The sequence below is a fragment of the Pteronotus mesoamericanus genome, unplaced genomic scaffold (genome assembly GCF_021234165.1).
Source record: "Pteronotus mesoamericanus isolate MK-2021 breed Mesoamerican mustached bat unplaced genomic scaffold, CSHL_Meso_final contig_1018, whole genome shotgun sequence".
Classification (NCBI taxonomy): Eukaryota; Metazoa; Chordata; class Mammalia; order Chiroptera; family Mormoopidae; genus Pteronotus; species Pteronotus mesoamericanus.
In genome coordinates this window covers 4,474,564-4,545,580 of record NW_026555002.1, presented here as the reverse complement: position 1 = coordinate 4,545,580, position 71,017 = coordinate 4,474,564, and the positions used below count along the sequence as shown (strand labels likewise).

Sequence of the window (71,017 nt, the reverse complement as noted above, 5' to 3'; positions counted from 1 at the left end):
CACGGTCCCCTCCGGACACGCTGCGACTCACCCGGCACGGCCCACGTGGCGGGCCGCGCGCCCAGACACGTGCGTCGGGAGGCGGGGCCCCGCTCGCGCCCGTCGCAGGAGTTCGGCCCCATCCCTCCACCCCGAGGCCCTGCGCCCCCTCCCCACGCGCAGTCCCTAAATCTTTCACCGCGCTATCAACTACCCCCGACACCTGCCCAAGCCCTTCACCTCGCCACCAACTAGCCAGAACACGCGAGACCTCCGCGTTTGTCACGCGAGACTTCCTGCAGCATGGCGCCCTCGAACGCGCCCGGGATGGCGTGCAGGGCCTTCTCGCGGCGCCGCGCGCGCGCTGCTCAGAGAACAGGCCTCGACGTCCGTGCTTACAGGAGGAAAGCCTCTTACCTTTGCGAGCTTCACCATGATAGCGGCTTATGACGGCCGAGTGTGTGGCGAGTGAGTGGCGCAGAAGAGCCCAAAGGAACCTAACGACGTCGATGGCGACCGGGGTACTGAAGATCCGGAACGCGTACGTTGCGCTGCCAGCTAGAGCTCGAGACTGAGGCGAAAGACTGAGCCTGCCCAGTAATCGCCTCTGGAAAGGCGACGACTGTGTCCTCGTGACTCCATATCAGCCAACCAGAGTTCGCGCTCATCCCACGAGCCAATCGCAAACCTCTACCAAGAACGGCGCGGGGCGGGGCCCGGGCGGGAGGGGCGGGCCAAGGCCGCTTGAGGAGTGGGAGGAGATTCGGATTCGGCGCCCTGCGGGAGGGACTCGCTTTGTGCAAAACCGGCGTTGATTGGGCGGTGGGCGCGCAGTCACCGAAGTGCTTCTTCGCGGCTTGCTGAGTCTGCGCCGTGGCGCGGACATTTTTTGGCGCCGCGTGTGCTGGATCTCGGGTACCGTGGGTTCTCGCGGTCTCCTGTTCCCGACTGTGTCCGGATCCTGTCGACTCGGGCGGAGCTCCTCGACGTCCCCATCCCACACCCCACGCTCATCCTCCGGCAGCCGTGGAGAAAGGAATTAGCTCCCTTTCCCCCGCTGATGAGCCCGAGACCGGAGGTTCACAACGCGGGAGTCCGAGGCCCACCTTAGCCCCGCCCGCCGACGAACCAGGGCCAGAAAATCGTCTGCAGGTGATGATTCCCTCCTGGGCCACGTGCCTGAAGTGGTCTCCTGAGGACCGTTAATAAAGGCTAAATAAATAAAAAGAAAGGCAATCGCGTATATCTGAGATTTACTGTGGGCAGTGCACATATATAGTTAATCTCAAGTAACCTCAGGCACTAGGTGTTCCTTCCAGTGGGGAACAGGCTTGGAGGGAGAACTTTCTGGCGGTCACAGCGTGTTATAACTGGGGTAGGGAAAGGGACTGAATCACGCCGACCACAGACTTGTGCCTTTGACCTCTCACAAGTTCTCTGCTACTTGGTGGCCGAGAAGTCAGTGTTACGGGATGGTCCAGGAGTCGGTCAAAAGAGCCAAGGGAAAGGTTCCCTTGATGGCAGAGGCACAGAAGACTTTGTTGTGCTTTTGCCAATTATTCCTATAGGTCACTGGAGGCAAATTAAATTGGTACTGAGCTTAACCGAGAGCACTTCCTTCAGTTTAGAGCTTGCGTAGGATATATTCTGGGCATCTGGTACCTAACTGTTCCTACAAGACCAAGACACCTTCAGCTCTGACGCATTTCCCCAACTGCGCTGATGTTCAGAACCCCCTTCTGGAGATTCTAATTAAAGAGGTCTAGGTTGGGGCTCAGATTTTGTATTTTAACAAAGGCCCACAGGAATTCTTGTGAGCAATCACGTTATTTTGCAACCCTTATCAGACCACTCCTGGGGCCGAACATAGGAAACCCATAGCTACCCACTGGGGTGCTGTGATCAGGGAGGAGCCTGGGGCCACTGAAGTGGTCTGCAGCCTGCTTCCTGAAGATCTGCGGAGAGCCCCTGAGGAGGTCACATACAGAAAACTCTGGGATGGGGGCTAAGGGGACAGCGGGTCACGGGACAGAAAGAACAGCATGAGGTAAGGCACGGTGGAATCAGGTGCTGGTGTCTCCAAGCAGTTTGACACAGAGCAAGCTGAACGCATTCCTGGGAACAGGCTGGAGAGGTGACCGGTGGGCATGACCAAGTGACTGGGATGAACTTCAGAAATACTGGCATGGCTGCCTCCTGGTCATTCAGATCTCAGTTCATATATGTAACCTCTTTAAGAGGCCTTCCCCAGCCTTCCAATGGAAAGCACCACCCAGCCTCCCTATCACTCTCATTGTTTCCGCAGGGACTTACCAATCAACACCTGGCATGTTTCTTGGCTGTTCATTGTTGGTTTGATGCCTCCCCAGCCATGAGAACACAGACTTTGTTCTCTGCTGTATTCCTGGAGCCAGGGTAAAAACTATTTGTTAGATGAATAAATGATGTATTTCTGTAAAAGAAGCAGTGGATAGAACCAGTACAGCTTAGGGTTGAAATGCCTTGCTTTGGATCAGTCTGGGACGGAAAAATAGTAACATCTAATACTTATGTAATATCTATTATGTTCTAAGCACTACTTCAGTCCTTTATTCACTTACTCTTCAAAATAACTTTTAAATAGCATAATTAATAAAAATAATTAAAAAATAATAAGTTATCACTTTTACAGAAAGGAGGCGTAGAGAGGTAAGTCCATTTGCATAGGGTCACGTAGTAAGCAGAGGAGCTAGGATTTAAATTGAAACCTTGTTCTGTCATCACATTTTATAAAATGGGGATAATAGTAGTAACTGTCTCTAGGGTCGTTATGAGTGTTGAGATGTTGCATGTATTTTTTGAGGGTACATAATAAGCCGTTAATTATTAGCCATTGTTACTATTGATAGACTTGGTGACTTGGATAGAGAGGGAAAAGGGATAATTTATTTCTATTTGTTACATTCAAGAGTGTGCCTAAGTACTAAGAATAAGGCAAAGATAGGGCAGATTCATATCCTCACGGGTTCTAAATCTGAGATTCTAGAAGGGAAACCATGGGGGGGCTACCTGAGTGCCCAGAAACTTGGGCGAGGCCACCTCCAGCTTTATTCTCCTGTCACAGAGGCCCGAAAGCCCCCCCCCCCCCCCCCGCCCCTTCTGTCTCAGGAGAGTGCCAGTGGCCTTCTCTCGGGCAGGGGCGTCCAACCCGCGGCCCAGGGTGGCTATGAACGCGGCCAACACAAAATCGTAAATTCACTTAAAACATATTCTTGTTTTTGTTTTTGTTAGTATGTGTGGCCCAAGACAACTCTCGTTCAGTGTGGCCCAGAGAGAGCAAAAGTTTGGACCCCCTGCCTGGAGTGTCTTTCCAGACTCAGTCACTGCAGCCACACCCAGACAGGTGTGCTTACTATCTGTGATACAAATGCAGTTACGCTATGTACACGGTCCCGCGTGCTCCTTTCTTTTTCATTGGCTGTTGAATAGATTGATCTCGCAGCTCATCCCACATCCGTGCTTGCAGAGCTGCCTCGTTCTTTGAGATAGCTACCGTGTCCCTGTACTGGACACGTAGGGTTATTTCCTGTGCTTTGCCATTACAAACTCGTAGTAAATAACCTCTTTGCGTACTTCCTTTGCACATTACAAAGTATACCTATACAGCAGATAAAATATTTAACACTTAAACATAGAACAGCTGGGAGAAAGGCTATGGCCTTTCACACTTTGATCACTGCCCTCCCAAGCGCCGCCTTTGCTTGGGATTCTTGGTGGCACGTCTGGCAGAGGAGGGATTGGCTGGGGGAGAGGTGAGGCTACCACATGCCACAGAGGCTTTATTGTAGTACTTTTCTGTGGATTTCCACACTGAAGAGTGTGACCAGCTTCTGACACCAGCTCCGAGCCTCGGGGTTACTTGAGCAGCCGCCGCCACCGCTGGCCACCTCTTCGGCTGGCTGGCACAGCCTACTGCCATGGCAGGGCCAGCCCTCACCACCCAGCGCACCCGTCTGCACTGAGGTGCCCATTCTGGGCATCCACAGGCACTTCTAGACCCAGAAACCCATTGGCCACAGTGGGCCTCGCGTCAGTGAGGGGTCCGAGAGCCCGCTGGAGGAAGCTTGCAGATCTTAGAAGGGTTCACTCCAATCCCGAGACCCAGACCTTCAGAACCCAGTGCCTCGGCTGGGCTGAGCCAGAGACGGAAAACACCATTGGGTCTTTAAAACGGAGGGAGTTCAAGCAGGAAATTAGTTCCAAGGTTAGAACTGCTGAGAAGCCAAGTGGGACCTAAGGCACAAGCTGGAAGCTGCTGCCACCTGCAGCCTGAGCTCCCCAGGAGGTTCCTCTGCTGAAGGAAGAGGCACAGTGGAGGGACCGGGGCTGCTTCCAGGTTAGCTGCCCAACGCCCAGGGTCAGGGGGCACCGTACCTGGCCCCAAGGGGAATTCACAGCCTCCACTCCAGTGCTCCAAGCCTGCCTGAGGCCAGTGGCCCAGGGTGTCTGCTGTGAGGCTGTGGACATGGGCAGAGCCCAGATCGCCTTTCCAACCAGGCCAGCTTCTGCCTTTTGGGGTTCCCTGAGGCCTTTGCCACAGAGGGGTCCTAAGCTCTTCCTCTTTTGCCAGGCCTTGCTTGGCCTTTAGGCCAGCGTTTCCAAGCACAAGGCAACCAGGCCCAGGGGCCGGAGTCAGAGGACCCAGCCTTGGTCTCCTGGAGGCAGCCGGAGCAGCTCATCCGCCAGGTCGGGGCTCGGCCCTCAGCTCCCCTACTGACCTGGTGACCGGGGGCCCCCAGAGCCTGCTGGGGGGCTGCTCGCGGGCCCAGAGGCTCACTGTTGCAGATTCCCCTGCCGCATCTCCTGGGCTAGGCCCACCACGGTCAGCGTTCCCCGTCTGCCTCCAGGAGGCTGGGCCTCGCTGGAGAGAAACCCTGCAATAACACGGGTCTGGATCTCCAACGGTCCCGCTCGGCAGCTGCTCAAAACGTCTCCCAGGAGCTCCGGACTGGACCTGGCTCCGGTCTCCCTCTCTCCAGCCGCAATTCCCCGCCTTCTCTGCCGGCCTCCTCACCCCTCCCCACCCCTCCCTCTCCACTGAGTGGCCGTTTTCCATTTTCCACTCAGGGAAATGGAGACACCCCACCCCCCACCCCTGGGGTGGTCTCACCTTTGGGTTTGCTAGAGCCCCGGTCCTTAGCTTCCTCTCACCTGCCTTCCAGGCCCAAGGGAAGCGGGAATCTTTCTCTGAAATAATACCCTTTCACGCTGGTGGGATAGCTCAGTCAGTTAGAGCATCGTTCTGATACCCACGGTTGCAGGTTTGATCCCCACTCAGGACACATACAAGAAGCAACCAGGGAATGCATAAATAAGTGGACCAACAAATCAGCGTTTCTCTCTCTCAAAAAAATAAAAAATAAAAAAACACACCAATATCCTTTCACTGGGGACCCTGCCCTCTCCAGTAGGCCCACCCATAGGTCTCCTCAGCCACACCCTCCTTGCCTTCTGTTGTCCTTCACCAGAGCAAACTTCTGGGGAGACTTGGGAAAAGTTGCCGCCAGTCCCTCCCAGGGCCCGCAACACCCTCTTGGTTGCTAGCGCAAAAGATACTTCTGGACCTTGTCTTTCTGCACACAAGGGAGACGCAGCATCCAGCCCTCTGAGCCAAGAGCCGGAGGCCGCCTTTGACCCAGCCCTGCCCCTCAGATCCTGCAGCGGGTGCATCCCGGGGCCTGGCCTTCAGGTGGCTTTGGAATCGGTCCACTTCCCACTGCGTCTAAGTCAAGGCTTCATCGTTTCCTGCTTAGATTAATGCAGCAATTTTGAAGCGGCCACATCAGCTTTTTATTTATTTGTTTTTTTATCCTCACCCAAGGACTTTTTTTTTATTGCTTTCATTTTTATTTTTTTTTAAAGATTTTATTTATTTATTTTTAGAAAGAGGGGCAGGGAGAGAAAGAGGGGGAGAGAAACATCCATGTGCAAGACAAACATCAATAGGTTGCCTCGAACAGGTCCCCACCTGGGGACCCGGCCGGTCACTCAGGCATGTACCCCCAAATGGGAATCAAACCAGCGACCTTTTCAGTCTGCAGGCCACTGTTGAATCCACTGAGCCAGGCCAGCCAGGGCTTTCATTGCTTTTAGAGAGAAAAGAAGGGAGAGAGTGTTTCGAGAGAGGAGAAGAGAGGGAGAAAGAGGAGAGAAACAGCAGTGTGAGAGAGAAATGTTTCTCTCTCTCACCTTTCATACGGGGCCCGACAAGGGGGCCAAACTGGCAACCCAGGCAGGTGCCCTGACCAGGAATCAAACCTGCAATTGTGGGATGACACCCAACCAACTGAGCCACATCAGCCAGTGCTTTTTAAAAATGTACTGATTTTAGAGAGAGGGGTAGGGTTGGGGGAAAAGAGAGAGAGGTTTGTTGTCCCACTTGTTTATGCCTTCACAGGTTGATTCTTGTACGTGATTCAGTACGAGGACTGAACCTGCACCCTTGGTGCATGGGAACGGCGCTCTAACCAACGGAGCCACCCGGCCAGGGCTGCTGCGTCAGTGTTGCAAATCAACAGATAGAGGAAACGCATTCTAATAGTGAAAAGATTTCAGTGACTTCTCACAGCCTGCGGGATAAAATCCAAGTGCCTTAGCCCACCATCGAAAACTCACTTTCTGCAGCAGGGAGGTGAGGCAGGTGAGGCGTTTGTCTCAGGCACAAGATTTTAGGGACACCCAAAGCTCGGGAACCAAGAGGAATAATATTTTGGTGCAATTTTTTAAATCAATGTGAAAAATCCCCAATGAGCACAAAATCAAAATTTTAAATAAACACAAGATCGGTTCCTTTGCCCCAGGCTCCCCTATGGCTTGACACAGTTTGTGACTGGTCCTGTCTTTAGGAAAACTGGATATTTTGCTCATCACAGACTTTCTCGCATTAATTTTTAAATCTTGCATTAAAATGTTATATTGGTTACTCAGCTTTTGGCTTTAGATTCTGAACCCAAGGCCACTGCCTCATTTGCCTCACCCTAGTCCTGGTCCAGTTGTGCTCTGCTGTGACCCAGGCTTCAGGCCACTGGTCTACCGGCCTGCCTTGCCATGGGCCCTCTGGGGCTCTGTGCCCCTGCATCCGCTCCTGTGTTCCCCCCCTCCCTGAGGCGACCTGCCCCCCAACCCTGGCTTCCTGGTCGACCTTCAGGACTCAACCACCTCTTTTGATGCCTGGTCAGGGCACACACAGGAAGCAACCAATGAATGCATAAATAAGTGGAACACATCAATGTTTCTCTTTCTCACTCTCTAAAAACAAACAAACAAAAAATTCAATAACGAAGCGAATGAAAAGTTCAGCAAGATTTCAGAATACAATATCAATATGCAAAAAACAATTATATTTCTAGACAATAGCAACAATCAGAAATAGAATTAAGAAAATAATTCTGTTTACACTAGCATCAAAAATATTAAAACAGATATAAGGTTAACAAAAGAGTGCAAGATTTGTACACTAAAAACTACAAAACATACTTGAAAGAAATCCTGTGTTCATGGATTGAAAGACTTAATTTAGTTAACATGGCAATACTTCCACCCTGGCTGGGTGGCTCAGTGGTTGGAGTGTTGTCCCATACACCAAGAGTTTGAGGTTCGATTCCCAGTCAGGGCACAGGTTGTGGGTTCAGTCCCAGGTTGGGGCATATGGGAGGCAACTGATTAACGTTTTTCTCTCACACCTATGTTTCTCTCTTTCTTTCTCTCCCTTCCTCTCTCTCTAACATCAAAAGTGTACAACAGTGGGTTGTTTGTTTTTTTTGTATATTCACAAAGTTGTTTGACCATCACAACTGTATAATTCTAAAACATTTTCATGACTTTACAGAGAAAGCACATACCCTCTAGCAGTTACTAACCATTCCTGGTCCCCCACCCCCACCCTGCCAAGGTCCCTAGAACGAATAATCTCCATTCTGTCTCTAAAGATTTGCTAATTTTGGATATTTTATATAAGTGCAACCATAAAATGTCTGGAATTTTGTATCTGGCTTCTTTCACTGTTTTCAAAGTTGATCCAAGCTGTAGCGTATGTCACTATTTCATCCCTTTTTGTGGCTGAACAGGAGCTCACTGCATGGAGAGACCACCCGTTGTTTATCCGTGTATTAGATGACAGACGTTTAGGTTGCTTCACTTTTTGCCCCTTCTGAGTAATGCTGCTATGCACATTCATGTACAGTTTTCATGTGGACCTGAGTTTCACTTCCCTTGGCTGTACACCTAGGAGTGGATGTGCTGGACCGTATGGTAACTCTGGGTGCAAACATTTAAGGAACTCCAGGCTATTTCTAAAGCGGCTGCACCGTTTTGCCCCCCAGCAGCACCGCACAGGGTCCTGATGCTCCGCATCCCCTCCAGCCCTTGTTATTACCTGGCTTTTTTATTATATCCATCCCGCTGGGTGTGAAGATGTATTTCATTGTGGTTCGGATTTATATTTTCCTGATGATTAATACTGTTGAGGATCTTTTCATGTGCTTACTGACTATTCTATCTGCTTTGGGAAATGTTGATTCAAATCCTTGCCCGTTTTAAAAAAAGATTTTATTTATTCATTTTTAGAGAGAGAGGAAGGGAGAGAGGAAGAGGGAGAGAAACATCAATGTGCAAGAAAAACAAGGATCTTGGTTGCCTCTTGCTCACCCCTAACTGGGGACCTGGCCTGCAACCCAGGCCTGTGCCCTGACTGGGAATAGAACCAGTGACCTCTTGGTTCGCAGGCCAGTGCTCAGTCCACTGAGCCACACCAGCCAGGGCAATACCATACAATATTGATTATCATAGCTTCGTAGTTATTTTTGAAATCAGGAAGTATGTCCTCCAGCATTGTTCTTTTACAACATTCTTTGGCTAATCTGGGCCTCTTGGATTTTCATATACATTTTAGGATCGACTTGTCAGTTTCTGCAAAAACAGGCAGCTAGAATTTTGATAGGCATTGTGTTGAATCTGGAGATCAATTTGGGGGGTATTTCTAACTTTTTTTTTAATCCTCACCCAAGGATATGTTTGTTAATGAAAAAAGAGTTTCTATGGAAAGTAACCTCACGGAGTGACCTGATCATAAATTCCTAATGGGGCAGGTCCTGGTGGGTAGTCACACACCCCAGGCCTACAACTGTTTAGGAGAAGGTTTATCTTTGCCCCGAGCAAGCCCTGCCCATTGTTTCTGTGCATCTACGTGAACACACCTTTGAAAATAACCACCTTCAAGAGTGCACATAATTATTATGTAATTAACTACCTTGTAATCCAAGCCCTACCTTACTTTTCCTGCCTCTCTGTCATCTTCCTTACTTTCCTTCTTTAATTTCTTTTTTTTCCCTTCTTACCCCAAACTCATGCAGTCATTTTGAAAGTTAACTAATATAATGAAGGAAATGGCCAGGGTACAGTTAACGGCAAGTGGCGCCAGGTGCCAGACCTGGGTTCAACCTCCCTTCTTGAGTTCCGCTGGGAAAGAACTCAGAGGCAGGGAACTCAAATGCAAGCCAACATTTATTTTGAAAGTCACGGGGTAGAAAAAACAAGTTACAGGGGCAAAAGAAGGGCTCTTGGAACTTAGGAGAAAGAAAGGCAAAGCGTGCCCAAGGGAAAGGCATGGGCAGGCTTGTGGGGGGGGCGGGGGGGCCCTCCTGAATTTCCAGTGCAGTAAAAAGCTGCAGAGCTGTTCTGCTCTGGAGCCTTTGAGATCTTTCTCCCCAGCATATGTCCTCTGGTTGGCTCAGATACACTTACAAAAGTCTCTACAGGTTTCCCATTTCTTACATCGACGCTTCAAAGGGGTGACTATTATGGTATGTGAATGATAGCACAATAACAGATTCCGTATAAAAATACATGAACTTTGAGGAGAAACACAGCTCTCACTGAACCACGACTATTATTTGCAGACCTGCAGTGGAAGCTGAGTCAGAAGTAGCTTGGCAAACCTGCCTTCCCAACATAGCCAGGATCCCAACCCTCCTCCCTGCGGCCGCACCCCTTGAGGCAGGAGACAGCATAGGAGGAACTCCGAGATTCTGCAGCTGTTACTGACCGGTGTCTAGCATCCTGTTACCAGGGAACACCTTGTAGCACTTAGGCAGAGTGAACAGCAAACCAGGGCAGGGAAGAGGAGGGAGGCATGTCTCACCCACTGACTCAGCCGTCCTGAGCCTGGTCCGATAATACCGCCAGGTGTTCCAACACCACCAGGAGCACCATGCTAACACAGGAGGGAAGCCTTTGAAAAGCTGTGTATCTACCCAGGAATGAAAGCCTTGAACCTGTGCTTTCATCTCAACGCCTGGAAGGCGGGAGAGAGGGTCCACAGGGCCCCAAGGAAGAGCCCATAAAACAACTTTAGTTAATTGCCTACCTCTAGTCACTATCTGTTTAATGAGGGAATCCCTAATGCTTACAGAAAGCGCCCATAAATAACTTTGGGAAAGTGCCCCAACTTTAATTAACGGCCTCCTGACACGTTCTGTTTTACACAATGAACAAATGGGGTCTGGAGCCAGATAAGGATCCGGGCTAACAGACCCCCACATGTACCTAAGTCTGGGTAGCCACGTGCCCCCAGGAAAAGCTGGCGCCGCCTTCACCGGTCAGTCGATATGTAACTTGTTACCCCTGTCCCAGCATCTGCAAGTCCTCAGCACAAAGGACTCGTTCTCCTGGCTCCCTGGCCACAGGGCCAGGGCGACCCTGGTCTTGGGCCTGCTGTGCCCTGATCCTGTGCCCTTCACTCCCCCCACCCCCACCTTAGCTGGGTCCGTTCTCTTCATGGGAACAGAGCGCTGATAAACCCTGACTGCGCGCTCGTAGATTTGCTCTATAATTCCTTACATGCGTCTGCAAGAAGGGCCAGGTTTCTCCGGTTAGCACCCTGACAGCGAGATGTTGCCCCCCGCCCCCGCCTCTGCCTTCCAGCCTGGTGGCTCTCTTTGAAACCTCCAGGTGGCTCTCGCTTTCAGGCCCATGTCTCACTTCTCTTCGTCTGAGGACAGGAGTGTGGCCATTTGATTCCCGTCGACCCCTGAGAGCGCCAGCGTCTCCAGAGCTCCCCGTGGGGTGCTGGCCTAGCCTGGCAGCTGGCCGAGCAGGAGCCCAGCAGATGTTTCTGGAGCGAACTGGAGAGAGAAAGAGCGTTGCTGAGATGCCTTTTAGGCTGAGACCAGAAGGGTCCGTGCAGGGGAGGGGAGGGTGCTCTGGGCAGGTGCACCAGCTTGTACAAAGGCCCTGGAGACGGAGGGCTGGTGCCCTGTTGAGGACTCAAGGGAGATAGGGGACTTGAAGACTGGGGATCAAGGTCAAAGGAGAAGATCCGCCGCAAAGCGGGCTGGAGACGCAGACAGGTTTGAAAGGCTTTTGCATGAGACGCCTTTCTTTGCAAATAGCTGCTCAAAACTTGACATACTCGGGGGCTTCAGGGGCTCTCAGCACTGCAGAGTTCTGCGCACCCCCAGCTCACACTTTCAGGGCTGGCTCGATCCAGCAGCTCGAAGACACCGTCCGGAACTCGCTGTGGGTCTCCCCCACCCCCTCCACGTCAACGTCATGCTTAGACCCGCTGTCTTCGTTGCAGGGAGGCGCCTCTCGCTGCCGTCCAGAGTCAGGAGGGGGCTAGAAGTGTCCTCCCCGGCTGCCCCAGCTAAAAGAAAGTCCCCTCTACTACCCTTGGGTCATAGGCCCAGCCTGAAACCTGGTAACGAAGCCACGCTGGCAAGTGTGGGGCAGGGCCACCACCCCAAGCCCAGACCTGGTGGGGCAGCGCTTGGACCAGTGGGTACCAGGGAATAATCAGGGGAGCGGTGAGACCAGAGACGGGTCGTGGGAGACACACGCAGTAGCCAGAAAACTCAGACTCCTAATTTCATCGCCTCATCTCTGTGGGGTATCCTCTCTGCTTTGTAGGACTGTAAAGAACAGACAGGTTCAGGTGTGACAGGCAAGAGCTGCCCTCATCACTGAGGTGCTCTGTGACCTCCCGCAGAATGCCCCTGCCCCCCTCGGGGGTGGGGTGCTGTTTTCCCTTCAGCGAAAGGAAAAGCTGGGGGACCTGGCGGTCCCTAGGCCAGTTTTCTGGCTGGCTTGGTCCTTCTTTCTGGAGAGGGGCATGGCCCACGGTGGCCAGCAGGTGGCAGCACAGAGGCGATTCCTGGCTTGGCTGCAGCTCCGGAGCCTGTGCGGAGTGAAGGCTGCTGGGTCTCCCGAGGGGGATCCCGCTGCCGCAGGGCTCTCTTGGGAACCCAGACTCTAAGTGCCACTCGGTTGGCCCCGTGGGCATGCGACTCACACTGAGAAGGGCCCAGGGATTGGTTTAATGCTTTGCTGTCAGCACCTTGAAACCATAATAATTGTACCGGAGCCCTGCGTTTTCATTTTGCACTAGGCCCCAAAACTGTGGTGCGGTGGCCTCAGGGATCCCCATCACTGCTCTTTCCCACGAATGTGCTGGACCCTTCTTCCCTCTGCTGTGCCTTTGCCAGCCTCCCGCGGCTCCTGATGATGCTTGCCTCCACCAGCTCACCCTCTGCTGGGAAGCCTGCAGAGCGTGGGGACCCTACATGGGGCGGGTGGGACTCCACTGGGGAGGACACAGGGGAGGGCGGGACCCTATATGGAGCGTGGGGAGTGGCCAGTAGGCTGCTGGTGCTGGGCTCTGGTCAGGGGTCAGGCCGGGGCTTGGGAGCGGGCAGCGGGCAGGAAATCCTCACTTGGCAGGTAAACAAACGGAGGCTGGCTGGACAAGGGCAGTCAGTCGGTCTGTCTGCAGAGCCCGCAGGAGGGGCAGAGCAGGAAGAGCAGGGCAGGCACGCGCGGCTGCGGGGCGCCTCCAGCCGGCGTTTCCTGCTCACTCCCTGGCGGCGGCGTCCCGAGCTGGGTCGGGACCGCCGCAGGGCTGCCGAGGAAGAGACGCCGCCCAGGAGCTTTAGGACGTATCGCGGGGTGCGCACGCAGGCCCGGTCCAAACAGGGCACAGAGCTCCACCAGGAGTCACCTGGGAAAGGGGGAGGGCTGCCCCGGGGTGAACTCGGACGAGGGGAGCAGGGGAGGGATGGAGCGGGGGGAGGGTGACCCAGGGAAGGACAAGCGGCTGTGTCCACAGAGGACCTGGGGAAACACAGCATCGTGGTTTACAAAGTGATCCTCCGATGCTTCCAGTACCCGCCTGGCACCAGACGTAGTTGTCCCAATATTATTGACTGTGTTTCCTTTGCTGTACTTTACATCCCCGCGACAGTTTTGTAACTACCGATCTGCACTATACTACTCAATCCCTTTGATGGGGGACTCAAGAATTGTAAAGTTTTTAGTTTCAGGTAATAGCTAATAAGCCTAGTAATCAATGCATGTAAAAGCCTATTGTTTCAGGAACTGAAAGTACGACCGCCTCACAGGAGACCATAAAAGGTCCCACCTTGGTGCCTCAGGGGGACTGCCCGCCATCAAGATGGTACCAGAGCCACTGTACGCCAGGGTGAGACGTCCGCAGCCCAGGACACAGATGAAGACCACCGCCCAGGACAGAGATAAGGGAATGCTGCAGCTTTTGTCTGATTAACTTTCCCCCTATATTCCAAACCCCTTTCCTACACTTTTCTTCTCCTGATGAAAAGGGTCGGTTTAAAATGGAATTTAAGACAGTCTGTGAGGTTACAAACCCGCCGTCTTCTCAGATCGCTGGCCATCTGAGTAAAGCGCCCACCAAGATTTGATCCCCGTCTCTGCTTCCTGGGCCTGGTGGTGACAGGCAGCCAGAATGCCTGCCTTTCCGTTTTCACCTTCACCTTTTTCACCTGGTCCCCCAAGCCCTGTGCCCTCCGACAGCCTGTGTCTTTTGTTTGCATTGAGAAGGCCGATCTTTTATCCTTTTTTAATTGGGCTGTTTGGGGTTTTGTTGTTGAGTTAGAGGAGTTTGGGTTGTATTACGAATAATGTAGGGAATCACTGGAGAATGTTAAGCAGGGAAGTACTGTGACCTAATTTGGGTTTGTTTTATTATTTGGCCACTCTGTTGGGTGGAGAATGTTTTCAAAGTGAAGCAATTGCAGATGGAGAGGCTAGAGGCAGGTGTGAGTGGAAGGAGGACAGGACCTGGAGGGTGGACGTAGGTTGAGGGAAGGGCTTATTTGGGTTCTTTGGCGAACACGGCAGCAAGAAGGGGACCTCGTGTGGCAGAGACTGGCCCGCCAGTCTCGTCCCGCTCGTCCCCTCCCAAGCACGGAGCTGCGTGCCTTCCCCAGCCTCCCCTGGGACTAGAGCTGTGCTCATTTGACCAGGCTCTAGCCAAAGGCAGCGGCCAGCACCGCTGGGCCCCTCATAAGTCCCTGCATTGCATCCTCCTTTTCTTTCCTGTCCACTCACTGAATGAAGAAATTGTTCATTCAATTTCTATAATGTACGTGGTGATTACCCCAATAAATCTAGTACCATCTGACACCATAGTACATAGTTATTACGATGTAATTGACCATATTTCCTGTGCAGTACTTTATTGGGTTGGCCAAAACCAATGACTCATAACAAGATAGAGGCACAGATTGGAGGGAGCCTGGTCCCTATGTGATCGCGTGGACAGTTCTCTGGCCCCACCACGCTACGCCGAACTGTGACCTGAGTGAGAAATAAACTTTTACTCTGTTGAGCTACTACAAATGCGGGGTCCATCTGTCCCAGGAGTGAGAGCTACGCTGAGACCCTGATTAACTAAACCCTGCACAGCCCACAACACCACTGCTGTAAAACCCATGAAGTGGCTCTTCGTTCCTGATGTGGAATGATCTCTGAAAGGACCAAGTCAGCGCCATTTGCTACTGTGGCACCATTTGCTGAGCAGGCCTAGGACCTTGTTAAACATCACTGTGATTTTCCTCCTCTGAGCTTATGTCCCCAGGACTGAAAATGACTGGAAAACAAGAACAGAACGTGACTAACCACCTCCCGCAGCAGCCGGCAGAAGACCACATTGGAGCACACGGCAGCTTATGCAAAACCAACCAAAACGCCCCCGCCGTCCAGGGGCCACGCGACAGCACCCCCGGAGCCCTTTATGATCCAGTGAGACTCCAGCAGGAACTCACAGCCCCCACCCTCACTGCTGGTGCGCCTTTCCGCTCCTTGCCCCTTTCCACGCGTGGACAGCGAATAAAACTTGCTCTCTGCATTTTCTTCTCTGTGTGAATTCTTCCACAGCCCGCGTCACCCACCACCCTAACAATCTCCAAGATACTTTTCATGAGAAAAAGCAAGGCGCAGCCCTGGCCAGCGTGGCTCGGTGGGAGCGTCATCCTGTAAAGGGTGCGGGTTTGTCCTATTCCCGGTCAGGACACGGGCCTAGGTTGCGGGTTCAGTCCCTGGGGCTCTTAGGAGAGACAACCAACCCATGTTTCTCTCTCACATGGATGTTTCACTCCCTTTCTTTCTCCCTCCCTTCACCTCTCTCTAAACATAAAATAAAATCTTACCCCCCAAAAATAAATAAATAAAACCCAGAAAACAAAAACATTAAGGTACAGGGGAACGTATATAACTTCGTTTTTGTGTAAAAAATAGGTAGGGACAAATAATGTCAACATAACTCCTTGTTCACACACAACAGTGGACCCCATACTACTGGTTACTCCCATACAGAGGCGCTGAGGGCTAGGCGATGGGTTAGAGAGCTTTTGATTTGCACCTGTTGAATTTTGAACCATGTGAATGTGTTTCCTAAAGTTTTAATTAGGAAATGAGAAGGAGTATGCCAGAGACGCGGGCATGTTTAAATATTGGTGGAAGGAGCCAGGACAAACAAAAATCCCACAAGTGCAGAGAGGAGGGAGGAAAGCCCTAAAAGGACAGGGATGCAGCCTGGAGCCAGGCGGCCAGGGCAGGAAAAAGGACCCTCGGGGCAGGAAGGGAGGAGGCTGGGGGTGGGAGGATCCTGGCGAGTGTGTAAATGCATCAGGAAGGCAGGGTGGATGGGCTGTGCTCAAACCGCTTTCATTTAGGAGGTGTAAGTTCCTGAATGAGAATGAGGAGAGTGGTAGGTTTGAGCTGACTTGCAGAGGAGACTAGGGGATTGCAGGGACAAGGGGACAAAGGGACAAGGGGAATGGAAGCCTTTCAGGGAGCACTGAAGGCCAGGCCAAGGCTGGAGCCTCGTATTTAGAATCAGACCCCCCTCCAAACCACCCCCATCCCCCTCTGCTCTGCCGGGCTGGTCCAGCTGACCTTCTTCCCAGCTCAGAAGTGGCCCCGGACCTGCGCGGGCAGGCTGCGATCAGGTGGAGTCTGCCTGCCGCTCCTTCCCGGCTGCAGAGCTTTCCTCTGGCCTTCCCAGAGCCTGGCGGGACACACCCTGGTGGGACAGAGGCCGGGTCTCACACCTGGAAACCAGCCCCCCAGCTTAGGTGACACCGAAAGGACTCCCCCAGGCAGGCAGAGGCCCGCAGGCGCGCCCCTGTCAAAAAAAAAAACAAAAAACCAGCCCTCGAAATAAGCCACTTGGAGAAAGACAAATCCGGGTGATTTCACGCTGATGTGGAATCTACAAAACAAAATGAACAAGTGGAACAGAAAACAGACTTATAGATACATTTTAAGGGTTGCCAGAGGGGAGGGGGATTGGGGAGATGGGTAAAAAAGATGAAGGAATTAAGAGGTACAAATTGGTAGTTACAGAACAGTCATAGAGATGTGTTGCATTGGCCAAAAAGTCCGTCATGGTTTTTCTGTAAAATAAGACACAGTTTTCATTTTCACCAATCACTTCATGGATTTGGATATTTTGAGTACGTCAGCTACCTCCCACTATTGGCTTCTAGTGGGTAGAGGTCAGCAGTGCAGCTAAACATCTTCCAATGCATGAGACAGCCCACAGCAAAAAATTATTTGGCCAAAATGTCAACTGTACCAAGAAACTTCACCAACCACTTTGACATGTTCAATCAGTCACAGCACCTTCTCCATACACTGCACAAATCTTTATTTTGCGTTTCAGTTGCGTTTTAACCTTTCTTGAAATAACAAAGCATAATACTCTGAAAATGTTATATATCTTCTTCCATCTTTAATATTAAAATGGCTGCACAATTCACCAATTTTGATGGGGTTTTTCTTAATGCAAGCTGATATGACAGCTGTCACAATACAATCTAACAAAATTGTTTTGAATGAAGTTAAAGACAACTAAGTGTTACTAGAGCCATCATACGGAAAAAGACTTGGACTTTTTGGCCAACCCAATAAAGTACTGCACAGGAAATATGGTCAATTACATCGTAATAACTATGTACTATGGTGTCAGATGGTACTAGATTTATTGAGGTAATCACCACGTACATTATAGAAATGTCTAATCATTGTACACCTGAAACTTTAAAAAAAAGAAGTAAAAAATAAAACATGATAGACCAAAAAAACCTCAGTCTTGAGCGTGAAAGACTGGCAGATATTCAGGATTCACTGTTAAGTGAAGGGACGAGGGGGAGGGGAGCAGAATTCAAAATGGTCCATACCTGTTGCACTCAACTGTATAAAATAATGCATAGAGAATTGAAAGAAAACATGCCTAGATATTTACAGGGGTTATCTCAGGTTGTTGAGAGTACAGGTTTTCCCCTTTCTTTGTACTCTCCAAAACGTTCTACAGTGTGTATTACTATTGTGGCCGCAGCGAGCAGTCACGTCCCGATTTCGCAATCACGGGCCTTCTCCCTGGAAACACGCCCATCAGCTCTCAGCCGGGTCAACGCCTCCCTTTGGGGTGGTCCAACGCAAAGGAGCGTGCTCCCTGCCCGTCGGAGGCAGAACGGCGCCTGGCCGGCCCCAACTGGCTGTAAGCCGAGCGGCAATACTAAAATTTCAACGGAGATGTGCAAATTCAAAGTGGAAGCACCAGAAAAGACGCCCAGCGGCCAGCATTGGCTATGCCGCCCCAGCTCTGTCCAAGGAGGGGCCTACTCTGAACGCGAGGATCGAGCGCTGTCACAGGCCTGTCATCCTTGGGGAGAGGGTTGCACTAGGCGTCTAAACGTTCATCCACTCTAAAAATAAATAAATAAAATCTTTAAAAAACCCCCAAAACCCAAAACCTTTCCATTCTTCCAGCCAACTCCCTGGATCACATCCCTGGCTCACAAGTGCCTTTGGGAAAAAATGAGGCCGCTTTGGGGCAGAGGTTTATAAACTTGTATAATTCTAAGGACCAGAAAGGCAAAGCATAGGAGAAATAAACTGCTAGGGTATGATCACACTTTATCTTATGTGTTATAAGGTCCAAACATATGATGTCGGAGATTTGACTTTGAAAAAATATAATCTGGAAATAGAAATAAGTATTCAGAATTGTGTAATTCGTTACTCCTCAGATTTAAAATCTGAACTCGGACATTCCTTTCTGATGCCCCATGGTGTCGCTCAACGTCAGGTTGGGAATGTTGCGTAGCAACGTGCAGGAGTAAATTCATCATTGAGTCTTTAACTGGGAGCAATATTTACTTTTATTTCCTTTCGTAACAGAAAACAGTTACTCACAAACATAGGTCCTTCCAAACATGGACAAAATCTTTGTACAATGGTTTTTATATTTAGGGTAACCATTCCCAAGATATTTGTAGAATTCTGGGATTCCAACATCATATTTAGTTTCAGTATAGCACTGTACTGCAATTCAATAACCTCCATCTGTAGCTCTTCACTGGCATTATTAATATTAATTGACAAAAGTGAGCTGAATAATATTAGTTTGTTTTCATAAAGTTTGAAATCAGAGAACCTTTTTGGGAATTCGGTCTTCAACTCTTTAATTTTTGGAATGTACTTCAGGGCACCACTTTCCTTTTCAGAAAGTAATTTCAGCGTAGGGAAGCGGGCCCAACTGTTCCTTGCCAAGTGCGTTTACCAAAGACACAATTTCGCTGGGAAAGACTGAACTGCATCATACATTTCTGTAGCCACTTGGGCATGCCCTTGAGAGGAATAGTCACGTGTTTAGATAAGTCACAATGTCAACCAAAAAAGGCTAGGTCTTTGAGCTGATCTAAGCTGAGGCACCGGTTTTCCTTTAGAAGACATGAAAAAGTCAATTACTTCCAATGGTTCAAGAAACTGCCTTAGCACTGTACCATGACTCAGCCACGTAAGTTCCACGCAGCAGAACAGGTTTCTATACTGTGCGTCTAACTCACTGAACAAAGCACTGAACTTCCTGTGCTGCGAGCCATGGGCCCATATCCAGCTATGGCGTAAATTACTATGCCCATCACGTGATCCACCTTTAACTTTCTAGTCCAAGGGGATTCCCGGAGAATGAGGCCACGCAGAGATTTAAGCTCTGTGTCTTTGCAAAGCCCTGACACTTTAGATTTAAGTTTTGTAACAAGTTGTTTCACACCAACCATTGCAGAATTACCATCTGTGCTAATGCTTACTTATTTTGACCAGTCTACAGTGAATTTTTAACGACCTTTCTCAACACATAAAAATAAGTCATTTCCTGACGCTGTGCCTGTCAGGGGTACCATGTCCAGAAGTTCCTCAGTGACATCAAAAGTTTCACCGACACTACGGATAAATACAGCTAACTGGGGGCGTTAGTTATATACGTGCTTGCATGAGCTGTGATGGGGAAAGCCACAAACGATTTAGCTCTTTCCTGCAGCGAGTCCTGGAAGCTCTCTGCCACACTGTCCCCATGTTGCGCAACATTACCAGCAAGTCTTTCATTGGCAAATGCTTGTCTCTGTTGAGGGCACATAATTTCGGTGGCACTCAACAGACATTCCTTTATAAACTCGTCATCTGCAAATAATTTTGATGCCCAGGCAATTTTTCTCACTTAACATGTAACTACATTTCATAGCAGCATCATTTATTTTAGTCACATTCAAAAGCAAAGCATGTTAGAATTTCCACCGTTTTTTCAGCTCATTAAGTTTTCGGCTGCACATTTTTTCTGAGCATCCACAGGGGCTCTTCCTATGCTGTGCTTGTAACGGCAACACGGGCTCTGTTCTGTCCACATAGACGGACTGTGTTCGCATTTTAAAGATAGGAACATTCTTCACCTCCACAAAGAAGGAAACTCTCTCCTGTTTTTCTTGAAAAGTGTGGCTTTCTTGTTCCATCGTTCGTTTTCCCACCTTTGCAAGAGACAGATGCATGAGAAATATTAAAATGCCATCTTTACCAACAGGAAAAAAGGATTAATTTGTAAGAAAAAGTAGAAACTATTTTTTCAAAGTTTAAGTGTTGCTGTTCACTCGTTCAGAGTTGGGGAGAACTTCGAGGACAGCGCAGGCTGCACAAATCAGGGCAAACGCCATGGCGAAGAGGCAGCGGCTGCTCCTCTCCCGGTGGCCGCGGGCGGGGGGTGGGGGTGGGGTTTCCAGATGGGCGGCACTGCAGACAGGCAGGACTAAGGACAGGTAAGATTGCAGCCAGGCGGCCCCCGGATCCTGATGGATCAAAAGAAGCTGGCAGTCCTGATTTTTATGTGAACTGCCTTGATTTTTAAAAACATTCATAACCAGTTGTATTGTTTTCTCCCATAAATGCTGTGTAAGCCATCACGTTTATCCTTTGGATTGGGGACACTGGTTTGGGATCTCTCATTTAAACCTGACAACAACTCTTCTTAAGAAGAATTAAGTGTGTGAAGAGAATTAAATACCGAATTCCAAAACCACAGGTTTCAGAAGTTGTTCAAATGGAAGCCTAGAGGGTAGCCAAAAAGGGGAAGGAAACCGATGTGTCTCCTGCTGGCTATTGCGGTTCAATGGATTGGGCTCCGGCCTGCGAACTGAAGGGACACCCTTCCATTCTGGGTTGCTGGCCAGGTCCCCAGTAGGGGGCGCTCACGAGGCAACTGCACATATATGTTTCTCTTCCCCTTTCTCCCTCCCTTCCTCTCTCTAAAAATAAATAAAATTTTTTTTAAAAAGATACTTTGATGTATCTCAAAGTGCCTTTTTCTTTTATAGACATCAAGGTTACAGTTAACGAGGACAATGCTCATTAGCTTGATATGAGAATGACTGACATATTTTTGATGTGGGAGAAAATCGTATTTAAAAGTGCCAAGTGCCCCTGCCCTTCTGCTACCCGCCCCCCGGGGAACGCTGCTGGCGTCCCTGGCAAGCCCCCCCCCGCTTTTTTTAACTTAATCTTTCCTGGCAAGTCATAATCTACAGAGCTGTCACCTGGCTCCCCTCTCCAGGTTCTGTTCTTCCCGTCCCATCTCCTTGACTGTGGCATTTCCCCGCCATGTGCTCCAGAACTACGGCAGCCCTCCAATCTCCGTGCCTTGCTTCTCTCCCAAGGCTGTCTCTGCATCGGCTTTGGACTTGAAGTCAATATAGGCAATCCTGCAATTGTGGGGATGGGCTGGGGAGAGAGAAGCAAGAACAGTCAACATTTGGTACTTTCACTTATTTGTCTTTTGAATTAGTAGCACACAAAGATTCAAAATGCAAAGGGTGGATATCGTGATGTCTTCTTCCACCCGATTTCTACCCTTAGAGGTAATAAGCTGTACATATAGAAGAAAACCTATGTATGTACATACTCTATTTTTTAAATGCTTTATTGGGATATAGCTTACATACCACAAAATTCACCCATCTAAAGTGTACAATGGTTTCTAATACATTTACAGAACTGTATGAACATCACCATTATCTAATTTTAGAACATTTTTATCATCCCCAAAAGTGTCCCTCAGCAGTCATTCCTCGTTCCCCCTATTCACTCCCCTCCCGCAGCCACAGACAACCATGACAACACTTTCTGTCTCTACAGATTTGCCTATTCTGGCCACTTCATACAGATGGGGTTATGCAAAGGCGCCATATTTTGTGTCTGGCTTCTTTCCCATAGCCTAATGTATTTGAGGTTCATCCAAGTTGTAGCATGTGTCAGTACTTCAGCCCTTTCTATAGCTGAATAATATTCTACTGTATGAAAGAACCATATTTTGTTTGTCCGTTCATCAGTTGATGGACATTCTGGGTTGTTTACATTTTTTGGCTCTTATGAATAAAGCTGATATGAACATTTGTAGAAGTGTATAGATACCTACTAGCAGAAGTGGCACTTCTATGTTTAACATTTAGAGAAACAGCAAAACTGTTTTCCAAAGCAACTGCACTATTTTGCTTTCCCACCAGTGATGTACAAGGTTTCCAACTTCTCCACATCCTGGCCCACACTTATTATTGTCTTTTTTTCCCCCCTTTTATTTATTTTTAGAGAGGGGAAAGGAGGGAAAAAGAGAGGGAAACATCGATTGGTTGCCTCGTGCAAGCCCGCAACCAGGAACCTGACTTGACCCACCACCCACGCATGTGCCGACTGGGAATGGAACCAGTGACCTTTTGGGTTGCACTCTGGCACTCAGTCCACTGAGCCACACCAGCCACAGCCTATCTTTTTTGTTACAGCTACTCCAGTGGGTGTGAAGTGGTTATCACATCATGGTTTTGATTTGCAGTTCCCTGATGAGATGTTTTATGTGCTCATTGGCCATTTGTATCTTATTCAGTGAAATGTCCATTCATATCCTTTTATTTGGGTTGTCATTTTATTACTGAGTTGTAAGAGTTCTTTACATGTTCTTAATATAAGTCCCTTATCATATATATGATTTGCAATATTTTTCTGCCAGTGTGTAGAATTTCTTCTGACTTTTTGGGTAGTGTCCTTTTAAGTATAAATGTTTTTTAATTTTGATAAAGCCTAACTTCTCAATCTTCTGTTTTACCGTTTGTGCAGTATCCGAACCCAATATCACAAAGGTTTACACGTGTTTTTTTCTTAAGCTTTACGTTTTAACTCTTACATTTCAGTCTTTAATCCATTTTGAGTTATTTTTGTGTATCAGGTGCCCTCTATTATGTTTTTACATAAAAAGTAGAATACTACACACACTGTTCCATACTTTGCCTTTTCACTTAATGTATAGTGAAGATTATTTTCCATTAGTACATAAAATGCTGTTTCAAATCTTTTTTTATAACTGAATAGTATACAGTATCTTACAAATTGATCAGAAAATTTTAACCAGCCTCCTATTGATAGATACATCCAAATCAATTCTAAGTTTGCATCAAACAACAGTGAAATAGCCCTGGCCAGGTGGCTCAGTTCATTGGAGCATTGTCTTGTACACCAAAGAGGTTGTGGGTTCGATTCTTGGTCAGGGAACATACCTAGTTTGTGGTTTGATCCCTGGCTGGGCACATACAGGAGGCAACCGATCAATGTTTCCCTCTCGCAAATCAATAAACATATCCTCAGGTAAAGATTCAAAAAGTAAGTGAAAATGAAATAGACATTTATTAAAAACAACACTGCTTATCTGAGTCTACCAGCAGGATGAATTCTTAGGGGCGGAACCGCAGGATAAATTGGTCTGTGCATCTATAACTATCAACACTTCCAAGGAACTTATCTCCGCAGAGACGTTACCAGCTCCACTCCTACCTACAGGCCAGGAGCGGGCCGATTCCCCACAGCCTCTCCAACACTGCGGTAACCAATTTTTTGATTTGCTGTTATCTGATAGGTAAAAAGTTGCACCTCAGTGTAGTTTTAACTTACAATTCTTTTATTATGAGTGAGGAGGAGTATCTTGTTTAAAAGAAAATTCTTTTTCTAGGAACTGTTTGTAATCCACAGATATTTTTCCTGGATTGTTGGTCTTTTCCTAACTTATTTGTGAGGTGTACTTTATACGCCAGCAAAATCCACCCTTGGTTTTGATATTGGTTGGAAATATTTTTTCCAGGTTTGCTACTTGTCTTTTGACTTTGCTTATGGAACTCTTCCCACACCATGTAGAAATAATTTTTATGTACGCATTTAAATTTAGCCACTTTTCCTTTTGGGATTTCCAGGGTTGGTGTTATATTTAGAAAGGCCACCACCTCTTGCAGATTATAAAAACAAATGAACAAAACAAAAACATTCTCCATGTCTCCCTCTAGCACTTTATAGTTTCATTTTTCTCAATGTAATCTATCATGAACTTGTCCTTTATTTTGGTGAAAGACATGGGTAAGGATGCGTTGAGTAAGAATATTCCTGAAGATCATGCACCACTCTCATTTCTGACGTAGGCGCTGTATTTTATTTCATATGGTCCTGGATTCCTTGGCTTCTCCGAGCTCCTCTTTGTAATAATTTTTCATATAAAGGAGTGATTCTAAAGATTTAAGTATATCTAATTACAACTTAATTAAAATGAAGAGAATTAATATAGCTTTTGGCAGGAATTTCTTTTTTAATTTTTACTGAGTTTATTGGGGTGTGCTTGGTTAATAAAATTATCTAGGTTTCAGGTGTACAATTCTATAATGCATCATCTGTATATTGTATTGTGTGGTCACGACACGAAGTCCAGCCTCCTTCCATTGCTGCTTATCCCCCCTTCTCCCTCTCCTACCTCCCCCAACAACCCCTCTCCGCTCCGGCGAGCACCGCGCTGCTGCCCGTGTCAGGAATGACTGGCCCGTCGTCTCCCAGCGTTGCTGGCCGCCAGCACTGAGTGCCCCCAGCCTCCTCTCAACAAAAGCTGCCAACGTCTGGGGTTTCTGCTTTCAGACTTGTTCCCCCAGCCTGCAGGGTTCTTTTCTAGAGATTATGTTCATCGGAACCTACTGGCATGAACGGTTTCAGTGTGCACTTACACTGACAAATTTAGCTCAGATGTCTCTGTAATCTTGCCATTCAACTGTCACCTCACTGAGAATCCCTTCGAGATGCATTCCACTCCATCCTTTCTAATTTCACCGTTTTCACCCTCTTACTCTACCAAAGCCTAGACACACAGTGGTAATTTTCATTCATTGCTCACAACATAGTTAACAGACCAATTCAAGGTTGTTTTGGCCCCAGTCCGGGCAAGTCACAAAGTGTGTTATTTTACTCGTGCCATCCCCGGAGACAGAGGAATGAAGGTCGTCTGTGGCTGAATTCTCCTAGGCTTCGATCTTGTACCTGGTACCATAAGCCTCCACTTCCCTAAGACACCACTACAGTTTTTTACAAGGGTTTGGTTGTCCAGGCATCAACAATTGGGGAGAATGTAATGAAATTCTGTCATGTTTGAATCCAGAAGACACATTTTTTTTTAAGATTTTATTTATATTTTAGAGAGAGGGGAGGGAGGTAGACATAGAAGGAGAGAAACATCTATGTGTGAGAGAAACATTGATCAGTTGCCTCTCACACGCCCCCACCTGAGGACCTGGCCCGCAACCCAGGCCTGTGCTCTGACTGGGAACCGAGCCTGCAACCTTTCAGTTCCTAGGCTGGCGCTCAATCCACTGAGCCACACCAGCCAGGGCAACATATATTCTTTTTCAGTACAAAGCACGAAACATACCTTTCACTCATCCCATCCTTGCTCGGAAATCTGATTTGAAAAGCATCCGCAAACACCTCCTTTAGTTCATGCTGAGTGACTTTGTCAGGCAGGCTCTAGATCAGAACTGTTTTGGCATTTTGTCCTACATAAATGCAAAAGAGTATTTTCAGTCTGCATTTAGCTCCCATAAGCATCAAAAATCCTCTAAGAGAGAAAAACTACTTCACCAGAGTTGGGGAGTGGAAACGACAATGTGTATCCCTTCAATATCCGAACTTCGCAAATATTTGAACATACAGGCTGGGCCAGGGCCTGTGACTCGTGCTGGCTGTGAAAATATGGACTCGGCCTCCACTCTGAGAAATGTGGTCTTGTTGGGGAAAAGCTAGTGCACAAATCGTCCCATCATGACAAATTGCAGTACCTGCCAGGAAGGCAAAGTCAAAGGGGAAATGAGAATGTCTCTGGAGAACACTTCACCTAGTCTGGGGTCAGGGAAAATTTCTCGGTTCCCAGGAAGTGACCTTTAAGCTGGATGGGTTGCAAGTAGCCAGGCCGTGAGTCCTGGAATGAACACTAAGACAGACAAGGGAGGTAGACAACGACAGAAAATGAGGCAAAGACACTGTGCCAGAGAAGGTGGGCAGCGCTGCTGGGGCACAGGGAGGGAGAGCGAGGTGGGTACAGTTTGTGCTGGGGAAGTAGGAGATCCGGTGGCAAAGAAGAAGCACAGAATAAGAAAGGAGATGCCACCCTGGCCTGCGGCGGGGTCTTCCAGACACGCAGGTATCTCCAGACAAATGACCTTGTTTGTATACCTTTCTTCGTTGCCTTTCCCTTTGGTTTCTTCCATTTAATTTCATCCCTAAGGACCTCTGTCTCACGGAGTTCCAGGGCTTTTTCCTGGTGGTCAGCAGATTTAAAATTCACATAATCACATCTCCTACAGTGGTGAAGAAAAGGAAAAAAAAAACACACACACACAGGTAAGAAAAATCAAGAGGCACATGCCTTCTGGTTGGTTAATCGCACTGGATCTGAGAGTGGAAATTAGCGCTGAGTCAAAGGCAGCTGCTGAACTTACACTTTGAAACCGAGGCTCCGCCAACGGGCAGGAACAGCGCTGTGAGGTGGCCAGAAAGCAGCGGTTCTCACCGGCGGGTGTGGCAATGTCTGAAGACGCTTCTGGCTGTCACCGCCGGCGGCGTGCTTCTAGGGTCCGTGGGTAGAATCCAGGGATGCGGCTCAACAGCCTGCAATGAACTGGACAGCCCCCCACACAAAGATCAACAGCGCCAAGTTCGAGAAGCCCCGTTCTGGGGTAAGGACTGAGGGTCAGTGCAAATTCACCTGGTGAAGTCTTGATTAATCTTCTGTTTAACAACTGGTCAACTTTAACCAAAAGCCATAGAAAATGAACTTGAAATGACAAGTTTTTGAACTTTTGTTTTAAGAAACAGCCATCGGCATTTGTGTAATGGAACAAAAAAAGCATTCCTAACATGGGATTGTTAACAAACTCAAGGGCTGTTACAGGAAGAATTTTTTCTTAATGCAAAAGGAATCCTTATTTACTCCAAATGCAACAATATTCCAATAGAGCTCACAAAAACAGAACGAGGAGCCTGGCTCCGCCCCTTCCAGCTGTGTGACATTGCGCAGGTAGCCCAACCTGGCTGCGCCTCAATCTCCTCTTCTGTCAAACTGCGTGCCAACAACCATCACCACTGACTGTTGTCTTTTGGAGTCAATGGGTTAAACGAGGAGCTAAGAACAACACCTGGGGCAGAATGTTTACTGCTATTCTCTTTCTTTTTTACCTGAGAAATTCTGAGTCCTGTAAAACAACGCCACACCTAAGCTATATGCTTCTGATGAGAAAGGAGTGAGAAAAGATGAAATTCAACTCAGCAAAAAGGCAGAACTGATACAGAACCTATGTTTGTGACCAAAGCTAGGGGTTTTGTGATTACATTTGTGACGTAGTTAAAATAACATTCCTCACAGTTGGAAAATCGTGAAAACATGTTTCTGTAAAGACTTGGAAGATCTTGGGATTATTTTAGTATTTTGGTTGGAAAAACTGGATAGCAGAGTTTAATATAATGAATTTACTAAACAAGCCACTGAAGGATATTAAACACTCATTTTGAACTGCAAGAGACTGAGGCAGGCCCTGGCTGGGGAGCTCACTGGTCAGAGGGTCACCTCATGCGGAAGGTTGTGGGTTTGGTCCCTGGTCAGGGCACATACAAGAATCAACCAGTGAATGCAGGAATAAGTGGAAAAACAAATCAGCCTCTCCCTCTCTCTCTCCCTGTCTCTCCCACCCCGACCCCTGGCCCTCCTCCTCTCTCTCCCTCTCCTTCTCTCTCAAATCAATTTAAAAAAAAAAAAAAAGGAGACTGAGGTCGAATCCTCCCAAAGGAAGACGAGCAAGTGATAAAAGGATGGGACAAGACAGAAGTCCAGTAACTCAGAGAAATAGAAAGCGACTGGGCCTCCTAAATTCTCCAGGCATAGTAAGTGCTGGATCGATAAACTCTTAACAATATTCTTAATTTATCAGTATTTACCTGGACGAGCCGACTCTTGACACCAAAAACTGTCCGTTCATTTTTAGCAAAACATTCCCTGAGACCAGTTTTTAGTTCAGCAGCAGTTCTGTTGAAATTCAGATTTCCAACAAAAGTCTGAAAGTTACAGGTGGTTCAGCTGCCATACAAAAAGGTAAAACAAAACAAAACAAACCACAACTCACATAAGCAGTTCAGGAAGAATGAGGCGAAAAGAAAATTCCGTGAAAGGACCAGCCAGGGACGGCCATGGCAGCTCCCTGAAGGGCGGTGGTTTCACGGATGCCCGCAGGAGCGAAGTGAGCGGCACTCAGGGCAGGCCGGTGGCATCCTCGGCCGCCCGCCAGAGCGCCCCCAGAAGAGGGTTCCATACCTCCTCACCCTGGCGCGGCTCGCTGTTCTTACCTTGGCCCTCCTTTCTCTTCTTTCTCTTCTCGTGGCTCTCCAGCGTGGCGCTCCCTGTCTTTTGGCAACTTGGCCCATGTGGCTCCCCTCCTACGTGGTGATGTTTTCTCAGCGAGCATGGGAGCCAGGGATTTTCCCCCTAGTTCGTTGCCTGAAGCCGTGGTCACCTTCCTACCATTCTTCGGAGGGATGACAGTGTGGAGGAGAAGCAGCAGCAACAAAAGGAGGGCTTCCCTGCACCCATGAGCTTTCATCACATGTGCAGTCAGCCAGCCAAGCTTTGGTCAGGCATGTACATATAACATCTACATGGATCTGTAGGACGAATTTCTCAACATGTAGTAAGGAGCTCCCAGCACCAGAATCACCTGGCAAGCTCGTCTAAAGAAAAGAAAGGAAAACAAAATTCTCAGCCTTCACTCATAGCTATCCAATCAGAATCCCTACATGGAAGGATCTAGGTTTCTAGAAGTAGGCAAGCAGCAAGCTACTGCCCTAGGACAATAGATCAAGTCAAGGACTGTTGAGATGGCTTCACAGGCCCTTAGAGTCCCAACCCTTCACCAACAAGCAAGATACCAAAAGAGAAGACCCGCACTCGGGCAGCTGGGACGCACGCAGGCACGAGAGCAGAGCCCCAGACACTGGGTCCCATGCTTTTGAATTACACCATCAATCCCCAAACCAGAGCTACTGGTAATTGGACGTGGCATTACAACACCAAATGACTAAAGATGAGGTTTTAGCAGAACACTGAATGAGGTCCCCCCACACAGAAAATGAAGAACTATGGGGGATGCACTGTCATGTGAAAACACAGTGGGAAGACAGATCTGCAAAACAAGGAGAGGCCTCAGAAGAAACCAAACCTGCCAACAACTTGATGTCTGATTTCCGGTCTCTAGTTTCAGCCACCCAGTCTGTGATATTTTATTATGGCAGCCCTAGCAAACTAATATAACTGATACATATATATCAACGCACATCTCAGAAGAGGTAACTAATACGATGCAATTAACATTACTGGTTTTAAACAAAATTTATAGGCAAACAGATGAGGGACCGGTTCAGCTGACGTGGGAGGGATGTGGGACCAGAGAGCACATGCGAAAGAGACTAGGGTTTGAAATAAATAATTTCGATGAGCTAATATTAGGGTGTGGTTACCTTAAAAGCTAAATCTAACTCTGATATGCAACTCCGATCAGAGTAAACCATTATAGACACCATTTTTTTTTCTTTAATTTTTATTTTTTTTACTTTTAGAGAGAGGGGAAGGGAAGGAGAAAGAGAGGGAAAGAAATGTCAACCTGTTGCCTCTCGCATACCCCCAACTGGGGACCTGGCCTGCAACCCAGGCATGTACCCTGGCTGGGAATCAAACCTGCATCCTTTGGCTTGCAGGCCTGCGCTCAATCCGCTGAGCCACACCAGCCACGGCTGAAGGCCCTATATTTTAAAGAAGAAAGACCAAGGGTTACCAGTGTGGATAGTCTACGGCCCTATCACACACATTTCAGCTTCAGGAAAATATAATGTGATGACTCCTGTTTCTTCCAAGATAACCCTGTCTGGGTGCCAAAGCACAAGGCGCATCTACCACACATGTTCTGGCTCTGGTACACGGAGCTGATGCAGTGTAGTCTGAGCATCACAGCAGCGGAGGTGCTCTCTTAACTGTCTCTACTATGTCCATGGCCAGATTAAGCGACAGTCTCAATTCCAAAGAAGACCTATATCTTGATGCCCAAGAAATGCCAAGCAGGTGTGGCTAGTGGGCTACTCTGTGGCACTCGAGTACACCTGCGCATCTCTGTTCTGTGAGCTGCGCTGTACCCTTAACGGGCATCCACTGAGCTTGTGCACAAATCTGTACAAGTATATGTCCACTGTGTTTGCCATTTCAATTACATAATAAACATCCTATAAGCCAATCAAGGTAATGAAAAAAATAAGTTAATGAATCTATGAAAACAAAGAATGCTTTGGACATACTTGACAAACCTTTAAAAACTTCAGTTAAATTAAGTGTGGGCGAACAACCATAAAAGAATGGGAAAAATGCAAAAATATAGGTGCCTGAATTCAAATTTTTTTATTAGAGTTTTTTAAATAATTTTTTATAAGATTTTATTTTATTTTTTTTAGAGAGAGAGGAAGGGAGGAAGAGGAAAGAAACATTGATGTCTGGTTCCCACTCGCACGCCCCCAACCGGGGACACGGCCTGCAAGCCAGGCATGTGCCCTGCCTGGGGATGGAACCAGCGACCCTCTGGTCCACAAGTCGCACTTAATCCACTGAGCAACACCAGCCAGGGCTAAAATAATTTTAAAAAAGATTTTATTTATTTCTATTTTTTAGAGAGAGGGGAAGGTAGGGAGAAAGAGAGGGAGAGAAACATTGATGTGTGAGAGATACATGGATCAGTTGCGCACCTCCAACCAGGGACCTGGCCCACAACCCAGGCCTGTGCCCTGACCAGGAACCAAACCTGCAGCCTTTTGGTTTCCAGGCTGGCACTCAATCCCCTGAGCCACACCAGCCAGGGCTTACTATTGCAGTTTTTCTTTTTTGTTTGTTGTAATTATTATTAGGGTTTTAAAAGTTTTGCTTTAACAAAACAAACTTTATATTGCAGAAGATGCACTATAGGTGTACTTTATACAGGAAAGATAAGCTACTACAACAGTAAACCCAAAGTCAGAGACAAGCCTTTGGTCCCATATCAAGAGACTGGCAAATTAATGCATATTTAACATGTTTTAAATTAAAATCAAAGCTATGTATGGATAACTTACTTTTGATTGACTGACTAAATAGCGTTGAAGAAAGTTTCCATTTTACAACTAGGGGCTCAAAGTGGACCATAAAATACATGCTCTCTGCCTCTCAAAATGGGTTGCTTGAGGGAAGACTGAGAAATGAACCAGGAAAGAGCAGAGGCTTTGGGTTTGGCAGAAGTATGTATAACCCCAGCTCTGTCACTTATTAGTTGTGAAACCATGAGCAAGTTAGTTAATGGCTAAATCTGATTTCTGGTCTATAAAATGGAGCCAATGATGCCTCCCTAATAGGGCTGTGAGGATGACATGAGATACTGCCAATGTCCCAACTGCACACATGAAGCATCTCATATTCATTAGGTGGGTACCCACCCACTCACCCACCTCAGCTCCTTTAGGACGCACCTTAACCCTGTCCCTATTCAATACCAAAGCAGAGGCTCCCAGCCAGAAGCAGAACATAGGAGGGACCTAAGTATTTGTCTAAAGAATACAAGTAAATATGGAAGCATATTTGACAGGCACACAAACTAATAGAACTTAATGAAGTAATTTTATTTTATTCTCTAAATATTTTATTTACTTTTAGACAGAAGGGAAGGGAGGGAGAAAGAGAGGTAGAGAAACATGGGTGTGTGAGAGATGATCAAGCAGTTACCTCTTGCACACCCCCATCTGGGGACCTGGCCAGCAACCCAGACATGTGCCCTGACTGGGAATCAAACCAGCGACCTTTTGGTTCACAGACTGGTGCTCAAATCACCAGCAAGGGCTAATGAAGTAATTTTAAAAATCAAGAGATTTTCTTTCAAACCAGTATTTTCATGCAATAAATATCCTTTCAAACAAACAAAAAAACACTTTTGCATTCCCCAACATAAACCGCCTTTAGTCACAAATGTATTATTCTTTTTACATAACATTGATATTCAGTTTGCTAATGTTTTGTCTGGGATTTTTACATTTGTGCTCATGAGAGTGGTCTATAATTTTCTTCTCTAAAAATGAACCCATCAGACTTTGGCATCAAGTTTAGGGTGGGCTTGTGAAACTAGCTGGAAAGTGTTCACGATGCCACTTTTGAGATTAAACAGTGCAGTTTAACCGCTTTACTCTGGATTTTGATTGTTGCCATTAATAAGTTATGCTGCTCCATGCTGTACATCGGTTACCTCATCTCTACTGCCACTGTCCTTATCTTCTGACATCTCTTCTTCCCCATCTTCTATCTCCTTTGGAGAAAGACTCATTTTCTTCACTTCATTTTTTTTTTCTGCCTAAAATGGACAAGATTATTAGGCACATCACAGGGCCTTCCACACTCCATGCTACACACATTTACCTCTAGCGTTTGCAAGTTTACACTTGTAATAAATTCGTGTTATACCTCATTCTAAAGTTACTTTCATTTGGAATCGTTTACTTGTACCAGGAAGTATAAAAATATGTAGAAAAAGATAATTTTTGGTATATGTTTGTAGGTCAGGTCTCCCACAGCTTCTCTTTTGAATCAGCCTAGAAATGGAAATTCCTCAAGGTAAAAGAAGCAAGCTTCCAGGAATTCTTCTCTTTTCCTCTTAATTTGCTTCATCATGCATTTTTCAAAGAACTTTGATTTAAAAAAAAAAATTAATTCCACTACCTGATAGGGGACTCAAATGTTGGAAAATATTTAGTTTCAGGTAATAACTAATAAGCTTAGTAATCAATGCATGTAAAAGCTATCATTTCATAACTGAAGATATGACCCACCTTGACTCCAGACCATAAAAGGCTCCACCTTGGCGCCTCAGGAGGACTGCCAGCCATCAAGATGGCATCTGAGCCATTGTTCGCCCAGGGTGGGATGCCCACCGCCCAGGGCACAGATGAGGACCACCACCCAGGGCACAGAATGAAAGAATGCTACAGCTCTTATCTAATTAACTTTTTCCCTGAATTCCAAACCCGTTACCTACACTTTTCTTCTTACAAAAAGGATCAGTTTAAAATGGAATTTAAGACAGCCTGTAAGGGTACAAACCCGCCGTCTTCTCAGATCGCAGGCCGTCTGAGTAAAGCGCCCATAAAGCTTCAATCGCTGTCTCTGCTTATCGGGGCTGGTAGGGGCAGGCAGCACCAACGCGGGCTTTTCTGGTTTCATCCCAGGTGCTCAAATGCAAGCACACAGGGCCAAGATAAAGGTCTCCCACCGAAAGAAAACTGGTACAACTCAGGTGCCTTCACCTTTCCAGAGTGAGAACTCAGTGTTACCTGGAGCAGCTCGCATCCTTAACCCCACCAACATTTACAACACAAATAAGCCTTAAGCCAGAACCTACAACCCTCACTTCCCAAGGGAACGAGCTGACTCGTGCCTGACCAGTTCTCCTTTTGAGGCTACGGGGGTGTAGGGCTCCGCCCCCCAGGAGCCCCGCGGGCCACCGAACGCTGCAGATGCCCCGGAGGAGCCCGCAGCGGTCTCGAGGCACCCGCAGACTGGCAGCGCCCTGCTCGCAGCCGCCGCGAACCCAAGGCCCGGGCAAAACACAGCCCGGAGGACGAGGTCACGCTCGTCACTCCCTCGGCCAATCAGAGCCAGCTCCCCCTCTGGGCCAGTCCCGAGCCGCGACCCTAGAGAAGGGGGCGGGGTCTCAAGCCGGTGCCCGAACCCGCTGCTGTGGGGCGGGATGGGTCTGTTTGTCGTGGTCCGCGCGGGGCCGCTAGGGTTGCCGGGGTTCGCCCAGGTTAGCCAGGAAAGAGGCGCAGGCCCCGCTAAATTAGAGGCCCTGGTGGGCGGTCACTCAGCGCGACACTTCACTACCGGTGGGACAGTAAAATGGCTGTCGTAAAAACAGCCTTGTATTGTGGGCTCGTGCGCCAGCGTCGGTTCTAGGCGCGCATATTCGTTGACCCCTTTGGGCCGCCACGCGCTCAGTGGGGTATGTGTTGCTATTAGCGCGCTTTTCACCCAAGAAGGTAACGGGCACTGCAACACGAGGTGGAGCGGAGACCAGAACCGCGGGCGGTGGGACGGAAAAGGTCCGCCTTGACTCCAGGCGCGGCCCCTGGCTCCCAAAAGGCATCGGGGGCTACCTTCAAGGGTGTTAGTGATAGTAATGGTTACAGCTAAAACACATTGATTCCTGTTTTATGCCAAGCATGGTACTGGTAGCTTTTTCATACCTTTTATCATGGACTTCTCAAAACAGACTTGTGCGTTAGATGTTATTAGAACTCTCATTTTCTGTTTAAGAAAACAGGCTCACAGAGGTTAAGGAAGTTGTGCACAGGCATTGATTTGCATTCTCAATTACTTAATACTATTTCCTAGTTTAATCATTAGAAACCTAGAAATAATCATTAATGTGCTCTTTTACGGAACATTAGCGCTAGTAGGGCCAATAATAGTATCAAAAGCCTATGAATTATCCACACATTGGGATTTGAAAAAGAGCCCCTTGAGATATGTGTGTTTGGGGGATGGGGAATGGAAAGGAAGTCCTGCCCTTGGCATCAGAAAGTCCCAAATTGGAGAGGGAGGAGGATTAAGAGGAATGATTTGTCTACATATTTACATTTTTTATAAGATATTTTAGAGGGAAGGAAGGGAGAAAGAGGGAGAAAAACATCAATGTTGAGAGAAACATTGACTGGTTGCCTCTTGCATTCCCCCAACTGGGAACCTAGCCCTCAACCCAGGCATGTGCCCTGACTAGGGATGGAACCAATGACCTTTTGGTGTGCAGACAGATACTCAATCCACTGAGCCACAACAGCCAGAGATGCCTATGTATTTTAAATTTGGTAGCTCACCAAATACTTTTACCTAACTTACTTTACAAGACCAGCCCATTTTTTTTTTTTTAAAGAATATTACTCGAGGACAATGCAGAAGAAAACAAAAGCCCATTTCATTTGTAATCAAAGATGCAAGATTCAAATAAAATAGTAACATGGAATCAAGCAATAAAGTAAAAGAATATTGACCAAGTAAGATTTATCTCTGGAATACAAAGATTGTTCAAGGTAAAGAAATATGTCAATTAAACTAACAGACTAAAGAAGAAAAATACACTTGATTAAGCTTATCTGTAAAAATGTAAAACATTTGATGACAAGAATTAAGAAGCATTCTTATTAAAATCAGAAATAAGATATGAAAGCCATTCTTAAGACACGGAGCAGAATACGTAAATGAAATTAGGACATGTTTGACTACACTACAATTTAAAACTTCTGGATGCAAGAGTCTGTTTTACACAAGTTTAAAATGTAAGGAACAAACTGGGAAGAAATATTTTTAACATATAACAAAAAATTAGTATCAGAATATAAAAGAACTACAATAAAAAATGGGCAAAGGATATGAACAGCAATTTTCAGAAGAAAGTTAAGTAGCATATAGATATGAAGAAATGGCTCTACAACTAACAGAGGATACAATTTTTAAAAATAAGATACTGTTTTGTATCCAACAGGTTAACAAAACATCAAATATGAGGAGGGACCCCCCCCAAAAAAACCCCAGAATTATCTTCTGGAGGGTGGGCTCCTAGTATAGCCTTCCCCCACTAGGTGAGTGTTCTAGGAACCCATCTGTATCAGTGTACCAGCCAGTGCTGTTGTGAGAGGCCGTATGTGGCCATAGTAGGGGTTTTTTTTTTTAAGGCTCTTCCAACCCATTTGCCCATTTCATGATGGGTGATTTACGAGCGCACCTGCCTGCACGGAGCTGAGTGCTCAGCAGTTTTTGACCAAAAACAGCATGACCTGCATGCCCCACCCTCCCTATTCACTCAATCTCATCCCCAGCATTTTTTTTTGTTGTTGTTTCCCAGGACAAAAAAAAAGTCCTCAAAGGGACACGTTTTGCTGATGTGGAAGAAGTGAAACAAAAATGGCAGGAGCACTGGAAGGCATTAGAATTGATGAGTTGTTAAACTTTTGAGCAGTGGGAAGGTCTCGGTAGTTGTATTGCACCAAATGGAGAGGACTTTGAAGGTGACTGAAATTCACACAAGAATAAATACACACTTTCTATAAATAAATTCTGGGGGTATTGGGGGGTCCCCTCTTGTGACAAGTGTGTGGGATTCTGAGGGAACTGGTGAGAAGGCAAATTGTTACACTGTAGGGGAGGGAATATATCTCTTCCCTCTACCCTTCCAACTTCTGGGCTGGGGTCCCTGTAACAAAAGACAGATTAAGCCCTGGCCCGGTTCAGTTAGAGGGTTGCCCCACACACCAAAAGGTTGTGGGTTCGATTCCCAGTCATAGCGTGTACGGAATACAACTGATAGATGATTCTCACATCTCTCTCTCAAATCAGTAAAAACATATACGCAGGTGAGGATTGGGGAAAAAAAAAGGTTAATGAGAAAAGCTATTTATTGTTCTTTTTTTTCTTTTTTGTATACAATTCATCTAATGTAAGTTTTATGTGACATGGGATCCTCATAAGGAAATGAAGATTTGAAGTTTAACTGGAATGTTTTCTGCTGAGTGTGATGAAGAGCAGAGAGTCGTGGAAAATGCCATAGGATGGGAAGGGGTACAGTGTTCATGTAGTAAACGGGGAACAGCAGAGCCTGTTCATTCAAGTCTGTCTGTCTTAAACATAAGGTTGCCCCTTTCCTCTGGGGCAGAGAGGGCGCCTCTCACGCAGGGCTCTGTGACCTGCTTCAGGGGAAGGTCAGAAAGTCCTCCCTGCACCTGCCCTTCTAAATTCCCTCAACTTAAAATATTCAGGGTTCCCAGGGGCCATATTTGGAGGTAGTGCATCCTGAAGCCCCTTATCACAAACATCTAGAGAGAAACGTGGCAATTTTGAGTCAAAGTAAAACTTCTCGTTCCCTACATTTAGGAATTGCACTTGTAGGTATCTAACCTAGAGAAGCAGTCACACTGATGGAGAGACAACTATGTGAATCTTTATTGCAAACTTTAAGTAAACATTTTATTATGGATATTTTGAAACATAATCAGTAAAATGACAAATGAATCCCCTTTTACCCATCACCCAACTTCAAAACTTCAATATTTTTCCATTCTTTTCTCAACTATTCCCTGCCCTACTTTCCCACTTGTTTCCCTCTCTCCTTCTCCCTTCTTCTCCTTTTTTTTTTTTTGCAAGCATCCTATCATTTTGCCTGCCAACATGTCATTATGTAACACTCCAGGATATTGGCCTTGATATCATCTAATATCTAATCTGTGTTCAGTTTTCTGTCTCAGAAATGTCTTTTTACTGTTGTTTTGTTTGAATTAGGATTTTAAAATGTCCACACATTACATTTGGTTGAAATGTCTTAAACCTGTTTAAATTTATAGTAAAGAATCCTTTTTAAGGGCTGTTTATTTATTGAAGAAACCAAGTCATTTGCCCTCTAGAATTTGTCCTTATTCTGTATCTGGCTGACACCTTCATGGTGTCTTGAACATATTCCTCCATCCCGAGTGCTCTTAGAAGCTGGAAGATCTGGAAGCCTCACAAGATCCAGTTCGGTTTTTGGCAGTACGATGTCGGAGCCTTGCCATTCTATCACATCCCTCTAGGAGGCACTCAACGTCCAGTGTCCACTTTAAGTGACAGTAGAGTTAACCAGGCAGTTTGCAAGCAGCTTCACCATCTCTTACAACCATTGACCTTCCACCAGATGGTTCTAGGCAGTTTTGTAAAACAAATGATTGAAAGCTATTTATTGTTCATTAACGGGGGAGGGGATATATGTGTGAAAATGATAGGCATCAAAGGCCCAAATGTCAACAGCGGTTAACTTAAGCTTTGGGAATAGAAGTAATTATTTTCATTTTGTGTACTTTTTTTTTCAACTTCTCTAAAATGAAAACGAAAGAAATCCTGCCTATGCCTGCAAACGCAGGTGAGACAGGGAAAAAGACCACAGGGAAGGTTCCAGTCCAAAGTTCAGGAAGGCAACCAGGCGAGTCCAGAGAACGACAGCGTGGACACAGCCTCAGTCCGTTTGCTTTGTTTTCGCCTGTCCAGGGTCCATTCCTCCTCCTGACCGCTCTTGTTTCCTTTGGGGTCGTGCCCCTCCTCCCCTGGATTCCGTTTTGGTGAACCATCGCTAAAGGTGCTCCACCCTCCCCTCGCCAATCAGACCCCTTCTCCCAGGACTTCGGGTCTTGAGCAGCCTGGCCTCCACCTGGAAGCCTTCCCTCCACGGGACCACGAGACTTTCTCCTGGGTCCGCCCACTTCCAGCTCTCAGAGCCTCTTCTGCTGGCCTGTGTGTACGGCCTCATCCCTGCCTGGACCCTCTTCTCAGTAGATGTTAGCTGAGCAAATGATACCCACATTGTTTAGGGCTGATGAAATGACTTGAATATTAACTAAAAAGATCCCAGATACCCTTACAGATGTTCTAGAGAATGTGGTAGCAGCTTGCAGGCCCTCCAGTCTAGCCCCAGCCAGGGCCACCCTTCTGAGCCAGGGCACTCTAACCCAGCCAGGTACAGCCTTCCCTGAGCCCCCACGGTCCCCAAGCTGGGCCTTGGCCTCTGTTCCTAAACAGCCCCCAGTTGCTCTGCTCTGCCCTGTGCAGAAGCTTGAAAGAGGGTGAGGCCTGGATATTATATTTAAAGAGGCCACACGAAGGGACATTTACCTCCAGAGTCATTACAATCGTGGGTTTAGGAACCTGGACACTGTTTGCCAGGACACTGCTGCCAATGCTGGTTGCTGAGTCTCATTTGTGTGTAGGCAGCTTCACGTTCCTTTAGAAATGCTAATACTTTCAGTCCAGTCTGACTTGGGCCTAAGGCCATTTTTTGTGTGTGTCTTTCCTTGCCCTTCCCCATTTCTTGTTTTGTCTTTCTCTCTCTCTTTCTGGAGGAGGGGGCATTCTGACTTCTAAGGGTAATTAGTGGATGAGCCAGAATTCCGGCCTGGACAGCCAGACTCCGGGGGTCTTGCTCACCACCTCTGCACCTGCCGGCTTTGTCCCGGGATGCACACTGCAGTTCTTCTGTTGTGCGGAAGAGCTTTGACTCAGAGGGGACTGTAAATGTTTATAGGATCAAATTCTTTTAAACTGTTCTCATCTTGCTTCTATAAATTTTTATTTATTGTTGGATTTTAGACAGAGAGGAAGTGGGGTGGAAAGAGAGAGAAACATCGATGTGCTGTTTCACTTATTGATGCATTCATTGGTTGATTCTTGTATGTGCCCTGACTGAGGATCGAACCTGCAACCTTGGGGATTCAGGACTATGCTCTAACCAACTGAGCTACTCGGCCATGGCTCACCTTTCTCCCTCCCTCCCTCCCTTGCCGTCTTCCTCCCTCCCTCCCTCCCTCCCTCTCTCCCTCCTTCCCTCCTTCCCTCCCTCCCTCCCTCCCTCCCTTCCTCCCTCCCTCCCTCCCTTCCTTCCTTCCTTTTTTTTTTTTTTTATTTTTAGAGAGGGGAAAGGTAGAAGACAGAGAGGGAGAGAAGCAACCAGGGACCTGGCCCGCAACCCAGGCATGTGCCCTGACTGGAAATCACCCCAACAATCCTTTAGTTCGCAGGCCAGCACTCAGTCCACTGAGCCACACCAGCCAGGGCCTTTCTTGCTTCTTTTAAAAAAAAGAGAGAGGGAGAGAGAGAGTTTTAAAGACAGAGTGAGAAACAGAATGAGAATGAGTAAGCATTACAGACTGCAGTTGGGGGTTTAAAAAAAATAAGTGATATCATCTGCTTATCTTAGAAATGTGTAAAGATAAACACCAGCAGAACAAACAGAATGTGTAATCTTCAAACCAGCGGATGGATGGATTTCTTAAGGTTCCTGGTTTCAGACAACAGCAAAGGACTCTGGCCAACGAATGCAGAATATCAAGAAAACAGACAGAAATGAAGCCCCAGTACCAGGCTGGACAGGATCCTGCTCTGGCACCGCCACCCTGGACACACGTGCCCCTGTGGTCACGGGTCTGAGTGCCACTCGCTCCGGGTAGGAGTCCCTCTGGCTACGTGTCCGCTTTGGGCCACAGTGACATTAGCAGTGGCGAGTGTCCAGAACTCGTTCAGTTTCTGTGGTGCCATCCACTGAGGGGTTCCCCTTAATGGAAAGAGGGTTCAAATCCTAGGGAGCCCCCATTCCCCACAAAGGCAACTCCTCTCTACAAGGAAGACTTGGGGCGAAGAACACTTGGTGGATCCATTAGAAGACAAGAATGGGGAAGGGGAGACGCTGAGAAATGTCCAAAAGGAAAAGCGCTCCCAGATAGCAGATCGATTTGGAAACACCATCTGACTCAGCAAGAATAGCTATGAAGTGCTGTGTATTTGACCTTTCCCGAGCAAACACTTAACAGAAGGAAGAGTGGGCAAGTGCAACTTTGTTTGTTGATAAGATTAATCTTGGACTTTGAATGTCCAGACAAAATAGTCCTTTTTCCTGAGAAGGAACGGGTGATTCCAGTATGTTCACCTTGACCCTCAGAAATACTGGCAGAGAGGGATGTGTGTGATGACCGTGGGCTCAAGAGCCCATGGAAAGGAGGTGAAAGTCAGCAGAGGCGGATGGATGGGGAGAAAGCAGAGCAGGGGGCCGAGGAAGGGGTGGAAGAGTCAATCAGCCCGCAGGCAGCAGAGCCAGCGCAGGAAGGAGGCCGCCTGGTCAGGAGTTCACACTGCCTGGAAGGGAAGTGCTCCCGGAGCTCCCGGCAGCGAGGATGTGACCAAAGGGCCGAGGAGCCAGGGTGATGGAGCTGATCCGGAAGGATCAGGAGCTGATGCCAGAGCAGTAGGGCAGTCGCCATCGCATGGACTTTGATGTCACCCAGGATAATGGCAGGAGTGGAGCGGACAGGAAGTAAAGAGGACCCAAACTCTTGAAAACGGGAGGAGGAGGGCTGTGGGTGACAGGAGCCAGCCTTGGGGACTCAGGGGAATGCTGCCCACCCCTGAGCGGGGCGGAAGACGCAGCGGCAAGGGAAGCTTCTTCCCAGAGAGGGCAGGTGAGACCCGGCTGGCTGCCCTTCCCACCGCCATCTGTTTTTCTCAAGGGCTGAGCCCAGAGCTGCTGTTTCCACTTTGCAGGGCAACCAGCGACCTGTGACAGATGGGACCTATCTACCGACAAGCCATGGGGACACTGAAGAGAATACATTGAGTTTACACTGGGAACACGTGCCTGCTGACACCTCACATCCTTCACTTTCCCCAGTCTACCCAGCCCCTCTCTGCACACAGTAGGCCCTTCACACACTGACCAAAGTTCCTCAGGAACTTGAGTCATCTCTGTCACTTAAGAGAGGCTCCTAGGCCCTGGCAGATGTGGCTCAGTTGGAGCGTCATCCTGTGCACCAAAAGGTTGGGGGTTCGATTCCTGATCAGGGCACATACCTAGGTTGCAGATTTGATCCCCAGTCAGGGCACGTATGGAAGGCAACAAATCGATGTGTTTCTCTCTCTTTCTCCCTTCCTCTCTCTCTCTCTAAAAGCAATAAACATATATATTTTTTAATTAAAAAAAAAGAAAAAGAGGCCCCTCAGGAACCCACAGTTAGTCTTCGGGAAGAATTGCGGGCTGCAGCCTGAGGTATGGGGTCTGACCACTCCCCGCAAGCTCCCCAGGGCTCCCTGAGAGCTCATTTCGGAGGTGACACTGGGCACCCACAGCTCTGCACAGCCTTCGCTCACGCTCCTTTCTCCCAAGTGGCGACCTCTGGAGGGTAACGTTATGGGTGGTTTTTTTATTTGTTTCTTTTCCTTTAGATTTAATTCTTTCTTTAAAAAAATTGTCCTGATACACACAATAAAATCTACCACCTTAACGGTTTAAGCACGCAGTTTAATATTGTTTGAGTATATTCACAGCATTGTGCAGCCGATCTTCAGAAGGGGCAGGGGCGTGCACAGGGCAGGCAGGGCGGGACTGGCGTGGGGGCTGGGAGGGCGCAGACAGTCATTTCCGCCTTGGTAACCTGAGGGCCTCAGTTGGTTTCAGTACAGCCATGACTTATGCACACGCAGAGAAAACACAGCTAACGTGTCAAAGTGTGACACTCAGGCTGGGGGGGACCCCTTTCATTTTTTGCAGACAGGCGACCGAGGCCTGGAAAGGGGAGGTGATTTGCTTGATGCCACACAGCAAGGCGGCAACAGGGTTGAGACAAGAACCAGGCCCCCCCAGGCTGCTGGCAGCCCTACCACCCAGCAGTGCCACCAGGTGGAGATCCCAGAGCGGAATAAACTGACCTGGGGCTGCAGAGGGGTCAGGCAAGAACAAGGTCCCAGGTGGAGGCCCGAAGTGAGGGAGGGGCAAAAAGTGCCAAGGGAAGGCAGGGACCCATGAAAACATTTCAGAAACTGGTGACAGCAGTGGGGATGTCCCCAAAGGAAAGCTGCAATGGTCCCGCAGGGAAGGACTTTGCCTGGGGGTCTGGGCGTCTGGAGGGCAGACGGTAACCTTATGTCCCTTCTGGTACGTGGTGGGGGCAGGAGTCACTGAGGTGGCTGCAGTGTGGACAGGCCACAAAGGGGGACAGGCATGGAGACATCCCCGCGGAGTTGGGCGGGTGTGGCTCCCAAAGCTGCTTGAGGCCCGCTGGCTCCTCCAGGTGAAGCTGCTGGGAGGCTCCCGTGGGGAGGGGGCCCGTCTCAGCCAGAGGGTGGGCCCTGCTGCCCGGGAAGCCCATGTCACACAGGGTGCTGCCCGTGCTCACCCTGCTGAGGCTGCGGGGGCTGCTGCAGAGCCGGTGGCGGTGGCTCCGGGTCCCCAAGCACAGGGCATCCCGGAAGGTCTCCTGGAAGCGGGTGGACAGGAGGCTGTAGAGCACGGGGTTGGCGGCCGAGCCGAGGTAGAAGAAGACGCCAGAGATGATGTGCACGTACTTGAAGGCCAGGTGCAGGTCGTCGGTCCAGTGGGACACGAAGCTCCACATGAGGCGGTCGATGTGGAACGGGGCCCAGCAGATGCCAAACACCAGGACCAGCACAGCTGCGGGGGCAGAGGAGAGAGGCTGGGTGCCCGCCGGCGCCCACTCCACTGCCTCCCCCGCTCCAGTGCGGCCGGCGCCTTCTCACCTTCTCTCCCGTCCCACAGGCCCCCCACGCCCACTGGCCATCTGGAAGTTTCTGGAAGTTTGCCTGCCCTGGCCGCATCCCTGTCGGAGATGCTGCTCTCACCACTGCCACTGACCGGTCGGGCAGAGGGTGTGCGCCCTGCCCCGGCCACAGCCACGGGACCAGGAGCGGACACCGGAGCCAAGCCGGCCCAGCCCAACTGCCTCACCACCCAACTCGGAACGGGTGTCTCTCAGGTGTGGACACCGAGCCCCGGTCTGACGCAGGCTGTGCGGCGAAGGCCTGCTCGGGGCACCGCCGCGGGGACCGTGTTCGCTGATGCATGAGCAGAGTGAAGCAGGAGAAAGGGCCGCTGTTCCGACAGCAGGAGATGGGAGGTTAAGGGATCGAGAGCAAGACAAACGCACACAGCCCACCGTGCCTGCCTTGGCCCCAGAAGCCCTCCAGCCCCAGCCACCAGCTGTCCGAGCCCCAGCGAATATCCTGCCCTGCACTAACAGACCGGTTACTTGGGAGCCTGCCATCACCGCCCCCCCACAGCAACAGACACGAGAGGGCAGCCAGGCCCGCACTCTCTCTCCCCAGCTCCCTCCCAGCCCTGGTCTTAACCAACTGTGACCTTTTGGGGTCCCTGTCACAGGCTCCGCCTTGATTTTTGTCTCTTATGACTTGTGTTTGCTCAGCTATCTTTCCCCAGCGGTATCTTCCCCATCTCATCCCAGTGTTGTTTTCCTTATAATCCCAGATTTCCCTGTCGTCCATCCCCCCCCCCGCCCCCCCCCCCCCCCCCGCCCCGCGCACACAGCCTGGTACACAGCACGTCTTCAGAAAGAGAAGGTGGGGGAAGGAGGGAGAGAGGGACAGAGGGACAGAGGGAGGCAGAAAAGAGAGCCAGGGCCCCAAGCCAGCAAGCAGGGTAGCTTTAAGGACACACCCCACCTGCCCAGGGTGAGGGCCACCCCAGCTGAGCAGATGCGGACCCTGTGATATGCGGGAGCCCGAGGCAGGGCAGGGTGGGGCCGTTGGTCTGTAGTGCTGGCTGCACAGTGCCAGGCTGGGAGGCAAGCAAGGAGCTCCAGGGCATGACAAGCGACGCCGCACTCCGGGCAGTAAGAAGGGTGGCCTCTTCCTGGGAACGGGGCTGTCCCCGTTAGCCGGCTGGACTCCCAAGGCTTCGACCAAGGCCTCGCCAGCCCTGGCCCAGCCGGGCTCACCGCTCCCACCTGCCTGATTCAGGCCCTGCTCAGGGCGGGGCGGGACGCGGCAGAGATCCACGACTGGTTTAGGTTTAGTTTGTCTTGCTTTCCCCAGGGCCACTCTTTTTGAAAAAGAGGCAAGCCAAGGCCACACCAAGATCCAGAACCTCACCCGGCCAGCTCGTCCGTCCGCACTTCTGCCCTTACTCCCCCACACTCTGCACCCAGCCCTCCCAGATGCACCTCGTGACAATTCTCTTTTAGACAATGGTCACTCCTGTGGTCCCCAGGGGACCGCAGACACAGATGGAAGAAACACATCATCTTATCTCTCCAGCTGCCCCCAGATCCCACCATGTGGTTCTGCAGGGACTGGTTGCATCAGCATCCTATCACTCGGGCTTGGGGAGGGAGCCGTGACCGATCCTCACCCTTTAGAATCCTTTCCTCAAGAACGTGGGCCTCTGCGCCCCTGACCTTGCCTTCCAGGCTGATGTACGGAAGGATAGAGCCAAGCTATGTGGGGAGTCAGGATGAGAGATCTGGAGCGTCCAGGTGCCGCGAACAGCTGTGCTGTCCTGGAGCCCAGCCACGTACCCCGGCCCTGTCTGTGGTCTGGTTCCGTGACCGCGGCTGGCGTCATCGGTGTACCACCTGTGCGTGTGCACAGGGTCCCAAGCTTAAAAGGGTTGAATGCTCTGCTGTTGCTGACTTGACATCCTTAATAATATTTGAACTAGGAATCTGAATTTTCATTCTGCATTGGGCCCTGCAAATTATGCAGCCAATCCTGCCATGAGTCGTGACTATTTCTCTTCGGTGTACATTTCACAAATGGTAATCTAAAAGAGTATCCATGCATGCACACACATGTACATGCACACACACCACGGTGGGGCGCGTGATCCCAAGCCTCTCACTCATAAACCCAGACACAGCCCCCGCCCTGAGGCCCTGAAAGCCCCAGCTTTGTACCTTGTGTCTGGCTCAGCCCCTCTTCCCAAGAGCAACACTTACATAGCATCTTGGTCACCTGCGTTCGACTTCTATCCTGTAGCGGCTGGAGGCTGCGTCTGTCTCTGGACCTGGCTCTGCCCCAGGGCTCCTGCCTGAGCAGCAGCAGCCTCTCCTGCCGAAGCCGCAGCCCGATGAGCACGTAGAGCACGCTGATGGTGGCCATGGGCAGGCAGAAGAAGAGCAGAGTGGTGATCTGTATGACCAGGTTGTAGAGGGCCTTTGGGCGGACCAGCGTGCACACAGCCGAGCTGGGCACCGTACCCCGGCAGGGCAGAACCAGCTGCTGGATGCCGTGCAGGCTGGTGTTGGGCAGAGAGCAGAGCACAGCAAGGCTCCAGATGGCCCCGAGCACGCGGCGCACGTGGGCCCCGGTCATCACGGACCTGACCTGCAGTGGGTGCACCACGGCCATGTAGCGCTCCACGCTCAGGGCGGTGACGTTGAGCACAGAGGCCAGGCAGACCGTCTCAAAGAGCAGCGTGCGGAAGTAGCAGCCGCCGGCTCCCAGCAGGAAGGGGTAGTTACGCCACATCTCATAGAGCTCCAGGGGCAGGCCCACCAGCAGCACCAGCAGGTCTGACACGGCCAGGCTGAAGAGGTAGTAGTTGGTGGGCGTGCGCATGGTCCTGTAGCGCAGGATGACCGTGCAGGTGAGCCCGTTGCCCAGGGTGCCCACCACGAAAATCACCAGGTATGTCACACAGATGGGCATGAACAGCTCTGTCTGTTGGGGCCCCAGGTACTTGAGTCTCAGCTCCTTGTCGGTCAGGTTCAAGTCCGTGGGGTCAAAGGGCTCCCAGGCCCTACTGTCATTGCAGGACGCCAGGCTGCTTGCATCCATGGGGGACATGTCTCCAGGGAAGATGGAACAGTTAGAGCAGAAACCAACCTCTGGAACAGAAGACAGAGACACCTGGAAGAGTCACTCAGAGAACCCTGGCCCCGTCATAATCCACCAAACCGAAGGTGCCATTATTCTATGTGCTCCCGGGAAAGAAAAACGTCCGTCACCCATTCATCTGCACCAATGTAAGATGCATTACAATTCAGAGATGTAAAAATGTACATCTAAAAATGATAAAATGTGGCCCTGGCTGGGTAGGGCAGTTGGTCGGAGCGCCTTCGCGAGAGGCCAAGGTTGCCAGTTCAATGCCCCGGTCAGGGCGTAGGCAAGAGTCGCTGAATGCATGAATAGGTGGAATGACAAATGGATGTTTCTCTCTTGCTCTCTCCCCCTTTCTCTCCCCCTAAAAAGTCAATAGATTTAAAAAAATTGTTAATGATAAGAAGTGGACTTCAATTTTAAATTTCACGATCTGATAAACCCTTTGACCAAACGATGAACCCCCTTGAGCACGGGCTTTGCCACCTGTAGTGCCCCCGTGGAGCTCTCCCCTGTCAGGCCACAGACTTCGGGACAGGATCTCAGTCTGGGCATCCGTGAAATGGACACAACGTGCAGTATCGCAGGGTGTTTAAGAGCAAGGGCTCTAGCAGCAACTGCCTGGGTTCAAACCCAGCCTCCCCAGTCCCAGCCTGTGCGACCATTGGCCTGGTAACGTCTCTGCGGCTGTTGCCTTATTACAAGGACTGAGGGCACTCAATCCCTGAAAGGCGTTAACCCGAGGCCTGCCTGACCTACCAAAGGGGCCGGTTACCAGCACATCTGAGTCACTGAAGGGATCAAGGGCTAAAAACTGTCGTGCTCCTCCAAAACTTGGCTCTTGGAAGTGAGGGCCATCTGGCTGCGACATCTGTCACCCCACTGATCACCAGGGTTGATTCGGCTGATCTGGCTGGCTAGGCGGGTGTCTCCTTCCTCCCTCATTGAGCCATGAGTGTCCTCCCAAAGCTGCACACACACTCAGTCAAAGAGGACAACCTCCCCTTCCGGAGGAGAGGACGGGTCTTCGGTCAAGGGTACACAGGTAGCTGCGCTCCCCTGCTAGAACCTCCAAACGAGCTCTAGGAACTTGGCTCTTGTTTCTGTGTTCCACGGCCTGAACTGTCCGAGGGGGATAGTGGACACCCTTAGCACCGCCCGTTCTGGGGGCCCCCAACGTCTCTTGCCCCCCTCTGCCAGGCCACCGAGTGCAGCGATTAAGGACCAAGGCCACGGCGCTGAGCGCCCCAGCCTGGGTGGGCTCCAACGCCAGCTCCGCCGCACTCTCGCTGCAACCCCCGCTTCCTGCGCCTCGGTCTTCTCATCGGTGAAAAGGGGGCTCAGATAGAGCCTACCTTATGGCTTCTGGGAAGATTACATGAGAGACTACACAAAAAGTCCTCAGGAACACCTCCGTAGGTTTTGGGCGCTCAGTTTTGGCGCATGGTAGGTAACATGATCCTCAAGTCCCACGAGGAAAGGGAAGGGCCGTCCGAGGGAGAGGGAGTAGCGGCCTGAGACTGCCCCCCTGAGCCTGTCCCCACGCCACCTCCCCATCAACTCTCCCCTGGGAGCAATCAGATTTTAAGACTCAGTTCCTGGGTCTTCCTCCAGCCCTATGTCGTCTCCTCAGTTGCGGGGCTCGGGGCCTCCAGTGGCCCCCATACTTGTGCACGCGCCTTTCAACTTTCCTTTCCAGGTCCTTTGCGCTCCCAGGCCCCAAGCATTCTTCTTCTTTATTACAGTGATAGAGTCAACCGGGCCCCAGGGTCCCCCCAAGCATGCTGAATCCTGAGTGTCTTCCTCCGCGCCACGGCCTCTGCCCGGAAGTCTCTCCCAAGCCCCCTGCCCCTCCCACCTAATCCCCCATCGTGGGGTCGTGGTGCATCTTCATCCACTCAAACGTTGCCTCTGCCCCCGCTACCCCGCTGGTGCGGGAGCCAAGGGCAGCAACAGCGGGGATAAGCTGGGAGGGCGCAGCGCAGACCAAGGGGGAAGAGGGGCTCCCTACACCACGGGGAAGGGTCTGCGTGGCCTGGGATAAGACGAATAACGCGCGAGGCTGTGAGTCTCCGGAGATGGGGGCGCCCCTCCGGGAGCCTCGGACCCCCACCGTCCCGGGAAGATGCAGCCCGCGCGCTCCTCCAGCCTCGCCTCGCCCAAGCCCCGGGCCCGCGGCGCGCCCCGTCCGCCGCCGCGCCCTCGCCCACGCCACGCCGGCACCCCGCTCACCTACCCTGCAGTCTGCGCTCGCGAAATCCAGAGGCGGGGGGCGCCCCCGAAGACACCTGCGGCGCCTGGAGCGAGCAGACCGGCCCACTGCCGGCGTCGGCCACCCGCAGCCCGCCCCGTCGCCCCGCCCGTCTGTGGCCGGCGCCCCTCCGGGGCCGCCGCCAGGGGGCAGGGCCGACGTCCCCGCCAGCCTGTCTGCCGCGGGACCCAGACACGCTCCCACTGGGCGACCGCACCCCCACCCGAACGCGAGCGGCTAGTTTCCCAGCGTTTGACGGGGCGCTTCCAGAAGCACCTTCAGCTCCCGGAACCTCGCAACGGCCCACTTCACAGACGGGAAACGGCCTCGGAAAGAAGTCGAGAGATCCGGGTCCCACACGCTGTGCTCGACCTGCAACGTGCTGACTTGGAGCGAAAACCCGTGTTATGGTCCCTCCGGCCCCACCTCCTCCTTCCCCACGTTTCAGACGTGTCTTCCAGGACATTCATGAGCCCCGAAGGGTCTCCCCTGACTCTTCTCCCTCCCTCCACCCGAGCCCCCAGACGGCAGCCTCCACCCCTCCTCCACGGGAGTCCTCCAGCCCCGAGGCAGGTTCTCAGCCTCCCCCTTCCAGCCCTGCCCCCACAGCCCACTCGTCCTGAGCCATCGACTTGCCCCGGCGCCGCTGAAACCTTCTGTAGGGCTTTCCTTCCAAAAAAGAACACAGGTCTGACCTGACGGTGGACCTCCCTGGTCTCCACGTGCCTTCCTGGTCCCCTTACTAAATCTCTCACCCCAAACACCCTCAATCTCTTGCACTCAGACGTCCCCACTCTAGTCTGATCACAGGAGGGCCGCGGGGAGAGAGGGAGGGGGCTGCCAGCAGGGAAGAGCCACAGATGCTAGGACCCCGCCTCCTCCTGCTCCCCCAGACTGTACACGTGTAAACCCAGTAAGGATTACCTTCCCTGCTCGGCTCCCGCTTAGTACCAGCTCCTTGGCTGGAAGTTATTTCATCAGGAACTTGCAGGGGGCCTAGAAACGTGGACCTCACCAGCAAATATGCTGGCTCTTGGGTCCGATTCCCTGAGTTCCTCGGTGTGGCCCATTAATAACCAGAAGTCCTCCGTTCCCACAGACACCTTCCCAAGAGCCCCAGGCCCCAGAATCACACTTTGAGAAGCACTGAGAGGCGTCAAATCCAAAGTCCCACGGCGCAGGGAGGCTGCTGGTGAGCTGTGTGCCTGGGAGGAGACTCGGCCCTGCTGAGCCTCAGTCCTCCTGCCTGTGGGATGTGCTATCCCGTTGCCACGACTGTAACTGCGCAGGGAGACAGAGCGTGAGGGTGTGGCACAGGGCTGGCATGCAGTCAGCGCTCAAGAAATCCCCCCCGTTATCGGGGGGGGGGGGGGGATTATCTCCGCTTGGTGAGAGCTGGAAGCGAGACCTTCCTTCCCCAGGCTTTCCGTGCCCCTGCCCCTGCCCCTGCCCCGCCCCTCCCCACCAGCCTGGCCCTGGGAACTGGGAGTTAGATCCTCTCAGAGCTGCCGTCAGGCCTGCCTTCCCAGGAACTCCACATGTAAACATACTCGAGGCACAGGGAGGTTGAAGGCGGTTCAGGGGCAGATGGTCTCCAAGTCCCTGGGCTAAAAGAATCTGGGGTTCCCCCAAAAGTTAACTGCTGAGCCCCAGCGGAGTGAGCCCAGAGGACCCTTTGAGATCAGGGCTGCTGTCGTATCCGATGAGCAAGGACAAGCAGGCAGCTTCACTGGGAAACGTGGTCACCGACAGCAGACAACATTTACCGTGTGATGAGCGTTTCTGACCTCTGCCTCTATCGCTGGCACGCACACACCCACACACCCCACTGTGCACAGGCTCTGAGCGGCCTGAAAACCACTGTGGACCCTTTGGAGGTGCTCAGAGCCCGGGAAATAACGGAGAAGGCCCTCTTCTCTGCCTCACAGAGGCAGAGTGGCTCCCACTGGTCGGGAATCCCCACAGCTGGCTGCACCACTGGCGGCATTAGCAGCCATCAAGAATCTGGGTGCGCGGGCCTCTGGGCCTGAGCTTGAGATCACCATGGCAGCATGGGAGGTACCAGTGACGCCCTGCTGCCTCCCTACTCGGTCCCGAGGTGGCTTCCCCAGGGCCGTGCCCATGAGGGGCATTCCCAGGGCCAAGGCCTGGGGTGAACACATCTCAGGTTTGGGGGTGACACCTCAGTCTCCTGAGCCTGGCTTGTGGGCATCTACCCAGCTGAGGACTGACTCCATACTACAGCACGTCTGCCAAGGGAGGGCCGCTGGGACCTCTGGGAGCTGGTTGGGGTACCCCAGGTCTGAGAGCACTCTGGACCAGCCCCGCAGCCGCCCCTCACCCTGCTGACTCCTGAGCTTTCCCCCCGGGAGCGGTTTGGCGCCCAATTTGCTCTGGAACTTTGGGTAAAAATTCCAGACCTCCCTGGTTGGGGCTTGGGGCCCTGCGAGAGATCACAGGGTGTGGCTGCAGCTGAGAGACCGAAGTTTTGTGGTTTTCGTTCTTGGGAGACACATTGCTTAGATGTTCCATGCCCCGGTGTCCCCCTCCGCAGGATGGAGATGACAACAGACCCACTGCATGAGGTTGAGCCTCAGGGCTGAGTGAGATCACAGATGCGTTGCCCAGAAAGCACTTAGCCAGCACCTGATGACTATTTTTCAAATGTATGAGAGGAGGTGCAGGTCTCAGAAATGTGATGCCTTTCTAAACAACAGGAGAAGTGATTGTTAATGTTTTTCTTCAAGGCAGTGAGAGAAAATAACCTAGAGGTTTCTCTCCTTCCCCTGGGACGAGGGACGTACAGCGTGAGAAGCTGACGGCGAAGAGGCTACGATCGGTGGCCAGGCCCAGTAGGTGCAGCAGTCCTTCCCCGCTCGGGTGGTCTCGCTAGGACCATGCCTGCCGGCCGCTCCTGTTCCCAGAAAGCTCTTGAGTCCCTTTGGGTGGGGGCCCTCTACACAAGGTCGGGACAAGCAGGTAGAACTTCCTTTAGGGCAGGGCCACCCTGTCATGCTGAACCCAACCTTGCAGGGCCCCAAAGCTCCCGGATGGACCCCTGCCCCCGCCCTGTGAAAAACCCGCTCTTTCTCTGAGCAGGGTCCCTTCTGAGCAGAGAGGGGCAAAAGCCTCCTCTGGACCAAGGGACGGCGGCCCCAGTGAGAGCAAGAACGTGGGCGAGGGTGACTCGAGCAAGTCCCCTCCCGTCTCCAGCCTCTGGAGAATGGGGACTCATAGCTTCCTCACAGCCTTGATGAGAAGGGAACCCGCTGGGGCTGGTCCAGCGGCCACCCGTGGTCGGCCTGCAGCCCGCGGCCTGGCCCAGAGGTGGCGGCATCTCGTTGGGCATCGGATTTCGAAGTTGACCGTGGTTCTCTCTCACGGTGGACAAAGGTGGGAAGAGGGGGAAGGTACGTTCTTTTTGTTTTCAGTTAAAAATTTTGTCAGCAGTCCACATTTGTTCCTTCTGTGATGACTATATGTGTAGGTTCGTATTTTCTCCATTTTAAAAGGCAGTTCCTTGTTTAACTCTGGCGACCTCACTCCGGCCAAGCTCTTTCTTCAGATCATCGGCAGGGTCCCGTCTAGCCTGGACAGCAGCCTCCAAGGATGGCTTGGGAAAACATGGACACAGCGTTGTCACTGTCATGCCCAGCCAGCCGCCCCACCTCCCCGTGCGCCCGAGGCCCCTCCGTGCGGCTGCCATTCTGCCATCCCGACTGTCACACTCTCCGCTGTGTCACCCCTACCGGGCGCCTAGGACCCCTGGGCCCAGTGCGAGGAGGGGGGAGCTGCACACAGCCCACTCCTGTCCCCGATCTCGGCGGCCAGGCAGCCGGCCTTTGGCCCCATGGCTCCACTCCTGGCTCCCGCCGAGCACAGGCACGTCCTGGCTGAGACCTCGGGCCGGGAACCGGGGCCCGGTCACCTGCCCCGTGCAGCTCCAGGTGGGGGCAGTGCCCCGCCCCCAGCAGGGTGGGTGCGTGGGCACTAACCAGACCTCAGGATCGTTCGCTCACCCCCCGCCAGGAGGGCACCATCCTCCCATTTCTCAGAGAAGGAGCCCAACTCACACTCATGCCCCCTGCAAAGCCCTGCTCTTGACCCACCGCCCACACTTGACCACACACCTACTAAGCGAGGGAAGGCAGCGCAGCCCTGGCTCAGTGCCCCTCCGCCCGACCTGTCTGCGTGAGCTGCGGGGCCTCATCCTCCTTACCCGTGGAATGGGGGTGACAAACCTTTGCCCATTGCCATGAGGATCACGTGAGATAGCTCTTATAGGCTCCCGGGAACATGTGCAGTTTTCAATGACAAAACACATTCCAGAAAAATTCTGTAAGACTAGACAAAGAGCTTTTCGTTCTGAACCGTCTGAGAGTAAGCTGCTGGCCTGAAGCCCAGGCTCCCTGAGTACCTCGGTCTTTCCTGTAAACGGGGACCCTCTTGTCTGTCACCACAAGGCTGCCATCAACATGGGGACCACGTGGCGAGGCATCACTGCCCGCTAATCCTCAGGTCCTTCCAAGTTCCACCAGTTGTCCCAGTCGGGGAAAGTTCCCCAGTCTTCCCTTGACTTTCACAACCTTGACATTGAAGATTACAGGCTATTTTTTAAATTTTATTTACTTATTTTTAGAGAGAGGAGATGGGAGGAATGAAGAGAGGGAAAGAAACATCGATGTGCGAGACAAACATCCGTCAGTTGCCTCTCGTATGTGCCCCGACTGGAGACCAGACCCACGGCCCAGTCACGTGCTCTGACCTGGAATTGAACCGGTGAAACTTCACGTTGCGGGGCGCTGCCCAACCAACAGAGCCACACTGGCCAGGACAGGCCAATTTTCTCACAGGATTTCTCTCCCTTATGGATTGTCTAGTGTTTCCTTATGGTGGATTCAAGGCAGGAGTATCACAGAAAGGTGGGTATTCCTTTCCCTGCACCCCGGGAGGCAGCACGTAGCTTTGATTTGTTCTGTGACTGAAGGCAGTACCGTCATTCCCTTGACTGAGAAGGTCTTGGCCAGGCTTCTCCCCTGGAGACTTTTCCTTTGGGGGTTAATAGGTATTCTGCGGGGAAGCACTTTGAGGTGATCTAAATGTCCCATTTCTCATCAAACTCTTACCCATTAATTTTAGCATCCACTCACAACTCTTGGAGGAATTAATTAGTACTTTGATAGTTGCCAAATTGTATTCTAATTGTCATTCCTTCATTTATTCGTTGGCTTTATGCTGTAAGGAATAATTCCTCCTTTCACTTTTTATTTATATCCACGTGGACTTGGGCTTTCTTATTTTATTAAATGGATACTAATTCGTTATCACTATTTATGTTGATGTTTAAATTATCCCAGGTTTGGCCAGTGGGAACCCCTTCAAGCCCGTTCCTGCCTCCTTTTCATAATCCTCATCATGAATATTTCTGTGTCATCCTGCATACTAAGAGGCTCCAGGCCTCCACGTATTACCCTGGGACCAGCCTGGAATCAGCCATTTTCCAAGGAGCTCTGATTCCTCTTTAGTGGAAAGTGGTGTCTAGAGACCAAGATCTGGGTGCCAAGTACGCTCACCGCCACTGGGGTGCTGCTGCCCCGGGCCCTCTCAGGAAGCACAACAGGGAATACATACGCACCTATGTACGTACAAATACAAATATTATGTATACAAACATAATACATGCGTTTTTACATGCACACAGTGATGTCTACTTTTTATCTGTCTATCAAAATAAAAAAACTTGAACTGACATCAGTACCTCTAATTGCAATCCAATGCCACAGCATTTGTTCCTTTCCATCTCTCCCTGCGAGGGAAAAAGCACATTGTTATTTTCAACATATTTACCTATCGGGTCAGCCCCCTGATTAGTGTGTTACCAGTCTCTGCCACCACCTCCCCTCCTTGCAGACCCCTGCTCACCTGCTGCGAAGCCTTGCTCTGGGCGGTCCTGGCCCGGCATGGACACCCTTCCCATGCCACCCAACCTCCCATGTGGAGGGAAACAGGCTCCCAGGTGGAGAGAAACAGGCTCCCTCTCCTGTTTATAATGGGAATTATAACCCCAGAGCACATGTTTAACCAAAACTACCAAAATATACAATTTTATCCCTTCAACCGCGCAACTTTACCTCTAGAAATTTATGGAAAATAGTAGCTCAAATACAGAGATGAGTCTAAGAAGAAACTAGTTACAGCCTTCTTTGTCATAACAGAAAATTGGAGGCAACCTAAAATTTTTTTGTCTTAAGGCCGGGAAGCAGAATGTCCTGCACGCCTTCCAGAACCATCTGTTTGAAGGACCAAATAGCCAACTGCTCATTGGCTTCCTCCCAGGCTGTTGGCGCCCCCGCGCTTGGTGGATGTGTCTGCGTGAGGATCCAGAGGACTGCCGTGTTTCAGAGAATGTCCTTCCATGAAGCAGATGACGCAAAGTGTGAGCCTGAGTTGGGGCCCTCCCCCACCCCCCGCCCACCTGCAGCTGAAATCAGAATCAGGCCAAGGGGAGGAGACACAGGCTCCAAAGGAACCTGCTCTCTCCATCACTAGGGAACGAGCGAAATAAACAATGGGACGTGCACCCTAAGGGGCACTGGGCATTCACGTGAGAGGTGGAGGCTGACCCACACGTGCTGTCCTGGAAGGGCACCCAGGCAAGATAAGTTGCCAAGAGAAGCCTGTAAGGAGCATAGCAACAGGGGGAAGGTTGGCTCCCCAGGCATGTAAATTACTGAGTGGGTTTATGCATAGAAAATGGTTGTACAACGTATGTCAAACAGGCAGCCATGGTCATTTCTAGAGACTTTCGCTTTCTAAAAAATAAATTTTTGTGTCTCGGTCAGGTGGCTCAGTCGGTTGGAGCATCTATCGTCCCGTAGTCGGTCTATCGTCCAGTAGACCAAAAAGTTGCAGGTCGATCCGCCGTCAGGGCACATAACTAGGTTGTGGATTCAATCCCCAGTTGGGGTGCATACAGGAGGCAACCAAGCAACGTTTCTCTCTCACATCCATCTCTCCCTTCCTCTCTCTCTAAAAGTCAATAAACATATCCTCAGATGAGGATTAAATAAATATATGTATAAATTTTTGTGTTGTTTATATTTTCAGAAATCCATGTTTATTGCTTTTGTAATCACAAAGCAAAAAAAAAAAACCCCGTCAACTAAGTAAATAAAGAGGAAGTCCTGGGAAAATTTGCTGAAATTCTGCTGAAATTGCTGTCAATCAACTAAGGGATATACAGATAAGAACTGAAACAAAGTCCCAGCCACAGGACTAGAAACAGGCCCAGAGCAGGGCACGCTCAGCAGGGTAGCTCTCGGCATCGGGACAAACGCTGGGTGGCAGCGGGCCTCTCAGCAAGGAAGGGGGACCTGGGAGGCCTGATGGGGGACTGCTGTGGTCCCTGCAGCAGGCAAGGCCGGGTCCTTAGCTATATGTCCTGTGAACACCAGCAAATACAGAGCATACAGGCTGACAGCTTCCTGAATCTCCCTCTGCCTGGGCGTAGTCTTTAGCATGATAGTGTCTTCAGTGTGTCCTGGTTTAGGCCAACAGCACCGAGGACTAACACGCCAGGAGCGACCCTTCTCTTGAGGGATGGAAGTGGGTGGGCAAGTATGCCGTGCGGTAGGCAGCTTCCAAGACGGCCGTTGGAAGCGAGCGGCCTTAGAAGCGGCTCCTCCAGCTGCGGTCACATCTTCAATTTGTGATTGCAACCTCGTCAGGGACCCTGAGCCGGGCCGCCCAGCTCAGCGGCTCCTGGGTGCCTGACTCTAAAAGCAATAAAATAAAAGAATTTTTTAAAAAGATTTTATGTATTTTTATTTATTTATTTTTAGACAGAGGGGAAGGGAGGGAGAAAGAGAGGGAGGGAAACATCTATGTGTGGTTGCTTCTCACGCGCCCGCTGCCGGGGACCTGGCCCGCAACCCAGCCATGGGCCTGACTGGGAATTGAACCGGCGAATAATTTTTGAAAATAGTTTAAAAAACAATGTGATGTAATAAATATTTACTGGTTTAAGCTGCTAGGTGTTGGAGTAATTTGCTAGACAGCCATACCAAAGTAATAGTCTCGTATATTCCTGGTAGGAATGTAAAATGGTTGCAGCCACTCAGAGAAACAGTTCGGTGGTTCCTCAATGATTACCTGAAGAGCGACCATGTGACCCAGACTTTATATACCGAAGATACATACCTAAGAGAAATGAAAGCATTTGTTCACATAAAAACTTGTATGCAAATGTTTATAGCAGCATCTTTATGATAGTCAAAAGGTGGAAACAATCCACGTGTCCATCAAGGGGCAAATGGGGAAACAAAACGCCGTCTCTTCATACCACGGAGTATCATTTGGCCACGAAAATGAATGAAGGACGGCCCTGGCCGGCAGGGCTCGGTTGGGCATCATCGCACAAGCTGAAAGGCCGCCGCTCCGTTCCCAGTCAGGGCACACACCGAGGCTGCGGGGTCAGGCCCCACTTGGCGAGTGCGCAAAGGGCGACCCATCCATGTTCCCCTCTCCTGTCCACGTTTCTCTCCTTCTCCTTCTGTTTCCCTTCCCCTCTCTCAAAAATAAAATGAAAGGACGTACAGATACATGATATAGCTTGAATGGACCTGCAAAGTGTAAGGTATAAAAAACCCAGTCACACAGTACGTAATTCCATTCATATGAATCGTCCGGAATGTAGGGGAATCCACAGTGACAGAAAGAACATGTGCATTGTTCTCTGCCATTTTATACAAGGGACTTGACCATCTGTGGATTTAGGGGTCCACGGGGGTCCTGGAACCAAGCCCCCATGGATAGGAAAAATGTAGTTAAGACTCGGATTTTCCACGGTAGGGGGGACAGTGCCCCTAACCAGCACGTCATTCAAGGGCCGACTGCGGGTGAGTGGTTGCTTAGGCTGAGGGGGGTGGGGGTGAGGGTCATGGCGGAAGGGTGTGGGGTGTTTTTTTCAGATGCGATGAAAATCTAAAATTCACTAAGGTGATGTTTGCACATATCCGTAAATATACTAAAACCCACTGAACCGTACACTTTCAATGAGTAAGTTGTATGGTACGTGAAGTATATCTTAATAAAACCGTTTTTAAAAGCAGGTAACGAACACAGCACCGCCTCCTTGCTCCTCGGTGGCAGCTCCGAGGCATGCTCCGGTCCCTCAGAGGTCCCGGGGGACGGAACCCATTTCCCAAGGCCAAGGCTTGCCTATTAATAGAACTTTATTTTCTTTCCTCCCTTGCCTCTTTTCTCCACCCTATACTTTCTGGGGTCACATCTCGAACAAATGACTGCAGCCAGTCCTCATCTCAAGGTTTGCTTTTGAGGGAGCCCAAACCAAAGCAACCATGCTCTTGGTTGGGGGCAAAGCTCCCCGGGCACGGGGCTGATTCTAAGGGAACCCAGCTGAGGGGACTGGACTGTGCCCCCTGCCCTGGGCAGAATGTCCAGGGCGAAGGCCTGAGCCCAAGCCCAGAAGTCCACAGAGCCGGCCTCGGTCCACCCAGCGAGCCTGGCACGCGCCTGGGGAGGCCGGCGCACAGGCCAGCACACACACATTCAGGCCTGGAAGCTGTGCGGGGGACTGCTGAGCCACCTGGGCCTGTCGCTGCCCTTTACCCCCGTCAGGTCGTGTGGGGCGTGCCATTTCCCCTTTGGCTTATTTTGCCTGTCCCTGTGGTTGGGCTGCATCTGACCACACAAACCACCAAGACAGAGAAGCAGGAGGTCACAGAGGGTGATGAGGGTGGAGCTCGCAGGCACTGTGGGAAAGGTCAGACCCTTTGACTGTGAACTCAACATATCTGATGAAGGGAAGGCGAAGGTTACCCAGCCTGGACGTGAAATTAGTGAAGAATCAGGAACGGGGGCCGCACGGAGAGGCATCTCCTGGCCAGTGAGGCCCAGGCCCCTTGGGCCCTGAACCTCAGGACGGAGCTAAGGCCAAGAGTCAGAGGGGAGGGTCAGGGCTTGACCCCGCGTCTGGCACCACCTCCAGGCCCAGACTGGGAAACGGGCGCCCAGCACTGTATTCTTTGCCAATTTCAGGCCTGCTCGGTCTCAGTCAAATGCCTGCATCTTCAAGCAAAGGATAGTGGTTGGGCGTTAAAGCCCCCAACACTCACACTTCTGCCCTGAGCGGAAGAACAAAAGAGCCTGGCTGAGCTCAGCGATGTCATGAGTTGGTGCTGGAATAAGAACTTTTTTTCCCCCTATCTTTTACTGTAATAGTTTTATGCGTTGACTTGGCCAGGCTATAGTGCCCAGCTACTTATTCATATACTAGCCTAAAGGTTGCCGTGAAGGTATTTTAGATGGGTGGTTAACGTCTACAAGGAGTTTACGCCCCTCACTGTGTGAGTCGGCCTATCCAATCAGCCGAAGGCTTTACTTTAAGAGCAAAACCTGAGGTCTTTCTGAGCAGAACTTCTGCCTCAAGACATGTCATCAACGTCCACCTGAGTCCCCAGTCCGCCAGCCTGCCCTGCAGGCCTCAGAGTTGTCAGCCCCGCTGTCCCATCGACCAATTCCTGAACAGAAAAATCTAGATCTAGATTAGATCTATTCTCTTATACTTACCCAATGATATGTTTTCATTGATTTTAGAGAGAAAGGAAGAGACAGAGAGAAACATCGATGTGAGAGACATCAATCGGTTGCCTCCCGTATGTGCCCCGACCAGGGATCAAACCCACAACCTTTGGCTATATGGGATGGTGCACCAACCAACCCAGCCACCCAGCCAGAGCTAGATAGAGCTCTATTGGCTCAGTTTTTCTGTAGAGCCTTGATGGATGCATCTACCCTCAGTGGAAAGCAGGCCTGAGAGGTGCTGAGTGGCAGGATATCAAGGACGTAGAGTCCACCATTCCGGGGCATGAGCATCCTTCTCGGAGGAGACGGTCCCCAAGGTCACAGAGAAACATGTTGGAGATTTGCTGAAACTTGCCCTACTGCTCTGCCCCCTGCTGTTGGTTTAACTGAAATGGCCAGAGAACAAAAAACAACCTTCCTAAAGCTATTGCCAGACGGTGATATAAATAAAAAGTCACAGAAACCACTCAGAGGACTCATGAAGTACAGTTCCCATAGTCAGCTACTGTACAAATCAGGCAGGTCATGGCCAGCCCTGCTAAAAACCCTCCCGAGGTTCCTGGAGTATTTTAATTCCACGTTTAACTCAGCCTGCAGCCCCGCCTTCCTCTTCCCCGAGCCCCACCAAGGCGCTCTCTGCCAGCGCGGGGCCTTCGTATGTGCTGTTTGCTCTACGGGGAACCCCTCTCCCTGGATCTTTGCCTGGCACCTTCTCATACTTCAGGGCTCTGAGATAGTTTCCTGACCACACATCCTGACGTGACTGACACCCCCCCACACACACCTCCTACTAACCCCCCCTCCGTGCATGTCCTTTGTGAACTTATCACAGTCTGGAATGATCATATGTGTTGTTTTTATTGTCGGCTTCCCTGCTCTGGTCTGGAGGTTCCAGGGGAATGTGTCCTTCTCATTCGCTTGTGTCTCCCCAATACTGGGTCACAGGAAGCACTATGACATATATCAAGTAAAGCAATGATTCATCAGTTCCTAAACTCACCCACATTTGGGCCAGGGCCCCTCCCCACTTCCCACAGCACCCTGAGCCAACCCTATCATGTCCCTCGGTGACGGACAGTAGCAGAGCATGACATCCAGGGGTCCAGCGGGGTGGACCCCTGACTGGATGGCTTGCATGGGATTGGGCCTCAGGAGAAGGACTTGCCACTGCACCAGAGGGAACTGACCTGAGCCCTGAACAGCTGAGGGGGAGGACTTCTGGTGGAGGTGAGAACAGCAAGGGCAAAGGCCTGCTGGGGGTGGGAGACGCCTCCAGGGACTGGTTAGAAGCCAGAGAACCTCCCACTGGGAGCCAAGAGGTGAGTGGCATGAGCTGAGGACAGAAGGGAGGGCAGGGGAGGGCAGGGCCCAAGAGCAGACTCTGGATCTGCGGAAGGGTTTGCACCCCGGAAGCTGCAGGGTCTGCTTCACATGTTGAAATTCAAAAATTGTTTCTGGCTGGGGGGGTGGGGAGTCGGTGCAGTAGGGAGCCTTTTTTTTTTTTTTTTTAAGATTTTATTTATTTACTTTTAGAAGAGAAAAAGAGAGAGAGAAAAATCAATGTGTGAGAGACATCAGTTGCTTCACCCCCATCTAGGGACCTGGCCCGCAACCCGGGCATTCCCAGTCCGGGCACATGCCTGGGTTATGGGCCAGATCCCTCGACGCATAAGAGGCAACCACACATTGATATGTCTCTCCCTCTCCTTCTCCCTCTCTTCCCCTCTCTCTAAAAATAAATAAACAAAATTTAAAAAATAAAATAAAAAAGGGACAGAGAGCTGACAAGAGCCATTTTTACCCTCTTCTCAGCTTCTGTTTCCTACTTCCTTTATGGAATACAGCTGTGATGTCTGGAGTTCCAGCAGCCATCATGGTCCCTGAAATAATATGTAGTCTGAGAATCACAACATATGGATGGTAGGACTGCAAGACAGAGGAAGCATGAGTCTCTAGTGATGGCGGTGCTATGGAACTTCTAGACCAGCCCTGCACACAACGGAAGTTTGTGACTTTCTCCGGTTACAGGTTTGTCATGGATCTCTACAGAGAGACGAGAGGGGTATTCTCATGTGCCATCCATGGGCTGATGCTGATAGAGTAACCACCTTCTCAGACATCACTCTGTCAGAGTTTTGGAGGATATCTGGCAATTAAATATTCAGCCTGGAAGTCACTTAAATCACTCTGCTCATTGGCCAGAACTAGTCACATGGACCCGTCAAATCCGTTATAAGAAGACCAGGAAGTGTGATACTGCCAAGTGCCCAGAAGGCAGGGAGCCACAAAGGGAGGACTCATCACTGAGAAGTCAAAGAGAGGTTAAGGTTTAGCGGATGTGTGACGTGTGTGCACAGGGACAGCTGCGTAGGGAGGGCCATGGAAGGACAGGGGGGCACAAGTCGGGCGCCACAGGAATGTTTTTAAGAGACACCCATGAAAAGAAAATGAAATGAATGAGAATAACGCAGAGGGATGAACACTATGACAAGTCGGGTGACACGGCCTAAACAAACGGCGCAAGTCTCGATTGGATGAAGTCTAGACCGTCGCCCTCAGGCTCTGCCACCCTGATTTCGTCCTCCTCTGTGACTCCCTGGCCCTCCATGGCTTCACCAGACCCTGGGGCCCCATCTGGACGGATCCTTGACTTCTCGGCAAGCAAGGCCTTCATCGATCGTCTTTAGGGAGCACACACCTGACAGGGACCCCCAGCGGACAACCAAGCCCCCACGTAGCAGATGCCCAGCAGCAGAAAGGGCCACCTGGCTTCAGTCCCCGAAGAGCAGGGCGGTCACCCACCTGATGTGTTTCCAGGATATTCCACTGGGGGCGCAAGCGGAAACTTCCTGCGGCGGATGGGTACTGTCCTAGAGGTTTCCCACCTGACTCTGGTGCTCCTGCCTCCCAAAGACCTGGGACCCCTTCCCTAAACCTTCAGACCCCAGATCTTCCTCTTTTGGCATAGAAGCCCCTCTGACTTGAGGCCTTCCTCTCTCTGACTCAGTTCCTCCTCTGCCTTCTGAGCCCAGAATTTCCAAGGCACCTGTCTCTCCGGCAGAGCACAGGGACGCCCCATCCACCAGTGATGGAAAGGGCTCCCGCGATCACCATCCTGCGCGTAGCGTTGGTGCCAGTGGGTGGGTGCGGTCCCCTGAAGCTGGCAGGACCAGGAGTAGTGTCTCCACGGGTTCTCACCCGTGTCCAGCAGGTAGTCTCTGAAGCCAGCAGCGGAGGGGCAGGGCTCCCGTGCCTTCCTGCTTCCTGGGAGGAGAGAGGAGGCCGGCTAGTGGAGCCCCGTTGTCAGTCTTGAGTGTCTGTCAGAGTCACCTAATTGCTGGTTGCAGCCTCAGCGTTTCTGAGCCAGCAGGGGTGTGGTGAGGCCTCAGCACGTGCATCTCTAGCAAGTTCCCAGATGAGGCTGAAGCTGCCCACCTTGAGAACGAGTAGTGCACGAGTTCGGCTCCTGGTTTTCCCACGTCGGCTAACTTGGGTTTCAGTGGTAAATCTGCCCCCTGCTGGCGGGTGTCCTATTAGACTAAAGAAATCACTTCGGTCTAAATTTAGTCTCTTCTAGAATAATATTCATACCTACTGAGGTGTTTGTGAGGATTAAGTTGAGATAATTTGGGTAAACTTTTTAGCACGGTTCCTAGCACATATTAGGAATGGGGAAAGGTGCTTTTCCAATTGTTCGAGGTGTGGGGATTTGGCTGGAAGGATGCTGCTTTCCGGAGAAGTTTGTTGTTGTTGCTGTTTTTAATAAACTTTAAAGAATTCTTTGACCTTTAGAAACATGTACCTATGCAACTGTGGTTAAAATTAAAATTTAGCCCTGGCTGGTGTGGCTCAGTGGACTGAGTGCCAGCCTGCAAACTGAAGGGCTGCATGTTTGATCCAATAAGGGCGCATGTCTGGGTTGCGGGCCAGGTCCCCAGCTGGGGCCTTGTGAGAGGCAGCCAGTCCATGGATCTTTTGCACATCGATGTTTCTCTCCCTCCTTTCCCCTCTCTCTAAAATAAATACATAAAATCTTTTTTAAAAACCTGGAGGATTATCCAGGAAACATCTGCTCTTTAAAAATTAGTTAAAAATATTATGTAACAGATAATGTCCTTAAAAAAGAGAACTTGGAAGCACTTTAATAGGCTAAACACGGGAACACCTGGAGACGTTTGCGTTCGTTCCCAATTATTCACTCTCTTCCTGGAAGGGGATTATACAACACCCCACCCTCCTCCACCGCTGTGCAACCAGCGCTGCCTTCTCTGGAAGGACTCTTTACCCAGCCCCACTGACCTTGGCCTAGACCTCGTGACTGCCTTTGCCTACAGCATGTGTGTGAACAGGACGGTGTGGCATCTGGAACAGAAACTCTAGGAGATGTTGCTTATTTCCACCTGTTCACTTGCTCTTAACCTCTGCCATGAGATTGACACCTCTCTGGTGGAGCCTGTTCTTTCAGCTTGTATTCGAGAGGGAAGAAGAATTACAGCCGCAACTGAGCCATTGTCAAAAGGAGCTAAACCACAACCAACCTGGGAAGGAAATGTAAGGCGAACAAGAAATGGGCCTATAGGGCTGTGAGCTACTGAGATGCTGAGATGTGTTGTTACCACAGCTGCACCCAGTGAAAATGGACTGAAGAATGACTGAAGAACACCCTGCAAGAGACGACTGGCCAAACCAATACACGATGGGAATGAAGCTGTCAAATTTACTTATGTTTTAAATTATATTAAATTTATACTTAAGTGTAAGCTCTTAAACTTATATTTAAGGATATAGGAAATAGCTCAAAATATTTTTAATAAATGAACAAAAGCAAAGTATAAAACTGAAAGTACAGTGGGATCCCAATTTTGCAAATAAAAATATATCTTGTAAATATTGGTTGAGGTAAGTTGGGTGGTCATTTTGCCTAAAAAATGGGTTGGGCGGGGGGAAGACACTTAAGCGGTAACAGTTGGTATCTCAAGGTGGTAGAAGCAGGGAGTGTCGTTATTCTGCTTTACATTCATCTATGCTTTCCATCTTGTCTATAATAATCATTTCATACTTGTATAACTTAGCAATATAGTAATACTATACAAGTATAGTTGAAAGAATCAGCCCTGACTGGTGAGGCTCAATGGATTGAGTGCAGGCCTGCAAACCAAAGGGTCACTGGTTCGATTTCCAGTCAAGCACAGGCCTGGGTTGTGGGCCAGGTCCCCAGTAGGGAGCACGTGAAAGGCAACCACACATTGATATCTCTCCCTCTCTTTCTCCCTCCATTCCCCTCTCTCTAAAAATAAATTAAATCTTAAAAAAAGAAAGAAGAGAACCAATAGCCAATGGCAGTGTGGGAGACAGGGAGCACTGGGAAGGCGGCAGGGTCCAGGCCCCAGTACATCGCAGTGGGCATGGTCTCCTTATATCCCGGCACTGCAGGCGCAGAACTAAACCCAGCAGCTGTTAAGGTCCTGTAAGAATACGAGTGGCTTTAAAAAAATAAAATAAAGAAGATTACCTGGCTTCCCCCTGGCTGGTGTGGCTCGGATGGAGCTTTGTCCTGGAGCTGAAAAGTTGCGAGTCCAGTTCTCTGTCGGGGCACTGTACCTAGGTTGTGGGTTCAATCCTCAGTCTGGGGATGTACAATCCCCACTATGGGAGGCAACCAATTGATGTTTCTCTCTCTCCCTTCCTCTCTCTTTAAAAGCAATTTAAAAATATCCTTGGGTGAGAATTTTTTTAAGATTAACTGGCTTCAAATATAAAAAATATATAATTTCAGGGTTAATCAATGTTAATAGTAAAAGTTAAGAATTGTTTAAATGTCTAAAAATTGTAACCTCACTTCGAAAAGGCAAATGCAGTGACTCCTTAATAAATATGGGTTGCCATTTGGGCTGATAAAGAAGTTCTGGAACTAAACAGTGGTTATGTCCTATTGCATCATGAATGTTCTTAATGCCACTGAAACATACACTTTGAAATGGTTAAAATGGTAAATTTTATGTTATGTATAATGGACCACAAAAATAAACACTGCAACTGCAATGCAAGTCAACTCCTATATAATTACATGAAACTCACATTTGATGTGAGGTTTGGGTGACCTTCAGTGTATCAATTATGATGTGAGTGGGACCCCAAAATAAAATTGCCGCAGAAGAGGCCATAGTTGTTAACGATATATGTTCTCCTGTCACTGGACACCTTGTGGAACTATAGTAAACGTGTAGCTTTAGGGTAGGGTGGAGAGGTACTGAGTACAAACTTCCTCCTCACCCTGTTGCTTGGAGTCTGGGTCTAAGCTCCCGACCCTGAGAGGGATCAGCTACCTACAGAGCCAGAAGCCAGAGTCAAGGGTGGTACCCCCTGCAATTCCACAGAATCGGCACAGGGGGGCAGCAGAGAGCCAGGTCAGGCTTGGGAGGGCACCTGGGAGCTGTCCTCACATCCACGGCTCCTCCCTCCTCTGACCGTCCCTATCACCAAGACAGTCACTTTGGCATCGTTTTCAGAAGATGGTGCCATGATTCAAAAGGAAATTGTTCTGCAGGTAAAACCTACTTGTTGCATAGGTCCTTCCAGGGGACTATTCAAGAATATTCAAGTTAGGTTTTTACATGTTTAGCACAGTCTAGCATTTAAAACATGTTTTCAATTTCTGTAGCCAGTCTGTGGCTGACTTCAGGAACAGACCTGATAAAACTCACGTCCTATTTTCGTGGGGTATCAGTTTCAGATTTGTCACCTGACATGTCTCATGCTGACGTCTTTAAGAGGCTAGAAAACTGTAGTAGTAGCTGCACTGGTGGTAAGACTTCTCCGCAGAACTGATGCTAACTTTGGTACAACAAAGGCACCCTGAGAAAACCATTCTATTGTATAAAGCGGTGATAGTCACAGGTCTCCTCTGAAATGCCTTAGCTACGATTGAACAAAATGCCTCAAAACTTGAGTAGTTTAAAGCAAATATTATTATTATTATTATTATTGTTATTATTATTTGGGCTGGACTCAGCCGGATGGTTCTTCTGCTTGTCTGTGTGGCCATGGTCTGGGAGCTGGATGGCCCAGGTCCCGGATGACCCCACTCACCTGCCTTTTGGCTACGGGGGTGGGGGCGGCCATCCGCTTTGATCTCATTACCCAGCAGACCAATCCCATGAAGGGACTGAATTGTGTCCCCCACCATTCATATGTTGAAACTTTAACCCTCAATGTGACTACATTTAGAGATAGGCCTTTAAGGAGGTAATTAGGTTAAATGAGGTAATAATCATAGCTCATCCAATAAAACCCGTATTCCGGTAAGAAGACAAAGAGACACAAGAGTTCCAGAGTCCTCTGCCTCTTCCCTTCCCCCTTCCCCCCACCTCTCCCTTGCTCTCTCCCCTCCCTCTTTCTGCTTGTACGTACAAAGAAGAGGCCCTGCGAGGACCCAGTGAGGAGGTGGGTGTCTGCAAGTCAGGAGGAGAAGCCTCACCAGAGGCCAGTCCTGCTGACCCCTTGATCTTGGACTTGCAGCCTCTAGAGCTGTAGAAAACGTCTGTTGTTGAAACCCGGGGTCCCTGACCGTGGGCTGTGGACCAGTACTGGCCTGTTACAGACCAGCCGCCCTGCCAGCGAAGGTCACCTGAGCTCCGCCTCCTGTGTATACACCACCCCCGCTGTCTTCCACAAAATCTGTCCTTGTGCCAAAAAGATTGGGGACTGCTAGTCTACTATAGCAGCCCAAGCTGACTAATACAAAAGGGTTTCTTGGTTAAATAAGTATGAAAAATGCATGTTCAAGACTGATCCTTCCCTTGCTCTTGGAAATTCATCAAGTTCTGTGGCTACCAAAGGCTCTGAGAAGTTCTCCTCAAAGAAACCTACAGTTCGACACAGTGTTTCCCAGTTTTATTCAAACATGGGGTCCTTTTCCAGCACCTATGATCCCCAGGAGAAGCTGTATTCATTTCTAGTGCTGTTGTAACAAACCACCACAAACTTGATGGCCTGGTTCTCTCAAAGTCCTGGCAACCAGATGTCAGAAATCAAGGTGTCGGCAGGATCAGTTCCTCCTGGAGCTACGAAGGGGAACCCTCCATGCCTCTCTCCTCGCTTCTGGAGGTTGCCAACAGCCCTCGGTGTCCTTGGCTTGTAGGGGCATCACTGATCCCGCCTCCGCCTCCGTCTTCACATGGCCTCCCCTTTCGTGGCTCATTCTCAGCTCCTTCCCTTTCTCTTATAAGGACCTCAGTCATTGGATTTAGGGCCCGCCCTAAACACAAGATGATCTGGTTATGTCCCACTGCATTGTGAGTGTCCTTAATGCCACTGGACCATACACTTTAAAATAGTTAAAATGGTACATTTTATGTTATGTATATTTGACCACAAAAATAAATACCTCAACTGCAATGCAAGTCAACTCCTGTATAGTTACGTGGAATTCCCATTTGATGGGGGTGTGGGTGATCTTCAGTGTATCAATTATGACGTGAGTGGGACCCCAAAATAAAATTGCCTTAGAAGAGGTGAAGACCGTTATTCCAAATAGCTCACGTTCTAAGGTTGCAGGTCAACCTGTCTTTCAGGGACCATAACTGAATTCCCTGCAGCCCAAAGATGCCCAAGGTGGCTAGTTGAGTGTGGACTCTGAGTGGGAGTGACTGGGACCCTGCAAGGAGTGTGCAAGCTGAGGGTCTGTCTCCTCCAGGGGACATGCTGGGAAGAGCACTCTCTCCTCTCGGACACATTACTGTTTTTTTTTTTTTTTTTTTTTTTTTTTTTTTTTTTTTTTTTTTTTTTTTTTTTTTTTGTGGTGCTGTCATACTTTCCTTGCTTTTTTTTTTTTTTTTGTTGTTCCTTTTTTTGTGGGGGTATTTGTTTTTTTTTTCCCCCCGGCTTATTTCGCTTAGCATGATGCTCTCCAGTTCCATCCATGCTGTCACAAAGTTTAGTACTTCTTTTTTTCTTTCTGCTGCGTAGTATTCCATTGTGTATATGTACCATAATTTTTTGATCCAGTCATCTACTGATGGGCATTTAGGTTGCTTCCAACACTTGGCTATTGTAAATTGTGCTGCTATGAACATTGGGGTGCAGAGGTTCTTTTGTACTGGCGTTTTGGTGTTCTCAGGGTATAGTCCCAGCAGGGGAATCGTTGGATCAAAAGGCAGTTCCATTTTCAGCTTTCTGAGGAAATTCCACACTGCTTTCCATAGTGGCTGCACCAGTCTGCATTCCCACCAACAGTGGACTAGAGTTCCCTTTTCTCCACAGCCTCGCCAGCACCTGTTGTTTGTGGATCTGTTTATGATGGCCATTCTGACCGGTGTGAGGTGGTACCTCATGGTGGTTTTGATCTGCATTTCTCTGATGGCTAGTGATGCAGAGCATCCTTTCAAATGCCTCTGGGCCCTCTGTATCTCCTCCTTGGAAAAGCATCTGCCCAGGTCCTTTGCCCATTTTTTGATTGGATCGTTTGTCTTCTTGGAGTAAAGTCGAGTGAGTTCTTTGTATATCTTGGAGATCAAACCTCTATCTGATGTATCATTAGCAAATATATTTTCCCAAATGGTTGGCTCCCTTTTCATTTTGCTGATGTTTTCTTTAGCCGTGCAGAAGCTTCTTATTTTGATGAGGTCCCACTTGTTTATTCTTTCCTTTATGTCCCTTGCTTTAGGAGACATATCAGTGAAAAAATTGCTGCGTGGGATATCTGTGAGTTTCCTGCCAATATTCTCCTCTAGGACTTTGATGGTGTTGCGACTTATATTTAAGTCTTTTATCCATCTTGAGTTTATTTTTGTGTATGGTGTCAGCTGATGATCCAATTTCAATTTTTTGCATGTAGCCATCCAGCTCTCCCAACACCATTTGTTGAAGAGGCTGTTATTGCCCCATTTTATGCTTCTGCCCCCCCTTTGTCGAATATTAGATGTCCATAGAGACCTGGGCTTATTTCTGGGCTTTCTATTCTGTTCCACTGGTCTATGGGTCTGTTCTTGTGCCAGTACCAGATTGTTTTCAGTATAGTGGCTTTGTAGTAGAGTTTGATGTCCGGTATTGTGATCCCTCCTACTTTGTGTTTCTTTCTCAAAATTGCTGCAGCTATTCGAGGTCGTTTATGGTTCCATATAAATTTTTGAAATGTCTGTTCTATTTCTGTGAAATACGTCATTGGTATCTTAATAGGGATTGCGTTGAATCTATAAATTGCTTTGGGTAGTATGGACATTTTAAGGATATTAATTCTTCCAATCCATGTGCACGGTATATGCTTCCATTTATTTGTGTCTTCCTTAATTTCTTTTTTTCAATGTTCTATAGTTTTCTGCATACAGGTCTTTTGTGTCTTTGGTTAAATTTATCCCTAGGTACTTTATCTTTTTTCGTGCCAGGAAGGACATTTATCTTTTTTCGTTGAGGGAAGGTCAGGGCTTACTCTTCTCTCAAAACCTGAAGTGGACTTCCTGACCCTGTTCTCTCTGCTTTGTACTGGAAGATAGAGCCTGTCTTTCTGGCAAACATCTGCAAAAATTGATGCTCAGCCATTGTAGCAACGTGGTAGGAAGGCTCTTACAGTGCTGTGCTTCTAGAGGCTTCCTCCCAAGTCTTCCCAAAGCTCTGCTCCCCCCACGCCTCTCTCCTGCCCAGAACACCCCGCCACTCCCTCAGCCTCCAGGAGGAGGTGAGTCCTCCTCCCTCTAGGGGCAGCTTCCGGGACCCGCCCGAGCGTCCCCTGTGCTGGCCCAACCTGCTGCCCTGGTGTCATCCACCTGGACTGCATCCCTGCCCACCCAGCCCTCCACCTGTCCACACTCTGTTTGCCTACAAGCCACACAGCAGGTGAGTTTCCGGGATCTGCAGGCCCCTGGGACGCAAATGACCAGAGATGGCTCGGATCTTACGGATCTTACAGATCTTGGATCTTACGGGCGGGCGGGACTCAGGGAATGTGTGTCTAAGCATTTTTCTGGGGAGGGGCCCATATCTTGCATCACGTCCCCAAACCGTTTCTTCCTGACTTAAAGAGACTAAAAACCACTAGTGTAGAGCTCAGGCTCAGCGAGGGGTTCTCTCTGAGAGCAGCAGTAACGCTGGGGAAACTCGCTCTGAGATGGAAGACCCCCTAATACCCCTCCTTCTGAGTTGAGGGACCCCTACTGGGAGGAGAGAAGGGTCAGCTGTGAGTCCCAGTCCTGGAAGACACAGGCATTTCAGACAGGTCACCACCCACAGAATGCCCCAGGGACAGAACAAAGCTGGCTCCATGCAGAGAGTCCCAGACTCCCCCCAGCCCCCCGCCCGCCGCCCCCGCCCCGCCCCCTGCCGGCAGCTGCCACCCTGTAGATGGCTAGCAGGTCACTGGGGCTGGGAGAGAGCTGGGGAGCCCTAGGGCAAAACCCTGTGATGGCCCCTCCCCCACAACCCCATAGTTTGGCTTCTGGTGGGCCCTGTCTATACGTCTGGCCAACGTCCTGGGTGCTGAGTACCGGCACACTTCTGGGACTGTGCCCTTGGCCCACTGGGCTGTGTCATGACAACAGATTGATGACTTGTCTCTTAAATTGAATGGTACATTTTTTGCAAGTCGACACCTATCGAACTTCTTTGGGATTCTATTTGAGGGCCTAATCCTCCTCCAGAGAACGGTATCAGTCTGCTCGGGCTGCCGTTCCAAAGTGCCGCAGACAGGCCCTTAAACAAGAGGGGTGTGCCTGCCCACGGTTCTGGCGGCCAGGGTCAGAAACCAGGACGTTGGCAGCGTCGTTGCTCCTGAAGGCCACGAGGGAAGCAGCTGCTCCCGGCCTCGCTCCCCGGCTTAGAGACGGCCGCCGCAATTCCTGTGCGTCTGTGTCCAAACTGCCTCTTCTTAAAAGAACACCAGTCCCGCTGAATGAGAGCCCACACCAGCGACCTCATTCTGACTCAGTCTCCTC

General features: G+C 49.9%; 2 protein-coding genes across 2 annotated transcripts in view; both read right to left on the bottom strand.

Annotated features, from left to right (window-relative positions):
• NCL (nucleolin) overlaps positions 1 to 585 on the bottom strand; it is a 9,450-nt gene extending 8,865 nt beyond the window's left edge. The window contains exon 1 of the mRNA XM_054571616.1: positions 397 to 585. Within this exon, the coding sequence (XP_054427591.1) occupies positions 397 to 414 (18 nt within the window). The 5' untranslated portion in view covers positions 415 to 585. The remainder of the gene's footprint in view (positions 1 to 396) is intronic.
• Positions 586 to 41,935: 41,350 nt separating this feature from the next.
• Positions 41,936 to 48,527, bottom strand: NMUR1 (neuromedin U receptor 1). Its single transcript, XM_054570644.1, has 3 exons — positions 48,470 to 48,527; positions 45,355 to 46,245; positions 41,936 to 43,055 (listed from the first exon to the last, which is right to left on the bottom strand). The coding sequence occupies exons 2-3, from the start codon at positions 46,202 to 46,204 to the stop codon at positions 42,526 to 42,528; spliced, it is 1,380 nt and encodes a 459-aa protein (XP_054426619.1). The 5' UTR covers positions 46,205 to 46,245; positions 48,470 to 48,527; the 3' UTR covers positions 41,936 to 42,525.
• Positions 48,528 to 71,017: the final 22,490 nt, after the last annotated feature.

Excerpts from the sequence above, each read along its gene's own strand:
- NMUR1 (XM_054570644.1), bottom strand. The coding sequence starts at position 46,204 with ATGTCCCCCATGGATGCAAGCAGCCTGGCGTCCTGCAATGACAGTAGG. Across the intron at positions 43,056-45,354 it reads GCAGGTGACCAAGATGCTAT|CTGTGCTGGTCCTGGTGTTT; the intron begins GTAAGTGTTGCT and ends CTGCCCCCGCAG.